The following is a 50,777-nucleotide window of genomic DNA, read 5'->3' on the forward strand; positions in this document are numbered from 1 at the left end:
CTAGTTATTTTAAGGATGACGACAATCATTCCCTAACCTTAACCATGTGGTTGTTATTGTAACCTTCATGGGTGTCACCTGGCCTGGGAATTCAGGGCTGTAGCCTCGAAGATTTTTTCTTTAGCCCCAAATAATTCTCCACTTTAGCGGTTTGTCACATATGTATCACACATGTATCTTCAGTGAACGGAACAGAGGCAAGAACAGGGTTTACAGGAAAATAAATAAAATACTGATGTCTCATTGGCTAACAGTTGTAATCCCAAGTGTACAGGTCTCTGTGCCAATGCTTCAAATGATGTAGTTACGCCAAATGCTAGCTAGCTCACACAGTCAGTTAGTGTAACGAAAAATTGATGGAATACAGTGTTTACATTTACATTACACAATATCATCACTGGCAGCCACATATTGAATTTTTAAAAAATATTTAAAATCTTATTTCTTAGAAAATTTTAGCAAAACAGCGTACCTATAAATGTTTCGAATATTTCCAGGCTTCATGCTGTTTCGTTTCAGTCTAGTTTGAATGTGTGCTTTACGATGAGTTAACAAGAGAGAAGAGAGAAACTGGTGTGACCACCAGATACTGACTGGTTTCCGGACCCCACCGAACCCCCCCCAATACAGTGAAATTGCACATTTTCGAGTGGCCTTTTATTGTGGCCAGCCTAAGGCACACCTGTGCAATTCCCATGCTGTCTGATCCACATCTTGATATGCCACACCTGTGAGGTGGATGGATTATCACTCACTAACCCAGATTTTGACAGATTTGTGAACAATATTCGAGAGAAACAGGCCTTTTGTGTAAATAGAGAAAGTCTTAGACTTCAGCTCATGATGAATGGGGGCAAAAACAAAAGTGCTGTGTTTATAATTTCATTCAGTGTATGTGTTGTTTTAGAGGGCACAATGTACAATGTATTTTGTCTTTTCATTTAGAGGACTCATTGGATTGAGTTAGCAGCGGGAAAGGAAACAAAATAGTCTAGTCACTACACTTCATTACTTGAAGTTTGGGAACACATCATTTTATAGAAATAAAGCCTTGTTCACTAATTTAAAAGTTGTGGTTTATGGTTAAAATGTTCTCTCACTCATGTCTTTGAAAATGCTTTCATCCACTAGTCAAGATTGCATTACGTGCGAGTGAATATTGCCACAGAGAACAGATGTATGTTGACAATGGCTTTTTATTTTCACCCTGAGTCTACCAACGTCAGCTATTTGTCCCTCATTTCAGCAGAATTAGAACAACTGCTGTGTTATTGTCTCGTTTGTACTCTCTCGGTTGGTGGTATCTATTCATTGTTCTAAAACATATGACCCTCCTTTTTTTTTTTTTTTACAAATTCAAATAGGTGACTGCACAATAAAGCTGTTAGTGTGAGGACTTAATGTTGCACTGGAATGACTTGATGCTTTTAAAGTTTTCTTCATACAACCAATGTTACAGGTATGTTAGCAGTTGTGGAAAAATTTAATTTTCCAGGTGAAACGTCAGAGTCACTTGGGCTGAGAATTACCTGGCTGTCATAGACAATCATAATGCAACACTCTGTTTACTTTCTTTGTCTCCAGCTACATTGTAATCCTACTTCTCAGCTAACAAGTGGTCCTAATTTAATTCATGCATGACATTATTAAAAAACACTTAGTGTATACATGAATGTGTTCATTAGTTTTAGAGCCTTATAAGGCTGCAACAGGTTTTGCTCTCTCTCAACCTTCGCCTTCTGCATCCAATATTCATCACTGAACAACAAACAGCTCTTCTACGTTAGATCTGCGTCACATTTGAGACTAGATGATCAAAAACCACTGTGAGTCACACACAGATCCAATATCTTTCTTTTCTTTTCTTTTTTTTTTAGTCAAGGTGTCATCCCGTGCGTGCGACACAGGCTCATTCCAGCTGATGCAAACACAACAAATATTATTCCCTCCATAGCCTCATGTAGTAGGACATGACTCCTCCATCATTACACACCTTAGAATGTGCCTCCATGGTCATGAATATAAAGTCAACGCTCCATAAAGAAATGGGTCTCAACAACACCACCTAATAGGAATATTCATACTGTACACCAAGGCATGCATGAAAAAATATAATTGAGCGACGTGGTGCAAAGGCAAAAGAAAGGAAATGACAGACAGGAGAAATACTGTAAGGAGATAGAGAGATGGCGGCGGCGAGAATTGTGAGCTGAATACAGAGCTTAATGATTGAGAAGAAAAGTAAGAAAAAATATATATCATGCAATAGTTGTTTACAGTTGCAGTGCATGACCCTGAGCCTTTTACCTTGAAGGTTTTTAGTTCCTTATCTTACTTCCCTTTTTACTGCCTACTTTTTTTGGTGCTTTTTATTATTTGGGACTCTTTCTACCTTTTTTATTGTTTGTCTTCAATTTTCAGTGTCGCAAATAGCATCAAAATCTTGTTTTAATCACTAGACAGACAGTGTTGGGCAAGTTACTTAAAAATGTAAATAATAACTCATTAGCACTCATAGAAAAGGTAATCAAAGCTAAATGTCTCCTAACACTTAATGTCTCCTTACATTACTCAACTGTCACAGCACAGGTAATACCTGCTTGGGCGAGCCCGCAAGCTCCATGAGCCCTCTTCTTTTGTTGACACGCATATACTTAAGGGGTTACCTTAAGTATATGCCCCCGCCTCTGGTGTCCGCCCTCAGGCCGGCTCATATTAGGTAAGACCAGCCTTTTTGAGGATTGATAACTAATTAAAAGTAACAAATGACAACCTGTGACCATGCCACAACAACAAAAGTAATTACTTTTTATTTAATTTCCATACAGTTCAGCTTACGTTGTCTCTGAACAACTCCAAAGCCTCCTACATACACACACAAAAAACAAAGCAATGTGTATTAACAAGCACCAAGCCTATGTTTTGGAGTTATTTACAGACCATCAACAGCTAGCTCAACTCCCTATTTGTGACCTCAGCACACTGTCCTTTTTTTTTACCTGTTATTCAGCAGCAGTTTGCATCTTCAAGAGTTTATTTGTGATATTACAGTTGTCTGCTTTCTGTCCAGAATGATAAAATATTTCCTTGGGGCAAATCCAATGTTTAAAATTCAATATTTCCACAGACTGTGCTGCCACTCTGCTCTTCTTCACTGACACAGTTTGCCGGAGCAATGGCCGCTGCAGTCTGGTTTCACCCCGGGCAAATCTTTATCTTTTAATGCAAACAGAAGACATCTGGGGTTAAAAAAATCCTTTGAAGATACAAATGTTGTTGGATAACAGGTAATAAACCAACATTTTTACTTTTCCCCATAAAGTTTGCAAAGAGAATGCTGCATTTACTGAATCACGGGGAATCACCTAGATGATTGTGGAATGTCTGTTACTAAGTGGCTAATGTTAGCCAGCGAGTTAAGAAGACACAACATGTAAATAAGACTGCTTTGGAGTTAACAGAAGTGGCATTTCTCCTCTTTTGGTAGAAGCTAAGTGCTTCCCCACATCTCCAGCTAACACAACAAAAAACCGATATCAACCCTCCACCAAAAGTAATCACTTCTAAGAAGTATTACCTGTTCTAAAAATAACACATGGCACTCCTGGCTGGAACATGTAGTGACAATACCACAAGCTTAGAAAAGTGGAAAAACTGCCTCAGGTTCAAACACTCTTGGCTGGTGGTCAAATTCAAATGAAAATACGGAAGCTCAAATCCTGTATTGTTTCATTGTTTGTCACCATTGTAGAAGTCAATAACAAAGACGTGTCACAGTGGTTCCAGTCTTCACGCAGACAACCCTGCTGCTCCAGGTTTGCTTTGACACCTGAGTGGGTGACACACATAGCACATACTTTCTGTTTCAGAAACACTCACACATGTTTACAGGCTCACATACTCTAATTTGATCTATATCATTTTCACACATCAGCCACTACCCCTTCAGTAGCATTTCCTTTCTAGCTAGTCTTGAGATATGAAACATAGAGCCATAGTTGCGTTTCCTGGAGAGATTACAAGGTCACCAAAGTTTATTTCATAAATTGTAAATGTCAGCCAAGATCAGTTAATCTATACTCTGTGGCCACTTTATTAGGTACAACTCTAGTACCGAGTTGGACCCCCTTTTGCCTCCAGACCTGCCTTAATTCTTCATGGCATACTTTCAACAAGGTGTTGGAAACAGTCCTCAGAGACTTGTCCATATTGATATGATAGCATCACGCAGTTGCTGCAGATTTGTCGGCAGCACATCCATGATATGAGTTCTCCTGTTCCACCACATCTCAAAGGTCAGTAACAATACTCAGGTAGGCTATCGCATTTAAACGATGCTCAGTTGGTACTAAGGGGCCCAAAGTGAATGTCCCCCACACCATTACACCACCACCAGCCTCAACCGTTGATATAAAGCAGGATGGATCCATGCTTTCATGTTGTTTAGGTCAAATTCTGACCCAACCATCTGAATGTAGCAGCTGAAATCGAGACTAATCAGACCAAGTAACGTTTTTCCAATCTTCTGTCCAATTTTGGTGAGCCTGTGTGAATTGTAGCCTCATTTTCCTGTTGTTATCTGACAGGAGGGGCACCTGGTGTGGTCTTCTGCTGCTGTAGCCCATCTGCTTCAAGGTTTGATGTGTTGTGCATTCAGAGATGGTATTCTGCATACCTTGGTTGTAAAGAGTGGTTATTTGAGTTACTGTTGGCTTTCATGATCTCTAACAAGTCTGCCCATTCTCCTCTGACCTCTGACAACAACAAGGCATTTTTGTCCACACAAATGCCGCTCACTGGATATTTTCTCTTTGGACCATTCTCTGTAAACCCTAGAGATGGTTGTCCCGGAAAATTCCAGTAGATCAGCAGTTTCTAAAATACGGATATGGATTTATTATATCTATCATTTAAGTACTTATTATAGTTCTATTTATAATACTGTCAGTAGTACAGTGCAGCTCCATGCACTGACAAAGACCAAGGTGTGACACTAATTCAAATTCAAATTAGCTTTATTGGCATGAATGTATAGCAACAATATTGCCAAAGCTATATATAAAGTACATAAGGACAATTAATCAATCAGCCAATCAATTTTGACACTATAAAATTCTGTTCAAAAATATCATTAAATATGGTGACAGCCGTTGTCAAACATTCAATAATTCATGACTTATACATTATAAACACTTAAAACTGTCCTTAAATCTGCATACAGCTACAATTTATTAAAGATTTCTATACTGATCATGAATGCTGAGATCTGGGGCTTTAAGTAAAGTATAACCTTTTTTCCTGTCCTTATGTTATCGGTGCTACACTAAAACTATTTTGTGAGTAGGCTCAGACAAGTCACCTCTTTTCGCTAGGTATCAGTCTTCATCAAGTTTAAGTGCATAAGCTTAACATCGCTGACCTTCCCCTAGCTAATGACCCTTGTTATCACACAGGCTCCACACCAGCACTTTACACCAGGGAGACAGTATAAACAGCAGCCTCGGTTGACCAGTCTTCAATCACTGCTCCATAATGACAGTTACCTTGGCACAGTGATATCCGTCATCATCATCCAGCATTAATTTATCATAAGGGATGAGGCCTTAAAAAGTGCAGAGGGACAATACATAGCAGAGCAGTGACAGGAGCTCCCTCTGGTGTGATGAAAAAAACACTGGGAGCTCCATGCTGTGATGGACTTAATAGTATGTATGTCACAGATGTGATGATTTATGTTTGGGGAAACTGAAGAGTGCTTCAAAGAAGATTACTAGAGAATAATGGTAATTTGAGACTTCTTATTAAGACTTCTGTCTTATTATTTATGTACATATATTTGTCTATTTCTCTGTATCTTTGGCACACACTGGTACACATCTGGTCTCACATAAAGCCCAACAAAATGATGCAAAATGTACAGAAAACAATCAGGGATGTAACAATATTCTTTGTATTTTATTCTGGGAATTAGGGGGGAGGGGGATTTTTAGGCCAGTTATTTTCCACACACACATTTAAGACTCAGCACATTTGAATGTGACTACTTTCAGTCTAACAAAATAAATAAACAATTGCTTCAGTATTTGTCTGCCAGAATCCTATTCCTGGCTCATTGAGATACTTTGAAACAGCATTCAGACATTTATGTTGGGAAATAAAGAAGTGCTTTACAGGTCTGTAATTTCCTAGGAGGTTTCCTGGTGAGAACCATGAATTGATTAAAAGAAAAATAAAATTAAAGTTCTGAGACATTATTTTTTATGTTCATCTTGCTTACAGCAACTTTTGAAATAAAAAAACTATTTGCATATTCACAGATTCTGGATTTTTAAATTACTGGAGTAGGAGTAGATGTAATTTTAAGACTTTTTACATGGGTAATTGAGCTTTTTTGTGTAAAAATCATACTAGACAAGTTATTATTCAAAGCAGAGATGTCTTTAACATGTCATGACTTTCTTTTTAGTGGTAGTTAGGGAGGGTGTCGAAGGGACCACTCAACAAAGTCACTGTGAGACTGTGCTATCAAGTGAGTAGTATGTAGTAGTTTACAGTAAGTAGCATGTCACAGTAGCCGTGGTAGGTCTACAGACTGTTCCATAGGGGGCTGTGAAGAGGTCTCCCACAGGAAGGGTTTGGGAGCAGATGGTTGCCTGGGTGTACAGACTCGGTGGCAACACTTCCTGCTCTTTTTTTTTTTTTGGGCATCATGCAGCTCCTTCGTCGAGGGCAGCTGACATTCATTCACCCACTCATCAACGCAGAAGCCATGCTGGAGCTTGTCCTTGATGTAGGAGGACGCAGCAGAAGATTTGACGCAGCTTCATTTATAAAAAAATTTTTTAGCAGGATTTGTGAGGAAAATGCTAGACTCTCCCAGATGCTGTAGGAACATCTTTAAATCTCTTTAATTAGGAGATTTTGGTTATGGTGTAGCAATCCTAATGCCCTACAAGAACATTGTTATTGAACGATTCAGCAAAATCCATTCAAAATTTAACAAGCATTTTTTAATTTCAGATGCCAATTTTATTAAAAGTCTTACTATGGTTAGGGTTACACAACTAAAAAACTTGATTAAGGTTAGGGGGACAGTTGCGTTGCAGGTCTGTGACGGGACACAAAATACAGTCTAGAAAAAGTATAGGTAATGATAGGGGAAATTGTTGTTATGGTAAATAAACTATGAAAAGTAGATGGTTAGCTTTAGGAAAGGATTTTTTGTCACAGAAAGATTGTATGATGTTGTGTGTTTTTTTGATGGTCCCTGAGTTTGACAATAAAGTTGAACTGAACTGAACTGTAGTTATGTGCAGGTCTGTGAAAGGAGACGCGTTCTGGTCTCTTTTTATATGCCCGTCCAACATCCTAACATCCACTCTCTCACTTTCTGCCATGCTACATATAGTAGGACACAATACTTCCTGTCTTGGCACTGAACGTTGGCATTGGAAAATGTAAACTGTGAAGTGAAACATTGTCCAACATGGGAATGGGGTAATAGGGTAATAATTATCCGTAATTCTGAGGAGGACATTCGTTTGGTCTTTTGAAGGGCCCATTTCCAGAAACTGCAACTTGCTTTTAAGTCTTCAATTTGTGATTTTGGCTGTTTGAAGTATCCACCCTCTTCTAATTTACTTTTTTGGATGAATTTGAATAGTTTTAAAAACTAGAGGTTTGGCTACCTTGTAGGAATTTAAATTATTCAACTTATCCAGGGTTGGGCCACTGATGCTTAAGAGTTAAGACCAGACTTACTGATTTACAAGACAATTCTCCAACAATCTCAACAATGTTGATTGTTATCATCTCCAGGTTTCTGGCAGTACTTTTTAGCAGCAGCATTCTTTAGAGTTGGATCTCCACATGTTGATCTGTCTCGAGCACATTGTAGCGCCACCTGTTTCCCTGTCCTCTCCAGACATTTCCTCTGTGTCATGTTGTACTTCCTCTTCCTGTTCTCATCATCCTTCCAAGTCCAGTCTTTACTGCTTATCATTATTAATTTTCTGCCCAGACACACATGCACACACACGTGCACACACGCCCGCGCCCACACACACACACACACACACACACACACACACACACACACACACACACATACTTCCCCCAGTTTACCATCAGCTTGACCTATGCAACAGTTATACATCTCATCCTGAATGCATGTGTAAAAGCATTATTTGTTCCGCCAGTATTGATGTTTGTTGTAACTACAACATGAAAAGCATGAGCTGTCTGGCTCACTCTTTTTTTCCCTCCCTTCTTTCTAGGTGGTTTCTAATGTATTCTACCCCTTTGGTGGCCTCTAGCCAGCCTCGCTCTTATGTTCTTTAACAATGGAGAGGGAGGAGGTCAGTTGATGCCTCTCCTAAGCTCAACTCTGCTCTCTTTTGCTTTCCTCATATTCCCTAATATGCTGTGTTCCCATCTCTCCTTTCTTCTGCTTTCCTCTCCTCTTTTCTGTCTACTCCCCCCCCCGTTCCGTCTTCTCCCCAGCCCTCTGGGTGAGGTTGTCCTACCAGGATGTAACTAAGCGCGCTCTCTCTCTCTCTCTCTCTCTCTCTCTCTCTCTCTCTCTCTCTCTCTCTCTCTCTCTCTCTCAGGAGAAAAAGAGCTGATGTGAGGCACATTACAGCAGGCAGGTTCTTCAGAGGACATTGTTACTCTTGAACATGCAGACAAACGTCAGGAATGTGCTGCTCATTGAAGGCAGATGTGACAAATACATACAGACTGATCATACGTAGCACTATACAAATAATCAACAACGAGAAGAGCTGCTGCTGAAATAGCCTCAAATTCTCAGTGAAGACCACAAGATTCTGGGACCCATAGCTGAAAAGCATGAAAAGCCGTCCGTCATAGAGTGGGATGCAAGATGCGATAATAGAAGACAAAAAGGGATAAAAATTAAAGAGAGAAGTTGAAACCCAGCCTAGTTTCTCACCTCCACACAGCTGGCCCATCACTGCGTATGAATGTCACACGTAATTGTCGGATGTAGCAGATCTTCAACTCCAAACTTTATATAAATATTATATTTCTATAAATATTTCTTTATGGACTTCGCTTTGGTGTGCGGCACAGTGGTGCAGTGGTTAGCACTGTCCCCTCACAGTAAGAAGGCGGTAGGTTCAAACCCCAATTGCCCCTTTCTGTGTGGGTTCTCTCCAGGTGCTCTGGCTTCCTCTCACCATCCAAAGACATGCAGGCTAGGTTGATTGGTGACCCTAAATTGTCCATAGATGTGAGCATGAGCAGTTGTTTGTCTATGTGTGGCCCTGCAATGGACTGGTGATTTGCCTTAAGTGAACCAAAGTTCCTCGCCTAACCCATGAAAAACAGTCCTAACTTAATGTTTTTCATGATCTGAATTTTTGCTGCTCAGGCTCCTTCCTTCTCCTTATCTACACACGATCCAGGGGAGCCGCATCAAGATAGAGCAGCCACTGCTACTCAAGAATGCTGTATGTGGAGTCAGCAGAGGAACTTGCCATCAGGTCCTGATCGACCTCCTCTCAACCCCTCCGCCTCTCCATCCCAGTCCTGGACCCTGCTGGTGGCCATGATGAATGATTCATCCTCTCAGCAAAAAGAGCTGACTCATCGTTGCATTTCAGCTCCATATTTTCAAAGTGGGCAGGAGCTAAATGGCTTTACCGATAGCCCTGCCTTCTGACCAGCTACAACTACCTTCTTGTTCTGCTGCTGAATATGCAAAAGAAAGAAATACAGTATTGAAATGCATTGCTGCACTTGGAGTAGAAGCCATAAAGGCATATTTATCTCTCCAGGCTGCAGCTAATTTCTGTGTAGTGTATCTATATATTTTTTTAATGTAGGTGGATGCATATATTTGATCTAATATGCTGCCTCATGAGGGTATTTCTCAATTCAAAAGAGGCTGTCTTATCTGATCATTTATTAAATGGTCTTCTTAAAAGCTAAGGTCACAAAATGGTCAAAAAACTGTCTGGAGTCAATGTCTGTCTCTTTGAAGATATAGGTTTTGAGGAGTTGGTGCACACAAATATTCACAGACACACTCCCAGTGTGACATTCTGAGATGAAGGACATTTTAGTTCTGCTCTGCTGCAGTGAGCTAATGGTCAATAACAGATTCGTTTCCACCACAGTACAGCACGTGAACGTGTGTGGGTATGGGCTGTGTGAGCGTGCGTGTTTGTCTGTGTCCTTCACTTCCTTCTCCAGCAGTTATTATGGACATTTGAAATTCTGTGCCAGCTTCTAGATTGAGCAGGGGGATTACTCATCTGCCTCAGATATTGTGCTCCTTGGTGGTGCTTGGCTTTGCGGCTGACTTAATGAGAGTGGAAGGCTTTGTTGTTGTGAATTTCTCTATTCATCCAAAAGAGGAGGCAAGGTGCTCCACTGAGGAGAAAGGAAAAAAAAATAAGGTAGCTACTCTCAGCTGCTTTTCCCGGTGAATAGGAATGACAACTAATACCTGAGGGCACTTCCTTATCTCCAGCCTGTCAACACAGACAGGCCATATCATTCACCGGGAGCTTTACTCAATGGGAAAAAGCCATCCACCAATGGGAATAAGCCCTTTCTTGAAAACAGTGGTGCTCTATCTCTTGCTGTGACTCAGTAACCTTTATCATACAGTGTTTATGGAAGAATGGTTCCTCACTCTGCCAAATACTGAGACTTTCTTTCATTTCCTGATTTCAAAGCAAGGCTGAGATGTTCTCGGCTTAGAGGAAACAGGATGAGGTGAGGAGGCAGGAAGTGCATTGTGGGAGAAAGATGAGATTATGGGGTGAGGAGAGAAGATCAGGTTGAGATTCAAAAGATGTGCTGACCGCAGGTGGAGTTATTAATGTGTGTGTCTGTGAGAACGTTGCTCTGTCAGACATTTTTCTTGATCCCGTGTTTAAGGATCACAATTTAAATGACGACGTCGTTTTTAAAGCCCTGCTCTTCTTTCCTTGTGTCTTTTTGTGCAAAAGTGGGAGAGGTGAAAAGTGATAGAAGAAAATGAAGTGAAGTGAATGAGGTGACAAAGAAATTTTAAAGAAATACAACATATGAGGAAGATGCATGATGCCACAAGGCTCAAATTGTTAATTAACAAGCTGTAATTGATGTAATGAATGTAATTGATTCTTGATGATAAGGATTCTTAAGGAAACACATTATTCAAAAACAAAATGCAAATTGTAATTTTATCTAGGGAAACAGGATACAGGTATATAGAGATGTGCACAGAGAGAGAGACCTAAAAAGAACAGAAAAGACTTTACGTTTTGTTAAACCCCCAAACAAAACCACCAAAACCACATCCTGTGAATACCCACTGAAACCATATCCGTCTAAGCTAAAGACAGTATTTTTCACACGCACTATGGGAGTTCTTGTGTATAGAAAGCTCATTCAAAATAGTAATGTTACTTGGAGACCCACCTTTAAAGAAAACAGCGCTCAGTGCCGCTGAGCTCTGGCAATTTCCTGATGAAAGAGACCCGTCCAAAGTGTTCCCCATTCCTTAGAAGAAATCGATGACCTTCTGTGGGAGGTGGCGATATGCCACAATCGACTGCACAGCCCACTAAATAAGCAGCCACTGGCAGATGATGTTAAATGAGGGTGGAAGGAGATAACACATTTGATTACAGCATTGCTCTAGTCACATGAGAATGTAAAAAGGACTTTTATGTGCCATGGCCTTTTTAAAAGTGTTTGGTAAAAATAACTTAGAGAGAGTCAGTTGGACAATTACATAAAAATATAACCTCCTGTCAACGTCTTAGTGGTGATAATGCAATTTTACCTATGTGCCAGTGACACTGTAGGTGTCTCTTTGTAGAACATCAAGATGATGTTTGATACTGCCTTCGTGTACTGTTGGATTTTTCCTAATCATAAACCACAAACACATGTCAGAACACAGAAAATATCTCTGTGGCCCATTTATTTATATTTGCTAAAAAGAGTCCACTGCCACGCGGCCCTAGTAGCTCTGTGAGACTGTACTTTGGCACAGCAGTGCTTTGAGCTAAATGCTCGCAATTACAATGCTAACATGCTGACGTTCAGCAGGTATAATGTTTGCCTTGTTAACATCTTAATTTAGCGTGTTAGCATTTTGTTCATTGTTTGTATTTCAGAATTTTGTTGAAGTTTAAAGCTTTGTAATGTTTAAAATACAAAAAAACCTGTAAAACAAATACTTGTTTTATGTTTTATGTGCTGTACAGCACAAATAGAATTTCCTCTGATACTTTCATTTTAAGTTCTCCCCAGTAACACCAGGTCTTGTGGTCTATATGTCTGATAATGACAGTGATGATGAAGTATTGAGGACCTGTACTCTCCAGAGTTATCAGTGGCTCACATCCACTTCCATCTCTCTCTGATATGATTGGTCGCTGAGTTAATTGTGGAGGTCACGGATGGATGGGGAATTGAACTTCTTCCTTGGAGACCACAAAATCTAGATCACTCAGAAGGAGACGGTATCATTAAAAGTAAACTATTGCTATAATAACAAAGACTGATTTCGACCATTTCTTTGTCCTTTGTAGAAGATCATACAGTGATCAAAATGTAAGTTTAAAATGTAATTAAATCAAATGTAAGCAAATTAAAATAAACTTGTACATTCAGTCAGTCTGCTTTAAGTACATCTACATTTGTTTTGTAAAAGTGTAAACACTAATGGATTCTCTAATAGTGTTTCGTAACTTGCTCCATTCCACAGAAGCCCTGTACATAACTGCAGGTTTTAAGAGGTTAGTCTTTGGTTTAGTGATAACTTTTTGTTATTTGTTCACATACCAAGTGGGATATGGGACTGGAATTGAGGTGTACATACCACTCATACCCATAAATTGTTTGCAGCAGTCTTTTCACTCCTGAATGTTATGTATGTAACCATAACCATAACCTTGATAGACATTACATATATATTCCATTGTCAAACACATTATAAGGATTGCTAGAGATTCCTCTCGTTTATTTTAGCTATAGCACAATATATATTTGGTCAACTTTACAGGTGGTGATAGATTTTGGTATAGTATATTATTTAAGTGACACAGAAATTTTTTACTGGACCCTTTGTTTCAGGGGTCTCAACAAATTCACAATCTTTATTTTGTTACTAGTAATTTAACTAGCTACTTACTCGTGTCATTTTTACATTAAGTTGCATACTTGTGAGCACCAATCAGGAATTTTAAGGACATTTTTAATCAAAATGTGATGACAGGTGACCCACACACTCCTGATGCAATTAATAATTAATAGCTATGTATGTTTTTGTTAACTTTAACTTTGATTGTATGAATATACTTATATGTACCCCATGGTGCTGCAGCACTGACTTTGGGAACCACTGCTATACTAGTCAGACAGTCCCTGATGATATGCATGTTACTATACTATCTGCTTAAGACAAGGTAAAAGTCACAAGTATAACATGGTAAATAAATACAATTCTGAGTTATAGAAGAATGTTAGGAGTTACTACAAGATCATTAACATGGCATTTGAAATTAGATAAAAACACTTAAAATATGTAAATGCCACTGTAAAGTCACACCCCCTGGCCAGATACTTTTAAAATACTTGTTAAGTACTGATTGCATACTATTCCTTTTATTTGATCACATCCAAACTGACTGGGTTGAATTCTGTTTCTCATTGCATATCTGCCTCTAAATTGATGGCAGGGAGAGCATCAAGATGAAGAGTTTCTCCAGACACACGATCACGAAAGTGTTCCCGAGATAGTCAAGATTAATGATTGAAAACAAGTGGGCGAAACTGAGAAATAACAACTATAAATACTGATGCTTTAGAGAGCTGGGATCAGTCTGGAGCCCTGCACATCAATAATCTTTGCTCTACTTTTGCCACTCATTGTCTATGCAGTGAAAAGGAAAGTGAACAATTCTTTGCACTGCATTAAAACTGTGAATGTGAGTCATTCTAAAAGGTGAAATGTAAAGGTTACAGCACCTGACATTTGTCCAAGTGGTATTTCTTAATTCGGGCTGTAAGGCTTTATATGAAGGGCTGACCTCTGTTCCTTTATGGCGATGCAAAGCAGTAGTTGTACAACAATGGTTTTGACCACCAGTCCATTTTGAAAAGCTTTTGTTTTGGGGAACGTTCTTCAAGATCTTTTATAGCCTCAAATAGAATAGATGTTGGTTTTCTCTCACTAATAAGGTTGACCTGAAGATCTCAGGTTTCTGTGTCCTCTGACACTGGATAGTTAGATGTTGGAGGTTTCTCAAATAGGTGTTGGGTGTCTGGGAGCTCCATCGATGTGAGTCTAAGTGGTTGTCTTCTTATGACTCACAGTGATATCTCTTCCATTCCTGTGACCAGGGAAGTGGATGCCACTTCACAAAAACTTAGGGAGCTTTTCTTTTCTGGGGCCTCGATACAGAAAAATGTCCTGACTGCTTGTCCTATCTTAACTTCAAAGTTTCAAAGATAGGAAAAATCCCTTCTTTCTATTACAGAGGAAATTCATGGCTGTGTCCTGTCCTCTCTCAGACCTTGGATCTTTTTTTAACTGAAGAAATCCTAATTAGATCTGTAAACGCTATCCTTCAACTGGCACTCGTCCTGTCATGCCTGTATCTGTGTTCAGAATGTACATGACACTGCCTATATCATTGATGACTCACTTCAATTTTAGCTTCAATTTTAGCAATGAGTCGGAGGCATTACAGAAGTTGGTGGAGGAGAGGAAATCCAAACCGAGCGTCGATCAAATTCAGAATTAATCATCTTGGCAGTCAATATTTACCCATTAATACATGGCACAGGACATTTAAAGCATTATCATATGGTTTGAGCAACCTTTCAAATCATAATATTTTGGTCTCACTTCATTGAAATTGCCATACAGACCTAACAGTGGTGATGCCATTTTTGGTAGTAATTGCCATCCTAACTCTACTCTCTATGAGACCTAACTCCAACTCTTCATTTAGGATGGTACAGCTAAATTCCTAAGCTAAGATAATATAGTTTTTTTTTTCCTAAATGCGGTCAGAAAACATGCTTCTGTACTACAAGAAATCCTAAATGTGATTCTAAATTGAGATAAGATATGATTTCACACTTAGGAAATTTCTGAAAGGAGGTCCCTGTCTCTCTAGATGTGAAAATAAAAAGTGACCAGTTGCTTTGTAAAATTGGCTTGTTGGTCCCTCATCAGTCTGGGAAGGAGAATAGCCTCTTGAGGTCCATGAATGATACATCCAGTGTATGAACATTTTTCTTGTGAATCACCCTAAGGCCACGTTCAGACCGACTTTGGCACAGCATAAAAAAAACACAGGCCTCATCACATAAGAGTTGTCAACGCAGAGGGCTCCAGAAGAAAACATTAACCTGTATTTCTACTGTTTACCATGCAATCATTGAGAAAAAATATCAAACAAATGCGGCCATGGATAAGTTGTAAAACCCTGTCTCGGAGTATTTTAGATCGTTGTGCAATGTTTTGGCATTTCATAAGCCTTCAAAATCTCGTCTGTATCACTCAAACTAGTCTTCCTTGATTATATTTTATGTCTCACTGGTACCTGTAGCAGCACGGCCTTTAAGTTATTTTAATGCAGGGCTGTTTTCACCCACAACATCCACTAAGGCATGAAATTGTCTCAGTGCAGGAGAAAATGGAAGCCTGGCTACCATTAGCATCCAAATTTCATCGTCCTTGGTCAAGCTCAACTAAATCCGGATTTATTTTTGACGTGAGGGATTAACAGGAGTCCCATCACAGATACCTATGGTGTAATATGGTCCAACTTCACCCACTGATAGCACCATCGCAACATTAACCAGATGTAACGCACACAATCAAGCCCTGTTGTGCTTTAATTGTTGAGCCCACAGTAATTATGTAATTACTTTGTGGTACGAGTAACTGTGAGAAGGTCTGCCTTGTTACTACAGAATATGTGTCTATTCCGTGTGGTCGCCATATTTAAATTGTTTTATTCACCGTTACAGAAAGCGAGGGTCACAGTGAACAGAAGGTTTCCAGTAGAAATGTGTGCTACTGAAGAGGACAAGGGAACGTTTCCTTTTTTTCAACTTGCTTTTCATGTTCACTAAACAACCTCTAGCAGCATCAGAAATTCTAAGATAAAATACAAACAGCCCAAGCTGAACAGTTACAGTTCATGTGGTCCCCATGTGGTATCTCTGTAGCCCCTACCTATGGAGCCAAAGCACATAGCCACTGTTCTGACGATTTATGCTTCCTTATTGAAAAATGCTACCTTAATGCAAATTGCTAACGTCTAACCCCAACCCTACCCCTAACCATTAGCCATGCAAAGAACTGCCAAGTAGCACATCTCGATAGGTAGCATATGTCGTAGCATATGTCAACACCACCATACTGTATGTACAACATAACCCCTTAAAAAACACATCTAGCTTAGTAGTAGAATTAGGATGGACCGCCGACATAAGCAGCATCAGTGCACAGCTCAAAACCTGTTTGTTTTCTTTGGCTTTTACATGATTTTAAAACTTTGACTTTGTCCCCTGTGGGTAAAAGCCAGAAAGAATGGTGTCGTTCACAAGCTCACTCTTGCTATTGTAGCATTTGTTGGTGGTGGCTGAAAGGATAACTAGTATTTTGACATGTCTACCAGTGGAGTATTTTTTTTTTTTCTCTACTCGTCACATTGAAAACAGGTTCAGCCAGATCTTTATCCTGTGTTGGCAGTGCAATCACAGTGTGGAGAGCTGGTATTGAAATGCAAGACTGTCAAATACCCGATAAATACATTCTTAAGTTCTATTCTCAAGTTAGAAAACCGATGGTTATACACAGCTGTAAACAATGTGTACTGCAGCAGCGATAGGTACATTTTGTAGGGCAGTCCTATGACTTCGGTGTTCAGCCTTGTTTTTCAGCCTTTCTCGTGGTTGGACTTGTACATTCCTTTCCAGAGGCAGGTTGGCCTCAGTGCCAGGGTAAGCTGGAGTAACAGATGGTTGCTGGAGCAAGTCTGGCCTTTCCCCATCTCTCTCTCTCTTTCACTTCCTCACTCTCTCTCTCCTCACAATAACCCCACTGCTGTTCTCATGGTAACACTATCTGCCAAGTCTGAAGGATTGGATTTTTACAGGACACATGAGCTCAGCACTGTGGGCCTACCAGCGGTGGACACTCTGCTCCCACTGTCTCTCTCCTTCCCTCCTGCACCTTTCTGTCTCTATTGAATGTTTCATTTCTTCCTCTTCGCTCCCTTTGTCTGCTTTATCTCTCCCCACCTCTCCACAGCTCATCTGTCACCACTGCTTGTTGAGTCAACCGTCCCGTCTCTTCCATCTCCTAGTTTTGTTTCATCATCCAGAAATCCCAACCATGACTGGGCTTTATCAGTTAGCGTGTATAAATCCAAACTCCAATCTAATCTCCTGCATCTGCTGTGCTATTGTTCCTCTTTTCTTTGTTTCACTGTATCTTCAAATGACTTGCCTCTACTGTATCATGTTCTCCAGACTGTGCTGATAGTCTTATCACAAGACTGATGGCTTCAACTCTGGATGTGATCCCTAACCTTAAAAGAATAGCATCCGTTTTGGTGTGAGGTTCTTGCAGTGTGGCTTGGTTGACTGTTAGTGCTTTTTGTTTTGGTAAGTTAATCAGGGACGCACACATGCACAGGACCATACAAACACTCTTATTAAGGATATTAGATTTAAACAGGCACAGCATGGTGTAGGAAAGACAGCCAGCTGTTCTTTGGACCAACTTAGATTTCTGAAACAGTGGCCATCTGCGGCACACCGATTGAGGGGGTGACCCATTCTGAATTCAAAACATCTACAAATCAAATGCAAGACCACACACACGCGCATTTGCCCAACCCCTGCTCCATCAAAGGAGAAATTCAAATCACGAGAGTTAAGGAGGGAAGCTGGCTTGCCATCTTTCCATCCACAAGGTGAGCTCGTCTTGCTCTCTCCCTACCTCCTCTTTCCCTCTTTCTTCCTCTGACGGCATTGTAAATGGAATGAGTCTGGTTGCATTGCTGTATTACGGTGGGATAAAGTATCAGTGCTGGTAATCTTCCGTGGATTAATGGCTTCTTCTTTATCTGCTGCGGCTGCTCCGCTCAGATGTCTGGCCGGGCCAGGAGCCTCCTGCTGGAATACTAATGACAGACAGACAGACAGCTCCAGCTCTCCCTGTCCCCAGCCCCAGCCCAGCCCATGGGAGCTGTGTGTGTGTGTGTGTGTGTGTGTGTGTGTGTGTGTGTGTGTGTGTGTGTGTGTGTAAGTGTGAGTGAAAGAAAGGGAGCACATATGTGTGAAGTGCATGTGCATGTGGATAGAGAGGGCGCACAGCAGAGAAGGAAGCTGCACGTGTTAAGAGTCTGTATGTGTGTGTGTGTGTGTGTGTGTGTGTGTGTGTGTGTGTGTGTGTGTGTGTGTGTGTGTGTGTGTGTTTTCACCCCCAAGACCCTGTCGCCTCCTTTGTGAGGTAGTGGCTGTCCTCCTTGTCCTGGCTGACACCTGCTTTGCATACAGGAGGGGCCAAGAGGAGAGGAGGGGCGATGATGGTGAAATGAGGGTCCCCCAGGATGTGAGAGAGGGACACAGAGGGGACGAGGGAGGGAGAGAGGGTGAAGGAGGGAGGGAGGAGATACAGCAGATTAGTAGACGAAAATAAAGCAGACCGATGGAGTGAAAGAATGAACCAGAGAGAAAATTGAGAAAAGAACAATGGGAAATATGAAGAGATCTCAGCGACTAGACTACACAACGTTGTCCGTTTCCTTTGAGCAGATCCACTGCAGACACCCCTTCTTTGGTAAATAACCAGGATGTAGTCATTGTGACATGGCAACTCCACTTCCATTCCCTTAGCAAGGTCACATTTACCCCATACAGACCCTGGGCTAAGAATATCTAGTAGGTTCTTTATAAAAAACGGACCAACACTAAACGCCATCTGCTTCCTCAGTGAAAGAAGAAAAGAAGAGGAGGAGGAAAGGAGGAGGAGGGGGAGTGACAGAAGCACACCATGTACCAACTACTGGCCATGCTTATGTGAACAGAAATACGGAAGAGAACAAAAGAAGTGAAGAGTACACCCCAAGCTTTCCTCGTTTCCAAGGTGGAATGGGAACAAGTATGAGAGCAGAAGCACCAGCAGAACATCCAACCAGAGTTAAGGACTAAAAGCCAATGTCTGAGGAAACTTCATGTCAAATTGTCCTCAAGAAATGTGACCATATTACAATTAACTCTATAACACTATAAAATTATGTCCGTAAACATGGCCACAAAACTGAATGTAACACGTCTTTAAGTGTCCACAGTCCATGGATAATGTTGTGGTTTGGTAGAGCTTTTATCCAGACACCTTGCATGTATTCAAGGTCACATGCAAATGGATTCATAAGAATCACAGAACCTGGATCCTTAAGAAATGTAGTTCCCATTCATCAGATGTGGACCTCTGACAAAGGCTCTAATATGCACCTCTCGGCCTTCTTCCACATTCCCATTTGGACAAAGTTGTAATCTTTAATGAAAAACAGGTTAACAGCCATCCTTGCTAACAAAGTGCATGCTAATAATATTTGTTAACACATTCTGGAATTAATTGTGAGTACAACAGTTGCTAAACGACAGGTAAATGAGGTAAGTGCAGTTCAGACCCAACATCAATAACTGTGAGTGGTTAAACCTGCAATGACTTTTTGGCCACTTCGGGGCAGCGGAGGTAAGCTTTTAGTATAACACAGGCATATCACCTTTGAAGTTTGATTTGTGGACTGGTAAATATCCAGCAGTTACAGAACAAAATGATCATTCATTTGGAGTTGCTAAATGCTTCACTATGTTCACCAGCAAGTCACCAACTGTGTCTGTCTGCTGTTTTGTGCTGGGTTATTTCAGCTCCATAAAGCCAATTATTTTTAATATCAATAATAGCCTACTTGTTGTTTTTCCACAATGAAAGTTGGGTTCTCCCACTGCACGAATTAAACGTGGAGGTCTAGCAGACCAAGAGTATTTTAGTAATTTTGGAACTGAAACAAATGCCATATTTGGTTCAACTTTATTGTCAATATACTTGTATTCAAACAAAACATAGTCTTGTCATTCACCAAGATGGTGGAACTAAATATAATTAATAAAAAATACAATAAATAAATGTAAAAATTATGTTCAAAATAATTTTAAGAAGCAAGAAACTCAATAAAAACACTGTACATATAGCTTATGTACTGTAAGTAGCATCCAGACAAAGCTCTAGTGGTTGAAGAAGTAACATATTTTTTGGTCATTCTCAAAATAACCTAAAAGTAAGTACAAAGTAAGAGTGCCTTAGTACCAACAGTAAAAGAGGTACAGTTATTGCTCAGTCCAGTCATACAGTAATTTACAAGTTTATCAGGCACACCAGATCAGTCTACTGCAGTCCAATGAAACCGGCCTGCAATAAATCAATCTTTGTAAAGCTTATCATGTTGAATTTTTTTATTTAGCTCTAAGGTCGTTATTGGGACTGCACTTAGTGCACTTGGTGTATTATTATACTGAGAGGTGATTTTAATACTTGTGTGTGCTCCTCATAAATGTAAATGGGGTTGGGCAAAATGTTAACTTTCAATATAGTATTCTCGTCATACAGAACGTTTCCCTATATAATGCTGTAAGTATAAAACCCAGCAATATAGTAATGACTGCAATATTTTATGTAATTTTATTCAAAAATAGCTAAAATGTCCATCACGTAAATTTTAGCTGTTTTAGGTTTCTATAAAAAATGAATAACACTCACTGTTAGTGTATTTAACCCAAGTGCAATTTGTATTCCTGCATCCTTCTAAGATGTAAATTTCATCTGAGATTCAGTGGCAGTATATTGACCAAAACCACATCACAGCTGTTTTTATGCTTCTTCAACATGTCAGTATAAAGTATAAAGTGATGTGCAGAAGTTTGGTAACCCTAGAACAAATTTCATGCTTGCTAGTTAAAGTGCAAAGTAATCTACATAAACTTTGGAGGAAACCCTTTAATTCTCCAGTGTTTCTATTTCCCTCTCTCTCTCTCTCTCACATATACACACACACACACACACACACACACACACACACACACGCACGCACGCGCACACACACACACACACACACACACACACAGCCAACTTGCTAGTCAGATTACAGTAGCTCCATTTTATGGCATTCTCCTTGCAGCTGTTCTTTACAAGTCGGATCTTGAATGGTGGTAGACATGGACCGTTTCGTTTGGCGCTCACTTAGAGCTCTCTGAAGAGACTGCTGTGTTTGTATGTGTGAGTGTGTGTGTGTGTGTGTGTGTGTGTGTGTGTGTGTGTGTGTGTGTGTGTGTGTGTGTGTGTGTGTGAGTGAGTGTGAGTGAGAGAGAGAGAGAGATGTCATGCATACAACACTACAACACAGTCATGATGCCCTGATGTGACTCCTATGTGGTCACCACATTTAAGTTAGTATTTCCCTCTCTCTTTCTTTCTTGCCCTCTATCTGCCTTTCTCCTTCCTTCTCCTTAACTTCCCACAGCCTCTTTCCTGTGTGGTCCCAAGCAGTTCTCTCTTTACTTTCATCTCGCTTGAAGAGATAATGAGTTTGATTGCATCACCCACAGAGTCATTTGACAAAACTTTGGATTAAAAAACACTTTGATCATTTAAAAAAAATCCCAAAAGGAAGAAATTGTCAGTGAAAAAGAATTATTACTATACCACGTGTTTTGCTGCTACTGTATGTAGCACCCATGAAACCTTTTTTATTCCATTTGTTCTTTAAGTTGATATATCATCCATGGCAGACATCAGCTCAGAGGAGAATGGGTGGACATAGCTCCAATAGAGATCATGTCAGTATGTGGTGAGAGGCCAAACAATGTCCATCAAGAGACATCACATTTAGACACCACTGAGTTGGAGCAGGTGCACAGCCACAAGCCACAAGATTGCAGCTAGTTTTAACACTTTCCCATTTTCGTGGAGTGATGGGAGGTCTGGTAGAGCAAAACGTCAATGAGGTGACTGAGACCGACTGGAATTAACCTCATTGGTGATATATTTTCGTGTTATCACCAAAATAAACAATTATATATGTACGCAATGACTTTAGATGTGTGAATGTGTGTATTGGGCCATGTTAGTTTCTTTGGAGAAAGAGAGGAAAACAAAGGGCCTTGGTCTTACTAGTTGTTGGAGGGATTTGGTGAGTGTATGTGTCGTTGCATTTGTGTTTCTAGGTGTGCATGTGTGTGTGCCCCAGAGCATGGACTTAGCCTTTTTTGTCACATTCACATGCACATGCACCGACACAGATAAACCAAAACCCACACATATCTACATACAAGTTGGCTGGTTTTGCTATACTTAAGAGGACTATAGGAGGACGTGATGCACAGTAGAGTCCCTGAAACCCCTGTACTGCAAGGTTTAAAAAAAACAAAAATCAGTTGACACCTAGAAAGTAATTTTGCCACTAACCCTCTACCCATTACCCTCAAACAATCTTTTTGATCCATCCAAAATGCCCTCCCAACCGAAAATGTCCTCCCTAGAATAGTGACCTGTCTAAAGTCAATCCCCACAACTGCAGACAAAACCAGACCACACACTCTCACACACGTGCTGGGAGCTACCATTGGCTCTGCAAAGAGGGTCCCCTCCTGTCCCCATCCCCTCTTGCCTGCAGCTGCTGGCCAGCCTGTCAGTTCCCAGGCATCAAGCCATCAGACACGACGCCTCCTCACGCCACCAAGTGGTAATCACCTGTCCTACACTGCTCAGCAACAAGGACCCTATCCTGGCAGCAGTAGAAGTTAAAATGCAACCAAGTGTTTATAGCCTCATGGTGTTATAAGATCAATGAGTGCGTTTAAGCGGGGAATGAAGGTTCAAGCCATGTAAGAAAACCATTTCATGAAAAAAATGTGTGTGACATTAACAGATTACTTAAAGAAAACATGTGACGCCGTAGTCATGAATATCTCATTCCAAAAAAGTGCTACAATTTCACAATTTATTTGAATATATTTAGAGATTCTAGATGCAAATAAATTCTTATTCAAGGGAGAAAATTAATCATTGAATGAGCAATTTAAAGGATAAGGATATTCCATTTTTTTGCGCGTCAACAAATCCAATGAAAAGACTGGCCAACTGTGCAGCAGACTGTCTCACAATACTTTCTGACTTCTGATTCGCTCAGCCCCAAGCTCATTCTGAAGATGTAAACTTTATACTATTTAGTTTCATTTAAAAACAAAAAGGACAAGTGATTTTCTAAAATGCCTGGGCACTGTAGTTTTTAGGCAGCGTTACCCAAACAGGAGTAAACAGTGCATTTGTCTGGGAGTATTTTCAGCTATGGATTTGCTGGTGAACATTTATGGCAGCAGGATGGTCTAGATGGGATCGTTTCATAATGAACAACAGTTAACATGTTCCTGGTAATGAGGGATCACTTAATTGTTCCTTTTGCTCTTTCTCTGTTGTGGGGTTGTTTGTGGAGAGTATGCCATGGCCTCAGTATCTCCCTGAACTACTTAGACATCACAGTGGGTTCCGTCATGTGTATAGTAATGTGTAGATACATGTACTTGCCTTATGTGCAGGTGTGTGTCATGGAAAATCTGTTATTTCTGAGCCATGTTATGACACATCCTTGCTATATCCGTGACCTCTACTCACACACCACTGTGGGTTCAAAGTCAAGTTTATAGGAATGTGTGCATGCATTATGAATATAATTTGTGTGTGTGTGTTTGTGTTTGTGTGTGTGTGTGTGTGTGTGTGTGTGTGTGTTCCTAAACCAGTGTGCACACATTTAAGGATTAATATTCTGCCCCTAATAAGTGGGAAACAGGCAGAAATCTGGGGATAAAAAGAGGCTGGGGAGATGTGCTGCAGGTGAAGTGCAGGGAGCGAGGGGTGGAGGCAAAAGGAACAGGGGCTCGACAGTGGGGGGGCTGTTCAGTTCAGTGAGTAATTGTGGTGAGGGTCATACAGGTCTGGACCTCATTAAGAGAATTGTCTGGGAACTATCAGGCTCTGAGCTGTCATCATGTCACCTGTCTTCTTGTCTTAGGAGGCAGCGTAAAGAAAACAGTGCCTTATTAACATGTCTTTCAGTTTTCCATGTCCCACAGTTCACTTTAGAGTGGGGAAGATCAATACACACATGCGCACACATAGCAGTTTTGCAGCAAACACTTTAAGGAACAAGCCCATTACAGACATGCTTGCGTCTGGCATCTGTGGACTTGAGGCATATTAAAGACAGGTACATCATCTCAACCAGTATCGCTTTTGATCGTCTTTTGGGCGCTTTTTCTCTTCAACAAACCTCCTTCTGTTCTTAATTTGTATTCACCGGGGGGTTCTTCACCGTCTGAGGTTACATAGATGGGAATTGGGGGGGATTTGGGGGATCTCTCTCCAGCAGCTTTTTAAAGAGGGTGAGGTATCAATCAGGTGCTGATGTCAGACTGATGCAATGTTTCAGCCTATAGAGGAGGTTACTTCTGGACACTGTGCTGCTTTATATCAACTTACCAACAGCTAATGTAGATCTCATTTAACCATTGAAAAATTATACTGTGAACAAATGTGCTAAGAGAGCTACATGATGTTTGATTTTGTGTTAATTAGGAGCTTTCTTTCAGGGACATATGCATTTTAAAATGTAACTAATTATCTGTTTGGTGCTTTTCAAGAGTTGGGTCTATGTTCACTAAACTGTACTACAAAATCACAAAAATGTGCACATTTTATAGTGCATTTGCACCTATTTATTCTCATGCTTAAAGTGTAATTCAAAGCATTCAGCCAAGAAACAGAATACAATAAAAAAAGTCGTCTTCCATTTCAAATAGTTATACATTCAAGAGTGAAATTATTTAGTATAAATAGAATAAAATATCTGTGCGTCATAGAATAGAATATCTCTTTTTAAAAACATTTTCTAACCATTTCAGAGTAGGAAATTCAGCATTCACATGAAGCAGAATAGAGCAGAGAGAAAAGGATACATAGACATTCAAAGATCAGCAGGTGCACAGCATTGTTCCCAAAACCCAGAGATAAAATTCTCATCAGTTTGTAAGCCAATACAAACTGTACTAATATAATTAATATATAATTAATATATTAAAAATGAAGCTACACGTTGTACTGCAAGTGTGCAATCAGCCCAAGGATATCTCCCACAGCAAAAATATCAGGTACTTTAAGGACGAGGTGATTATCCCACAATAAGGTGCAGGGTTGGTTAGCTTGAGTCAGCTTCTTTTGAAATTCTATTTCAGCAGTCAGAAAGTTTAAGTCCTGACATGAAAAATCTGAATCAGAATGACTCCATAACCCTGCTTAGAGGTGAAACAGCGCTATGGGGCAGAGGCTGACTAGTCGGCCTTCTTGCAGCTTGTTGTCTCTGCACTCTCTGACTCCTCTTTGGCTTTGAGCGATCGACTTTGTAGCTTGACAGGGGAAACTGGGGTACGCTGCGCTGCTGCTCCATTCTCATGGGACTCTTTGGTTGTTGCAGAGGAGGTCGTCATATTGGTTTTGCCACTGTCAATACACTCTTTCTTTAAATCGTCATTGAGGACAGCATAAGGAAAGTAGCCGGTGAAGAGGGTCTTGTAGACAGCCGACTCGATGGCAGCAAATGGCGAGGCAGAGGAGCCTGTCAGCATCATCCTTGACTAATAAAAGAGAAGAGAAAAGTGTCAAGACAGGATGTGAGGAGAGAGGGTGTAATGTGATTATTGGTTTAGAATAGAGTATATGTAACTATCTAATCCTTTGGAAAAGTCTCATATTCCTTCACCATATCAGCTATCTTTAAAGCTGCTATAATAAATATTTTTAAATTAACAATTCATCACTTGACTACTAATACATGAAAGGGGCCGCTACAGAGAATGATCAATTGTGCAGCTCCCTTCAGATCTATGTGGCTTTAAAGCTTCTTTTAGCTCTTTGTTTTGGTTTTCAAGCCAACAGCTTTACTGTTTTGGTTTACTCTCACCGCTCGTATCAGCAACATTTTCAGACAAAGAAGGAAGCGGTTTAAAAAGCTTTAAAAATATTTTGTGCAGGCACACCCGGTTAGCAACTTGCTAGTGGTCATAGTGGAGTATTTAGCAGCTAAATAGCCAAGTATTTCCTTCAAGAGTTGGTGGAGACCAAAAACAGAGCTAAAAAGAGAGTGAATATTGGACAGTCATCAGGTAGCCAGAAACACAACTTTAAATGAATGTTAATGTTGCTCTGAATCTGCTGGATGTGTATTTAGACAACTGTTTGCCAACTTTATAATATGTCAGTGATCTATTGACAGCATTTTCCTCTGTCCTCAAGTTTTATTGCAGAATTAAAATCTCCAAAATCCAAAGTGATTTAATTCAAAAACACATTGTGAGGTTAAGTCTCCTACAAATACAAGATGGTATTGGAAAATTTGCTCATGCAATATGCCCATGGTATGTAGTTTTTTTTTCCATGGAAAGCGTGTCATACATACAGAGTTTACAAACACACAAAATAAATGGCTAATATATTAATATTTTATTGTCATTAGGGGATGAGAGCATAACTTCAGCATCATCAGAAACAAAAAATAATAAATAGCAGGTTTGGACACAACTCTTAAATCTGACGAAATGGCTTGGCGTTAATTTGACAGATCAGAGTCAGAGGGAGCTAACAGAATGAGAGTTGAAAGAAGACATAGTAGATTTATCTGTGTCTCAGTCAAGAGCACAAGTTTCCCAGAGAAGAGAAGGGTGGATGATGCAAGCTGATGAAAATGATGCAAAAGCCCCAGCCCTACGGGTAATACCGAGCTAATGTGAGTCACATTAGTCAAAACTTCAAAAAAGCAGAGAGAGTAAGGTCATTTAGAAGACAAGATACCACAGATGTTGTACACATTTGTTATACCTGAGTCAAGTTGAGATCAAATATGAATGGTTTAAAATGGTTTTCTTTGCAATAGGTAACCAATTAAATGTACCAAACACGCTTTCTTGTTTTGTATCTGAATCACGACCACCTTGGGTAAATACTTTCAAGGTCACAGCGTCAGGTATGAGTTACGCTCAATGCATCAGACTGACCTTGTTGACGACGGTAAAGATGGTGTAGACGAGCATCAGGTGATGCTTCTGGAGAGGCAGGTAATGGGTTTGCTGCAGAGCAAACAGCACCGCCCCTATCAGGGTGATCTTGGTGGGGCTTAACAAGCATGCAAAAACGAAGCAGTTATTATATAATATTGGTTTCAAAAATATTAAAACATCTAAAATAATGAGGGTGAACTTTATGCACACACTTAAAAAGACACCACATCTTATGTGCTTGAATTATTTTGCACAAATTAACTAAACTAGAGACACACATCATCACTGTAGATGTAAAATGGCATCCCCTTGAGTAAATAACTCATCAGTTTGCTGCCTTAAGGTAACAAAAAGAACATTTTTCTCAAGCTTTTTATACGCACATCTCTATCTTGGGTTCGGAATAGTTTGGCATTTTGGGAAATATGCTTATTCACAGTCTTGCCGAGAGGTACTTGAGATTATCCTTACCACTCTCATGTCTGTAAGGTAAATGTGTGGTTCTTAAAGTGGGGTGCGGGGACCCCCAGGGGTCCTTGAGGGGTTCCAGGGGGCCCCCAGAAAAAAGGGGAATCATTTCTTTTCACTATAATTCCATCCATAAGTAACATAGTGACCGAACATAACCAGTAGAGACTCAAAGGAGTGACTGCGCCCAGCACACAACCTTGTAGTCTTTACGTAAATAAGCATATGTTCCAAAATGTCTGTATTCCTTTCCATTTTCATTACACTCAAGACACCACAATACACATTCAGTGTACTGAAATTATAGTTTTATGAGTACTAAGTTAAGACAAAAACCACCTATGTAATATAAAAAGAGATCTATAGAAGACTTACTAAGACATTTTGAGGAGCTCATTAGTCTCTGGTTTCCATACACCTCGAACAAGCTGCTCAAAATTACTTATAAGACCACCTCCAGCTCCTAATAGTAGAAAAGAGACACATACATATTCATATGGGAATACATGTCTGATATAATATTATCATTAAAACACTATGGTTACTTCATAGCTCTTTCAGCTATGTTGTAAAAATTCTTCAGCATGCCCCATCAGCTACTGACCTCTAACCCACCCAATGGCAATCATAACCAGCAGACTGTCCTTGTATTTGCTGTGTGCCTGGGTGACCCCACCGAGCACCTTCCACGTCCTGGTCACTTCCTTCATTCCTGACAGCACCAGCCTGAGAGGCAGCAGGGCAGCGCAACAGTAAACCAGGTCCATGGGGCAGTAGAACACCAGGTACCTGTATAGACACATATGGCTCAAATAAATACTGCGCGCACACACACACACATACACACAAACAAACTCAGCTACGTGCTGTGTGTAATGTGTTCATTAAAGATTTTGACAGTATCACATGCCAGTCTCCGCACTTCACCAGCAGGGGGCAGTGTGTATTTTTGTGAAAAGAGTGTAATTATATGTGCCACCAGTAGAGGGTACCACAGGCTCCATATTAAGAGGCGGGAACTGTACAATAACTTCACTGTTTCATTCAGTGTCTTCCACATTTCATGCTCCCTTTAAAGGAAATCGAGCAGCTGCATATTTCTGCATAGAGGAAAAGACACTGACATGTTTGTTTATCCCTTTTCCTCAAAGTTGCAGAGAGCCTCTCACTAATCCTGTTGTTGCTTCACAACCTTTGTCCATCTACATACTATATATTTCAGTCCCAGATATTTACCAAATGATTGAAGCAAGCAGAACACTGGTGCTGTTGGACAAAGGGGCAACAGCTGGTTCGGCCAGCATGATCCCAGATAGCACAGCTCCACCAAAACAGAAGAGCATGGAGCTGAACCAGCAGGCTAAGGGGCTGACCCTGGAGACCTCAAGAGCACCTGCACAAAAACAGAAGTAAATTTACCAGCAGGATCATTGTAGAGTCCCCCATATGTGGTATATTGTCCATACATAAAGGTATAAGCATTCCTACAGGATCTGTAAAAGCCTGGGAACACCTTGCAATGACTGTTGAAGCATTAAACATAGACATGTTTACTGTCATATATAAATCCATCCACTACAACAAAGATTAAGAGACATGCTTTGTGGATATGAGTAACATTTAGTCTAGACTAAAAGGTGAAGTCTACAATATTGTTGCATAAACCAATTCATCTTAAACATATGAGGGTATTAAAAAACAGTGGAGTTAGAGCTAACCAAAACAGGGAACAAAGAGATAGAGGTTTGTCAGGCACATTACTCGCATCTGGGCCCACAGTTCAAAGTACAGAGCAGAGGCACAACATTTACAGATAACAACGAGCTTCTCAATGATCCCTCTGTTTCCACCCTGATTAAAAAGTACTCTGTATTCCTTTTTGCCACTTGAACCATTTACATGCTTACTAACATGAAAAAACATGAGTTATAGGCAACTCAAAAAGAATGTGACCTGCTGTGTATTATGACATTTAGATGTTCTTACTGTAAGTCTCCACTGTAAAATAATTGTTACTTAGCTACTGTTTTGGACATCCTTCATATAACTATAAAACTCTTACCTACCCTTGCAGAGATAGTCCAATACTATCTTAATTTTAAACCTGTCCTGCCCAGCAAGCAGGTACAGAGTATGAGGAGCTGGATACAATGTTGTGCCAGACAGATTTAACCTTAACAAGAGATAAATATACTCCTTTGTCTGTTTTAGTATTTATTTAAATTTATTTGTCACCGGGCCGGACAGGGGGGCAGACATGGGGATGGGGGGAACAAACACAGCACAAAGAAAGACAGCACAGAGAAAGGACAACACCTGCAAGAGAACGGGGATGGGGGGTGGGGACAACAGGAAATAGCAGAGTGAAACACCATTTGCTGAAAGTAACAAAAGAGAACGGGGAGGGGTGCTTGGGGCAGAGAATAACAAACAACAAACAAACAAAAAACAAAGAGACAACCAGCCGAACAGCAGCAATAAACAGCTGACATAGGAAGACAACTGAGAGAGAAATGAAAATGAGAAACAGTCAAGCAAAATAAATAAACAACACAGCACAGCCATGAGAGCTGGAATAATAACCATCCATCCATCCATTTATACTGCGTACAGGGTCGCAGGGTGGAATAACAATTAATTTAAATAACTGAAAGAAAAGCATCAAGAATAATTTTACCAGGGACAACCTAAATGTGTGTGTGTGTGGGGGGGGGGGGGGGGGGGGCATGTGGGTGCATCTGTGAAAACCATGCTAACATCCATGTTTGTGTTTATGTGTGTTAAGTATTCAAGCAGAGCAGAAGTCCCATCCCAGGACAAACAGGTCAGTGGAGTGCAATAGGTATTAGCCTGTTACAGAATGTAGTTGTTAGTGAGAGTAGGACGCCACAACCGTGCCGCACCGACTCCAGCGACAGGCAGGCAAGAACCCTAATAGCCAATAGGGGTGGGAGAAAAAAAAAGAGTCACTTGTGACTCTACCAAAAAGTTAATGCTGCCAATGTACACTATGTGTTTCACTTAACCTCAGACAGGTAGTGCTCAGTCAAACCTGAGCCACCTGCCCCGAGTCAGTATGGCCGCACACAGGACCATACTGGTAATCTGAGGATTACAGACGATTATAGACTCCTGTGGGGGGGGGGGACCAGGAGGGTTTATAGCTCTATCTGCTTCCTCTGCAGGCTCCCAATGTACTCAGTCTGTGAGGCTCACTTTTTAACTTTCCTCTCACTTATGAATAAGAATTAGGAATATTCAAATGATTTTAAGTTTCTGAATGAGAGACATTTAAGAACATTTTCATTTCTGATGCTGAAAAGAAGGGGAAAAAAACTGAATGACACATAATATGCTGTTTGAGTATGACACAACGTGGGGGGGGGATTAAAAACTTAGATCCCTTACCAATACAACAAAGTAAAAATACTCCATTACAAGTAGAAGACCAGCGTTTAAAGTATTCAAGTTATAAAAGCTAAATTTACTTAAGGTATCAAAAATAAAATTACCATGATACACAACCATTTGGCAACCATTAATATGAACTTTTACACGCAGCAAAAGTTCCTATTAATAGATTTTGAAGCTCATATTATTATTTTGTGTCTTCCTTTGATTTGAGGGATAACTATGCTGCAAGTTTTGGAACTACAGTTCCCATAGTTTGAGGGCTATGGGGGATATAGAAAGTTTGTTGTTGCCATGGAGTCAGTTAGTTAGCTGTGGCCTACAATCTGAGGTCCATTCTCTTTGCCTATATTTGTTTACATTTTGGCAAATAGCAAAATATCAATTAGCTATTAAAGGTTCTTGTTTGCAATGTATCATTGGACCTACAGACAACTATCACTGGATTACTTTGATACAGAAGATGTGATGATTCTCAGGGAAGGTGTAAGGTGTGTCTCAGTGTCCAAATTTAGGTGCGGCTAGCTTAATCACCTTCTCAGAAACAAGTGACAGAAACACTCAAAGCAGGTCAGACCGTTTGTTGCCTTTTCTAAAAAGTCAGCCACAGATGAGTGGATGTGCTAGGAGACAATTCAACAGAACAGTGTCTGCAAACAGCCATTTTTGCATCTTTCTCAGACACTTTAAAATGCACACTGCCGACATGTCAACGTAATAATTCGGTAAAATTTATTCGGTCTTTTGACGTCGATTAATTTCTGTGGCCGAACATTCGGTGCATCCCTAATTTAGTGTATATAAATTTTTCAGATAATATTGAGTAGCTCAAAGGGAACTACAACTTAATCTTGTTATACAACCCTGTGTTGTAAAATGATAAATAAATCTTCCTTGATATTATAACTACTTTCAGATAGGGCAGACTTTGTGAATTTAAAGAAAACTAACTTTTGGTCTACCAAAGCAGGAAAAGCTGCATATCTTTAAGACGCTGACAATGTACAGCACGTGTTCTATTCCATTTGCTTCCTCGTTATCTTTAAAAATACGTGTGTTTTTAAGGACACAAAAAATAAGAACTGATTGGCCCAGTGTCTTATTCTATTATCTTTCTATGATCTTGTGGGTGTTTGTTTATTCATTGTTTATGTATACAATAATCTATTTTTTTTTTTTTTTAATGTGTGTTTTATTATTAAAGTATGTATTTTGGTGCAAATTGCGAGCCTTAATAACCTCCATGAGCCACTGCTGCTGCTCAACCACTGATAGTGAGCAGGCCAAACAAAATAACTTCCTGTTGTTTTCAGAAGGTCGGTATGCATCTGTTCCTTTCATCTCTCTTTTTTCACCTCACGTCTCTCCCTCCACACCTGCCTCCAACTCTCGCTGGGTAAGCATGTCTCACAACACCTCTGCTATACCAGAACTAACTAGTAGGAATACAAAAACAGAGAAGTATCAAAGTTAACAGTTTTTTTGTGAGTTGAATTTTGCAAGTGAAAACAGTGTCACAAGTCCGTTTTACTGGTGCACATTAAGTCTGATGTAATGAACTTTTGTGTTCCTCCTCATCTAAACTAGTTGCCACAGTTAGATGAGAAGGAAGTTGCCAAAAACAACAAAGACAAGAAAAATGCCTTCCAACGTCAGATAGGAAAAAGTGGTAATACACATGCTCAGCACATGTCCTCTTTGTGTCTCACAGCAGATGTAGCACACAGTTCACAAGTGCAGCACATTGCTAGCATACTAAACATTGTTGTTAGGTCATCACTTTTAGTTCCAGAGCGAAACAAACTGCTGTAGTCTGTGTCTGAACCTAACTGGCAGAGCACCAACTTTCAAGAGGAAAAGTAATTTTGTTTCATTTAAGAGATAGCAACCTTTTTTAACAAAGCATAATTTCAATCCCCATATGCATGGATGCAACAAATGCATTCCAATTATGACGGACCACCCGCCCGGCTTCCTGTGCTGCTCTGTTTTCTTCTTGCAGGAGCCTGGGTGGGTCATTAGAGCAACTGGCTTCACCTGAGAGGTGGGAGGGACTAAAGACACAAAAAGGCTACTCCCCAAAGTACCCAAGGCGGTCTCTCTAACCTCAGTATATTTACATGGCCTTCAAACTTTTGGTTTGGGTTTGCATCTATTAAAACACTCACACACATACCTTCATCTATCCATACGCGCCTCACACTAGGGGTGACCCTGAACAGTCGATAGGCGCCGCCTGTTTCGACTCTGAATCTCACAGTCGAAGAGACATTATGAAACAAGGATCATGTTCGAATCATTTGTCACCACTGATGAACCACACAAAGAATATAAAATAATTTTTAACAGTACTTGGAATAGACCAGCGAGGAACCGCAACGTGCATGTATTACTATGTAAATCCTTAGTCGGGGACACCCCTACCTTTCACAACTGACTTCATCCATATCTCTACCTTTTCTTTTCTTTTTTTTTTTTACCAATTATGTGAACGTGTGTGTGTGTGTGTTTGTGGACTCCTTTTGTTACAAGCCTGAGTCAAGTTTGTAAAGCAGTGCATACAGAAATATAATACACTGCTAGGACTGCTCTGACATGCTGAGCTACACACACACACACACACCCTTACCAGAAGTTCCGGTTTCCTGTTTTGCATTTGAAGGAGACACATTTACAAGTCAAATATGGGGTATATAGGTATAAGTACACCACAGCTGTAACATGTCATACTGTGTCGGTTGTATTTTCAATTCCTTTTTTTCCCCCTCTCTTTCTTCTCTATTATTTCGATCTATTTCTCTCTGTACATCTCCAATGGGAAGGTAGAGAGTGGACTCTGTTGTTGTTGTGGCTAGGGCTGCAACTAATGACTATTTTTGTAGTCGACTAATCTGTAAATTATTTATTAGATTAGTCGACTAGTCACGATTATTTTTGTCACCCCCTAACCCTAATTAAACCATTTAACTAATTAAACAACTTTCAAGTGAATTACTGATTTCCAACTAATGAAAACCCCAAAATCAGTATCTCAGAAAATTAGAATATTGTGAAAAGGTTCAATATTGAAGACACCTGGTGCCAAACTCCAATCAGCTAATTAACTCAAAACACCTGCAAAGGCCTTTAAATGGTCTCTCAGTCTAGTTCTGTAGGCTACACAATCATGGGGAAGACTGCTGACTTGACAGCTGTCCAAAAGACGACCATTGACACCTTGCACAAGGAGAGCAGGACACAAAAGGTCATTGCTAAAGAGGCTGGCTGTTCACAGAGCTCTGTGTCCAAGCACATTAATAGAGAGGCGAAGGGAAGGAAAAGATGTGGTAGAAAAAAGCATACTGCTGCTGAGTGGTCCAAAGTTATGTTCTCCGATGAAAGTAAATTTTGAGTCAACGTTGCTTGAAGCCCAGTGTAAAGTTTCCACAGTCAGTGATGGTTTGGGGTGCCATGTCATCTACTGGTGTTGGTCCACTGTGTTTTCTGAGGTCCAAGGTCAACGCAGCCGTCTACCAGGAAGTATTAGAGCACTCCTGCTGCTGACCAACTTTATGGAGATGCAGATTTCATTTTCCAACAGGACTTGGCACCTGCACACAGTGCCAAAGCTACCAGTACCTGGTTGAAGGACCATGGTATCCCTGTTCTTAATCGGCCAGCAAACTCGCCTGACCTTAACCCTATAGAAAATCTATGGGGTATTATGAGGAATATTCTAATTATATGACCAGCACCTGTATATAAAATAAAAGCAAGTACTATAACCACAACTGCACACTAACGATGTAATGTCTATTTAGAATAATAAAACAACAGTCCCCTTTCGTACTACCGTAAAACTTTGAATAATAGCCCGGGCTTTTATTTGCTAAAATCTCTGAAGTGACCCTGCCTATATTTGGGAGAGGTGTCCATATGGGACAGGTCTTTAATTCCTTAAAACAGTTTATTTATTTCAAACAGAATATTACTTGTATAAAACTTATCCAATAATATCAAATACACGTCATTCATTTGATCTAGCTCCGACATGCTCTTTCATTTTGAAGTAACAGACAGAGAGTGATGAACTTCACACGACAGGATTTACGACTTGGATTCATTTTTATGAAAAGCTGTTTTGATTCTTTTGATCGGTGGACGCTTACAGACAAAAGGAATATAAAAAAATCAAGGAACTCTAACCGATCTAACGATGTGTAGCATGTCCATACAGACATATTGATCATACATTTAAACATTAATATTTGTATTAAAGGAGACCTATCATGCTTTTCCACATTTTATGACTTATCTACAATGTTATAATGTTGGATGTTCATGTTAAACATGGCCAAAGTTTCAAAAAATGTGGTTAAAGCATTTATAAGAAATCACTGTGAGCGAAAACCTCAGGTTTCCTCCTGTTCTGAAAGCTCTGTTTTGAACTGCTTTTTCTACCAATAGAGAGTCACTCACTTCCGCTTCCGGTTCATGGGACCTTATTTTGGAAAAATTATATACGGTAGTCAATGGCGAGAGACAACTTATCTTTTTATAAGAATTACACATATGATGTTGGTCAATTTAAAATAGAATTTTGCAAGTCAAGAAAGTCTCATTTTGTTGTAAAACAGTAGTTACATGTTTTGTGTGAAACCGCTCAATGAACTACATCTCTCGTCTCGCACAATATATGTCACCAACATGTTAGCACGGTAAAGCTAGCTAACGTTCATTGCTTTCTTGCTACTAGCTAGATAATGTAGCTATGTTCCACGTAGAAATATATCTTACCTGATGTGTTTAATCCAACGACTCCTGGCTCTTATCACATCATCCTCTCATGTAAGTGTTTTGATTCTGCTATTAATTGAAGTTTTACGGTACTTTTTCCAAACTACTTATAAGTTTTATATGTGGAGAATGTTCTGTAGGCTACATCACGAGCCAGATGTTCCTTGATGTACTTTAAAGAGGTGGGATTATGCTCATTTTCAGGTTCAAATTCTTATTTAGGGGTTGTACCAGAACAGGTTTACATGGTTTAATTTTCAAAAAAACACCATATTTTTCTCATACTGCACATTGCTGTAGCTCTTCTTTTCACCCTATGTGTTGTACGCTCCGCTCTGGAGCTACAGAGTGATGCATCTTACTTATACAAAATCTTTGTTGGGAGTTGCACATGCGCAGTTCCCAGGTAGGGACTACTAGCCAATCAGAAGCAGAGAAGCGCGGGGTCGTAAGAAACAAGGTAGTGTGATGGGAACTCCTTTTGGGCTGGACTTTGGGCTTTTTCACTTTGCAAACCTGTTACATGCACAAAAAAGATATATAACTCAATAAAGGAGAGGGAAAAAAACAAAAAGCATAATACCACCTCTTTAAACCATTACTCATTACTAAGAACTTTCTTAAAGCTGGGTCTCCGACATGGCCAGCGTTGTGGTGGACAGATTTGTACTGCGGTGTTCATGAGAGAGACAGAGAGAGAGAGAGAGAGACGAGGGAGAGGATGTGCTGCGCGAATGCGCTACGGCCCTGATCTGCAATCATAAGGTTTTAAATAGGCCTAGTAAACAAAAAACGTTCTGCCGTTCGCCTCTTTCTCCGTTACTTTCCGCTTCTCGCTTGAATGCTTCTTCTTTGTGATTAGTCTTACAGTCAAGCAGTCGACGAGTCTTGTAGCTGAGAAACAGCTCAGCTGTTGCAGCACTGCAGTAGTGAATAGTTTCAAAAAGTCTGAAACCAGTTTTAACCAGGAGGACAGCATCTCTCCTGCCATACACATTTTCTGAGCCTGTAAATAACACTCCTCTCCTGAAACTAACTCCCAAGCTCCATCTTTTTCTTTACTACCCAACATCTTTCTCAATCTGCAATTTAATAATTCTCCATTTTTGTCAAGTCCATTGCTCTGACACTTTTCTTCTCTATTTCACCCCAACCTCTCCTAAGCCGATGCCTTATTTTCCTTTGCCCATTATTTTACTTTTACAGCTCTTCAAAGTACTTTTTCTACCCCTCTCGTCTTCTCTCTGTGGGCAGAGTAACTTCAGGCAGCACTAGATAAGAAAAACGTGGTTTATCTCTAATTGACATATAACCACTGCTCCTTCTCCACGTCCCCGTCTTCCTACTTCCTCTACAATCCACTCACATGCCACAAAATATGTCCACAGTAAACTGTAGTGCAACAAATATGAAGAAAACTGGCAAATTCTTCTAAAATACTTTGCAGAAAACATATTTGCCTTTGTGTTTAATGCCTAATTAAGCAAGCTGTGTGTTGTCTTCTTGAAAATGTTCAGAAAAATACCAATCTTTGCGAACGTGTTGAGCAGCTCCAGCACTTAACTCTCAGACTGGATGCACTGCAGAGCAGGAAGAGAAGATTTCACACAGGAAAGAGAAACAAAAGGGAGGGTTGGAAGGTTTATGGCATTCCTTTCCTTTTTGAGGAAGAAGAAGAACTGGAGCTGGCTCCCTGAGTGTTTATTTTATTCCGATTTTACAGAGACACAAAGGGAAAATACGATTTCATGTTGAGTTTGCTGACCTCAGGCACATTGTTTGTCTTATTTTACTCTCTCCGTTTCTGTTTTTCAGCTACAGCTAGATGGGAGCAGAGGACAAAGGGTTAAAAGGTCACAGCAGCTCAGATGCTTTACAAGGCAAGTTCAAAAATAGAACGTATTTACAGCAGTGGGACTACAATGGACTGTGTGTGTGTTCTTGCATGTTCGTGTGTGTGTGGAAAGTCAACTTGCTGTGGAGTTAAAGTCCACCTGTCCCTGCAGACATTATCTCAGTGACATAACACAGTTGGCTCGGTGCCTGCTTTTGGTCTGATCCGATACAGTTGACTGAGGCTCAGTGAAACAGTTTGTTTTAAAGAGAACTGAAGAAGTCTCCTGGATGAGGGCCGAAACGTCTTCAATTATCTTCAACCAAGCCCAGTTGCCCTTGATTTTAACCTTCCTTGCAATTTGGGTTTTAAAGTTTTTCAATCACTCCGTCAGTGCTATCAACACAGCAAATGTATGCAAAATAACAAACAGTATTAAAACGGATGTTGTACTCTGATGTTGTTGATTGCATATATATATATATATATATATATATATATATATATATATATATATATATATATATATATATATATATATATATATATATATATATATATATATATATATATATATAAAACCAAACTGATGCATTGGTAATAATACAGTATATTTTGCTAATAATACTTCTATACTTTTACTTAAAGTTGAATGCAGAACTTGTAATTAAGTATGTCTACACTATAGTATTACTACTTTTACATAAGCAAAGCATTAAAATACTTTCACCACTACTGGACAAAAACTTGTCACATGTAGCAAAGGAACCAATAGTGACAAATGTTTTGGGTTTTAGTAAAAGTTTTCTTGGAACTATTTATTTGGAACTATAGTTATTGAAATTCAACAAATTATATAAGTGAGTTATTGCCCAGCACTAAACATATTATATCAAATTATATCAAAATAATTTCAGGTACACATTTAGTCCAGCAGTGTGTTTTACAAATTAATTTGATTATTTTTTTAATTCATCATGGCAGAATACCATTATATACCATTATCTGCAGCCAGTTATTTTGGTTTTAACTAACCAACCTCACATATACGGGGCAGCTGTGGTTTAGAGGTAGAGCTGGTCGCACATTAATCGGAAGGTTGGTAGTTCGATACCTGGCTCCTCCAGTCCTCTGTCAAAGTGTCCTTGGACAAAATACTTAACACCAAAATGCTCGATGTGTGAGTATGTGTTTGGGATTAGTTTATTTTTGATGAGCAGTTGGCAACTTTTAATAGCAGCCTCTGCCATCAGTGTATGAGCGTATGTGAATGTGACACATAGAGTACAGCGTGTTGAGTGGTCTAAAGACTAGAAAGGTGCTGTACAAGTACATTCCATATATCTATTATTTCTATTATTCTACTTCTATTATTCTATTAATAAGCCTGCAGTGGAAGTCTCTAGTGCTCTATTGCTCCACGGCACATGGAGGAAGATCTGGTTAATTTTATACCCGGGAGTTGAACTTGCGGGTTTCATGCATCTCATGTACTGGAAGGGGTGTCAGGGTTTTTTATGGACTTTAACACACATCTATGTGTTTTATGTGTTGTTTATCGCTCATGCTGTTCATGGTTATTCATTCATTCATACCATCTCCCTGCAGTTTTGTTTTTTCTCACGTTTGTCATGTACGGATGTAAGTTTTGCATGTTTGTCTGATCTAACCCAAGTTGCCAGATTGTCTATGAAACACAATCTACGCTACACACTATACACTTTCTTTCACTGCAACCAGGCAACCAGGCAACCAGGCAACCCACAACCCGATCCAAACAGTTAACCCAATGATCGTTGAAAGGGGAGATCTGGGGTGATTGTTATGTTGAGTCATGGCCTATTACTATTTCACACTGTGTTAATTCTGTTCAACGACATTAAAATACAGCAAGGGTTACACTGTGATTGGATTGTTAGCTGCCTTCGCATCCGTTTCATCCACCAAAGTGGCTGATGCATCTCAGTGGCCTACACTTAACTGGTTCTTCTTATGTTTAACAATCTCGAGCTAATAAACAACTTAACATTGTTTTTTCTCACCCTCCGCTACTAGGTTGTTACCTATACTGTAAACAAATGGACCGCATTTAGAAGAATTATTGTGGCTTAACAATTTTGTTTATAAAAACGTAAATATAAAATGAACATCATGATGTATTGAAAAAGACTTGAAACTAGCGACTGAGACTAAAAACTCAGAAAGTGTTAGGTTAGGAAAGTGTTTACTGAGGTAATCAATTAAATGAGACGTAGGGTGTTTTTTTCCATAGACTTCTATACAATTTGACCTTTCTTTGCAACCAGTGGAGTCGCCCAATCCACGATCCATGAAGATGGATAACCTCAATTAAAGACTGAAATCCCAAATGAACACCTGTCCCTTTTACTGGCCTGGTGTGGCTACAAATCTTGACAAATAAATGCAGGTCTCAATTAGAAGCCTGGTCTGTTTTTTTATGTAAGTGCTTTGGATGTATAAAACCCCTAAACCTTTGTCAATATGGACATGTTAGATCGCTTAGATTTTCCACAATTCAATTGTTCAGCTAATTTTGCGGAAACAATGAGAACCATAGTATTATTCATTCAGATTTACCGGCATGGTGAAGGAATTAAAGGGCTGTCCCATACAGATGTGGGTTCAGTGATTTGAGCGGGGGAAAAAGCCTATTGAAGATTTATGGCAAATCTACTTTCCACAGCTAATTTGCTGAAGACAATAGAACAGCAAAAACTTTTGTTCCGTTTCTGTTTGCTTTGAGTGAGGGCTACTTGAGAAACTTATCGTCATGCTAAGCCAATCAGAGGTAGAGTAGGTAACAGACAGGTAGGCCAGCCAAAACATTTTGACAGCCACAGAGTGACACCTGATCCCCCCCCCATTTTTGTGTCCGCCTTTGATTTATTGATGGTTGTTGACCTGTAAAGAGATTTTTATAACCTAACAAAATGCTCCTGAAATACAGCCTTCCCTAGCTTTAACACATCAGTGGAACAGAATATAGGAGGTGCTGAGATTATATGCACAAATGAAAATGGAAAAGAACAGAATAGCTTAATTTTCATTGAAGTTGCCAACATTTCAAGAGTAAGCGTGTAATTCAAGTAATGCAAGTTGCAACACAACATCCCTTGTGGCTGCGTGGCATTCTGGTGACTAACGTAAAACACCAAGATAGCTGCAGGTCTACTATCGAAGTTAAAAGTTTCAAAAGGTCAAACTTTTGCAAAACAAAGCAAAACAGTTGATTTGTTTCTAAATGTCATGCCTGGGACAGCAGTAAGTTAATCATGCGCTTGAACTTTGGGTCTGCCACTTACCTGGCTGCTCCCTCAGAGCCATGATTGACACGATATAGTGCGCCATGTCAAAGTATGGAAACATGGACAAGTTTGCCAGCCCGTGGGAAAGCTCGTCCAAATGCAGCACCGCCAACAAATCCATCTTCTTACTTATAAAACTCTTCAACGAGAGTAAGATAGACTAGTTAATCTCAGCAAGGAGTTCAAGTGTAAAAAAAGAAGAAAAAAAGGCACCAGTCCAACTCGGAGCATCAGGGCGAACACTCTGCTTCATCCACCGTCTGTCAAGTCTGACACCAGCCGGCGGCCCAAACAGCTGCCAGCTGGTTAGTTGACTTTAGGGACCACCGGGGCAACAGAACTGTATTGCGAGAGGATGGTCATCATCGCTGTTACCTCATCAGAGAGGCTGTCATCGGCTCATGGGCGGAATTCCTGCTGTGTTCCGCCATGCTAGTGATGTCAAGTAGGTAGCGGGCGGAGCCAAAGCGGCTTTGTGATTGGAGGAGAGAGCACTGCGAGCCAATCACGTGTCATAGTGTGGCTGCGTGAGGTGATGCTACAGGTCTGTGTAAAAGCAAACAGACTGTACACAGCACACACACTTACAAATGGTCAGTGTTGTTGTAGGCCTGACTGTGGTCTTCTTTTGTTTTACAAAAGAATCAAATTTAGATAGAGCTATTATGTAGCCTACACACAAGTACAGTAGCTGACAAAGTCACGTCAGATTAATTAAAGTGTAAAATCACCAACGACATGGTCCCAGTACACTGTACAAAAGACAGAAGACACGTAAAAATGAGCAAACTTGGATATACATAGTTGAATATACAAAATACATGATACGATACACAAAATAAAATACACCTAAGTACAATAAAATACGTAATGATAAACCAACAAGATAATAAATAAATATAAAAGTTAGAAATCTATATATATCATATATAGAAATCATATATAAAAAGGTGTATAACGAGCAACACTGACCAACAACATAGCTTACAAGTCAAGTGATTCTGTAAGTTGTAAACGACAAAAGGAATGTTTTTATTAGCAATATAAAACAAAGCAGCAGAAACACAACAACAAAAGAAAAGAAGGCAATTGTGCTGGTGAGATTTAAAAAAACAACAACCGAGCATTATAAGTGAATACAAAAGTCATGTAATCCACAAGGAATCATAAATTAAGCAACATAAATCATGCAAAAACATTAACTTTAATATGTGGAGTCTACAGGTAGACCTGACGCATAGTAGGGTATTTTACATCAATTTTATAAGATATAATTGATATGAATATGTTAATAACATGTTATAAAATTGCTGATGTCCTTTTAGCTGGTATTTATTACGTTATTAATAATAGTACATCTGCTAATCATTTGTGATTTAGCTTTGAGCGTTGGACCCAATAATTTTCATTTTCACCAGCTAATCCCACCCATCCTAACTGAAAACCATAATCAAGTTATATTTTAGTGTTTTTTTAGTATAGGCCTATACATTCATGTCAGTGTGTCATGAAAATGTGTTGTTTTGTGTATAGTACCGTATATATATTATTCACTAGAAGACATAAGAACAACATAATAGAGAAGACATAAGGCCATGAAGCACAAAAGGAGATGATTAAACTGAATTTAAATATTATTATTATATTGATACATTACAAAATACTCCAATTTCTTTCATTTTCTATTGGCCCTTTCACCTTCATCCTATTTGACACACATAAATGAGAATTTGATAAGTAACAAGTCATTCCCATGATGGACACCTGATCTCATTTTAATTAAGGTATATGCTTTGTACAATTAAAGAAGAAAGTAGAGCCATATTTTGTTAATTTATAATACATAACATACACATAAGATTTAGTCAGCATTTGGTTTGGCTACTTTATTTCCCAAAATTATAAATGCAATGATGTATGCAAACATATGCCTCAAGGGATGACATCAAGGGAAGTTAAGTAACTATTACTATTGACCCGGTGTCCGATTATCTGAAACCTATAGGTCTAATAACCCCAGAGATGTCAATAAACTTTAAGTGACAACGGGCCACTTTATGACTCTCACTAATCCCTCCTCTGTAACCCATACAGGTAACAAAGAACAAAAGATACCAACTTTGCAATTCAGGGTCAAATGTATAATAACTCACACGCCATGTTAACATTATCTGAAGAATGTAACATTTATTTTCTACATGCTGAATTTGATACAGAAGCTGAGTTAACCAGAACTAGTTACACATACCTCATGAGAGACATTCCTGTGGTCTCAAGAATATGGACAATGTACTGATACTGACAAGTACTGATTTTATTTTATTTTATTTTTTCATTTTCTTTTATATGTATGCATATATATAGGGCCATAGTATATGTACTATCAATAACAACAGATGTAACGTGATTGTCATTTATAATATTTAAACCTGGATTAATAGTCCATTACTTTGGTCATATTGCAAAGTGGATCTTTCTGTTATTCATTTAATATATGCTTAGTGTTTTAAGATAAGACAACTTTATTAATCCCCCATGGGGGAAATGTAGGTCAACATAGCAGCACAAAGGGATATAATAGAACAGATACATGTTTGTAGAACTATCAACACACTATTTACACTATACAATCAATAATAATTATTTACAGCCAGATAAATGTAAAGAATAATTTTTCAGCAACTGATAATGCCAAGTTTTCAAACAGGGGAGAACAAAATTGTTAACTTTTATGGCTTCTTAGGAAAGAAATTATAACAACGAAACTAGTTAAGACAGAATGTGCTGGGGTGGGTGGAGTAAGCATTGAGCCACTGACATCCGACTACAGCCCCCTGAACCGAAAACTATAAAGCTAGGAGTGGCCACAGGATCTGTCTATTTTAGTAGTTTTAAACCCTCTTTAAGATTTCTTCAAGTCTTTGGTCTTCTTCTGTTTCTTCTTCTTTGTGACCTCTCTCCCTCTGGCTGGGCCAGATACTTTTCCTGTGATTTTGGGGTTGATGCTAGATGCTACTACTAACGATAATTTAGCTTTAGATCAGAAAGCATCTTCGTAAATATTTTGCTCATTCTTCCCTCGAATGACCTCTCAGCTGTTGAACAGTGTATAAAGATGATTTCAGTGGTCAGTGCCAAAGTTATCCACTTATCTGTTTACACTGGTCCTCAATCATTTGTCAAATATTCACTGTATTTATAACATTCATGGCTGCATTTATGCATTTATTTGTGTGTCTAGTAGCTAGTGTGTGTGTGTGTGTGTGTGTGTGTGTGTGTGTGTGTGTGTGTGTGTGTGTGTGTGTGTGTGTGTGTGTGTGTGTGTTATAAATGTTTCACGTATAAAGTGGTTGCTCTTTGTTTATGTCACTTTACATACCCTATCTGTTCCCTTTCATCTCGTGCTACCTGCCTTCAGGTTAATTCCCTCAGAAAGCTAATTTGTGCATTATCTCTTAGCTGATCAAGAGACAAGGCTTAGTTTGAAGCTGAGCTAAATGTTAACAAGGTCTATATGTTAATGGTGGAGCATGTTAATTGAATTACTGCTCCTTCAAAACGTATTCACTACGTATTGTAATAGTCATATGTAGGCTATTTGCTACACATGTGAGGGAACGCAGAAAAGCAAAAGCTGCAAAAGAAAGTGTAGATTATCACTAAAAACAAAATATATGGTAATCATCAGTTAGTCTGCTGTCTTGCTCTGCTGTTTGGATCATAATTTTAATTTGTCTGACAGCACACAGAAACTTAAAGGAAGTGCTGACACTACAACATTCATTAACCAGATTAACCATGTGACCACCAGTTCAACCAGAACACTATTCATGTTTATGCAATAACATGTGAAAGCACATGTCTGATTCACTGCAACATCTGTGGTTTTAAAATAACTATAAAAAGCATATTCAAACCATGTATTTAAAAAAACGCTACATTTATAGAAGTTGCCGTGTTGGTTGCACTGTACATAATTTGACATGAACACCCAACAATGTGCAAACTAGTTATTGCTGTAAATTATCATATAAAAGAGTAATATATGGATCATAATGGATGGTGTTAACTAAAAACTGTTAAAGTACTGTTTACTAGGTCAAAGCGCAGGAGACTATGTTGAAATATGAACTATGTGTGAGCTATGTTATGTCTCTTATACAGCTGTCTTCTGGCCAGTTTGAGCATGACACCTGGTGGTGGCTCCATATTAACTTTTTCTTTATGTATGACTCCTTTTTTATCTTTAAAGGGAGAGTAGGTGATTCAGCAGAAGGATTGTTGATATTTGAACTCACCTGCCAAACACATACACCCCTTCAGTGCACCCTCGGAAGCTCCGTATTGAAACACTTTCACTCATGCTTGGTCAAATATATTTGTTCTCTGTTTATACTCTTCATGCCTTTCCCTGTTTCTAGGTCATCTCTCCTTCTTCACAGTGCCTGGAGTCCAGCACGTTCAAATGTGCTGGTGTATAGAACTCTCTCTCTCACTGACCCCCTGTTGCTGATTGGCTGGAACAATGTTGTGTGGCAAGGTCCACACCACTTTCTTTGTTTTCCATTTACAGAGCCAGGGCTGTGTAGAAAAACCAGATTGTTTTTCAGAGCACACATAAAACAGAAAACTAGCAAACTGTGAGGAAATATTCACTGAATTGTCCCTTTAACATTTTACCTTTAATTATGATTGAATCAGATCTAATAATAATTGTTGTGTTACAGTAAGGTTTATTAGCACAATAGTAGCTCCACCTGCTACAGTTACTGGAACGTCCATCCTCATTTTATTTCTGGAAAAAGCCTTTTTGTTGCCATGGTTTGACTTAACATCTGAAAATACACTTAGATCGAAGCATTTACAATTTATTTTTTATTTTAACAGATACAGTTGGTTACATGAATAAACCTTTAAAATGGGGCTCCCTCATGAAGAGGGAATATATTGCACATCACCTTCTTCTGATAAGCACTCTGCATGCAGCTCCAAAAAGTTGTGGTCACCTTAATGTGAAACTAAAACTTTTTCTAGTACGTGCGGCAGTAATTATGACATTTGGTGTAACAGTGAATAACCAGATATCAATCTTACAACACTAATGCATATATATTTTGGAAGGAACTCCTGGATGTTTAAATTACCATCTCAGTATGTTTATTTTTTTATTTTTTTGATCATTTCAATCAGATTCACAGAAGCTTTAATTTGAAGTTAGAGCCACTAGATGGCAGCAGTCAGCCAAACTTTACATACTGTACATCAATCATCACTATGATGACTTGTGTTCTCATAAAATCATACAGCAATATGACCATCCACATTCGAATATTCAGTAATATCATATTCATATTTAGTGTGTCTCTTGTTCAAAAAAGATTAATAAGCTAGAGAATGGTCAATCTGTATGCAGAAGAGAAAAGGAAGATATAGTTGACAAAGTGAGTCGAACTTTGGGCTTAATTGAGGTGCTGACCAGTGAAAACTGCCAGTGTTCACCTTTTTGTGACTTTGTCTTATATCCTTGCTACAAACAGAGGTGCAACAAGTACTCAGTACTCTTGTACTTAAGTGAAAGTAGCAATACCACAGTGTAAGAATACTTACAAGTTACGTTAAGTAAAAGTCACTTCAGTCAAAGTACAAAAGTTCTGCAATCAATATATAACTAAAACTAAACGTAGCCTACTCATTATGCATAATGGCTGTTTAAGGCGCAACTACTTTATGTACTTATATCTTCTGTGAATTTCTTCTAGGTGATCAATAAAGGTTTGCCTTATCTATAATTTATATAATATTAGCATAATTTATATTATAAGACATTGTATTGTTAATCTGAATCTGTAGACTAGCTAGTAACTTCAGTTAAGAAATAAATGTAGTGGAGTGGTAAAAATATAAAGTAGCAGAAAATAGAAATAGTACACATACCTCAAAATTGTACTTAAGAACAGTCCTTGAGTGAATGTACTTTAATTTAAGTAATGTTACTTTCCAACACTTACAACTGTGATGGAAGCTAATGTTGAAGGAGATGGACTGACAAATATCTAAAGGACCTAATGTAGAAAACTCAGAATACCTAATGTGGTGATGATGTAACCACGTATTTTAAATCAACATCACAGTGAAACTTCACCTGAAACCACTCCTGTGTTTGTGTTGGTAACAGCGTACTGAGATGTGTATCAGCTTGTTGAAAACCTCTGACGTGTACAGTATGTCGTCACTGAAGGCTGCCCATTATTTCTAGGGCCTTTATAGGACCATGGGTCTTTCAGATTCAAGGCTCAGTGCTCGTTAATGATTTCAACACTTACACACAAACACACACATACACTACTCCACCCTCTGTCGTCCGAGCACTTCTCATCCGTATTCTCCCAGTGGTGTAGGAATAAACTGTGTTTACAGCGCCGACAGCACAGGGACAGCTTCTCATTCCGCAGATTTCTGGGGCCCACCTCAAAGCCCCAGAGGCTAAAACTGGGGATTTCAGAACAACTGGAATCTTTATTCAATTATATCCCCAGTGCTGTCTTCTCAGGGGGAGTCAGGCAGGGGTGAAGGTTGTGTTGGTGTTTCTAATAAAAATGTACACGGAGAATTTGCTGGAACAGATCCCGCTACATTCAAGTCAAACAATTGAAGGGCAGGTAAAGCTATTCAATGGAATGAAAAGAAACAGGCTTGCATGGGTGAAGAGGTGCTGGCAACCATAAATAAACCACAACAATTTGGCTTGTTTGTGCAGATTTCTGGTTAACATTCTTCCACTTTTTAAATAGCAAAATAATCATGCAGCAACATAGTAAAACATCTCAAATCATCTATGGCTTCTATGCTTTAACTGTTTTCTACTCTATCTCTGGTGGATGGTTAGTGTAATATGCATCGTTAGATAGTGATTAATAGCAACATGACTCTCTGACATTGGTGTCACATGGCCTTGCCAATTGAGAAAAAAAGTTTAGTGTTTATATGTTTATTGGTTTGCATGATCTCACCACCTGTGTTTTCTGTGTGAGAGACCATGCTATGGAAAACACTGGTGAAGGCAGTCAGGGCAACATTACCTGACTCCATCCATCCAGTGATCCATATGTTTATACAGGTCATTTTATAAAGTAAACAAACTAATTCACAAAAAACTGACTTTCTTTAGACAGCTGAAGATCATTTTTCAGCTTGTTTATTATGGTGTGTTTACCTGCATTAATTGCTTTCTTTTAGGCCACTTGGGGGGAGTGCATTGATATATTGTCACTTTGTGAAGTTAGTATGGTGAAGATGTTAGCAAACAGCTGTCTACTTATACATCCAGCAGACATGAGCAAAGTAAGAATTAATTTGAGTCGTGTTCATGTCCACCCAATATTCCCTTCCTAAGTATGCCTATCTGCATGGGCAAAACCCAACAGAGTAAAGTTGCGGGCCATAAAAGCAAAACAATGAGTCGAAAGATGCTAAAATGGCTGTTTAACTGTAAGGAACTGCAATGTTTATAGATAGATAGATAGATTAAAGAAGCAATAAAGGCGATGTTTGATATTTTAGTATACTAGCATGTATGAAAAAAATTAAGCCTTATGTCATCATCATTTGACAGTCATCTGTTCTGTTAGAGTGAATGGGTGGTAACAGACAAAAGATGCATCAGAAGACAGCAAAGGAAAATACATGTTTTTGGTTTTACTTTAAAGAAGAGTGTGCACTGTTGTTCAGTTGTCATTCAAGTGCCACAGTTCATGTGAAATTCTCCTGAACATGTAAGTACGCAACTTGACAACACGAAACATGTCACATGTAGCTCTGTGCTGTAAACAGTGTAAATGGCCTGCATGTTGTTGTGTAGAAGTGTAGCAACAGGGCAAATTCCTTGGTATGGTGAGCAAAATGCAGGATACAAGCCCGTTAATCAAACTGAACCATTGAGCGGCTCCATTATTTGTGTGTATGTGTGTGACTCTCCCTCTCTCTCTGCTCTGCAGTAAATTACTTTCATACTAATATAAACTTGTACACACAGGATTTTTTCCCATCGACACAGGCCAAAAACTCAAGCAGAAGGCCACGGTCAGGGTCATGGTTACACAATCATTTGAACACTGAAAGTATGTTTAATGTAATAACTTTGGTTCTCAGATGTCGTTTCCTCAAAACATATTAAAATGACATTCATTCATTTAGCTGACACTTTTATCCAAAGCAACTTACAATTGCTATACATGTCAGAGGTTGCACGCTTCAGGAGCAACTAGGGGTTAAGTGTCTTGCACATGGACACATTGGTGGATGGGTCATAGTGGGGTATTGAACCCCTGTCTCTCACACCAAAGGGATGCATCTTAGCCACTGCACCATCCCAAAAACCTCAGACTTCTACCAAAGGAAGACTAAAAATAAACAGACCAAAAGTGCCAGGTTACATTTCGGCACAGTAAGCGCAAGCTATGTCTTCTTATTCATATCCCATGTTTGTCCATAACTGAGCTTCCATCTGATACTTGATTCTGACATTGCTTCCCAGCTGTGGTGGATTTCTGCTCCATGCCTTCTTGGACTCTTGTGAATCATTCATTGAAATGGCTTTTAATTATAGCTCGAAACCCTAATCTTCCTAAACTGCCTGCTTATGGTTCTGCAAACAATTATGCTTCAAAGTTGAACACTATTGTCAGTGATGTGTTGTGACAAGAGCAAATGCATTTACGGTCCATGACAACATGTAGCTCAGTGTAAAATGCACGATTGTTTAGTTCCCTAAATTTTATCTTACTTTATACTCATACTCTACAACATTTCAGTGGGAAACATTTATTACTATTTTCACTCAGCTACATTTATTTGACAGAAATAGTTACTAGTTACTTTACAGATTAAGATTTTACAGAATAAATTATATGATAAGATTATAAATGAACACACATTGTTGTGACCCCTTAAAATAGTGTCTAGTTGAGGCTCCTCATCATGTTTCAGATGTCCATGAGCTTGTTAGCAGTTCCACCAAAAAGACTTCTCACACAGTTTTATAAATATTTATAAAACTGTTTGAGGCCAAAAATCAGTAGTTAGAGAAAAGTCTAAATCATGAAAACAGACTTGTGTAACAGAACTTTGTTTTTCTTTCCTCAGCCATTAATCATCTCACTAACCCTCAGATTTGTCATGTGACCCTTTGGAGGGGGCTGACGACTAGGCTAGTCCACTAGATTGAAACACATAAGTCAACTAACTAACACGTAAGTAAACTAACCTCAACAGTAAAATCAGTCACAGTACATATATACATCAGTCACAGTCTAATATTATCATATATAATAATGTATCAGCCCCAGGGGCCATTTTACTGCAGAAAATGTGCTTTTACTTTGATACTTTAAGTACATTTTACTGTATATACTTATGTACTTTTACTTTTGAATGAAGGACTTTCATTTGTATTTAAGTGCTTTTACATTATGCTACTGGTACTTTTACAGAAGTAAAAGATGAGTGTACTTCTTCCACCACTGTGATAAAGTATTGTAAAGATTTTAATCCAGCCCTGCCTATAAACTCTGAAAGCCACAGCAAGCTAAACAGTGTCACAGAGATTTGTTTACATCAACATCCATCCCAGGCCTGGTGACTCAGGCGCTGTGACACGTCACCTTCAAATGTTAATCCCCAGCAACACCGCTTAAAACAGAAACTAACCCCAAAATGCCTTGGAACAAGCGGTGAAATTTTTGTGGTTAGCTTAATATGTCAAGCGATAGCGACGTGACTATAGAGTTACAGCTGGGTGGGGC

At 39.3% G+C, this 50,777-nt stretch overlaps 1 protein-coding gene across 1 annotated transcript; it reads right to left on the reverse strand.

Moving 5' to 3' along the window:
* Nucleotides 1–24,801: 24,801 nt before the first annotated feature.
* tmem38b (transmembrane protein 38B) lies at nucleotides 24,802–41,406 on the reverse strand. The gene is made up of 6 exons (XM_038733571.1): nucleotides 40,975–41,406; nucleotides 28,867–29,023; nucleotides 28,235–28,419; nucleotides 28,006–28,093; nucleotides 27,160–27,277; nucleotides 24,802–25,743 (listed from the first exon to the last, which is right to left on the reverse strand). Exons 1-6 carry the CDS (start codon nucleotides 41,096–41,098, stop codon nucleotides 25,441–25,443), a joined length of 975 nt encoding a protein of 324 aa, XP_038589499.1. The 5' UTR covers nucleotides 41,099–41,406; the 3' UTR covers nucleotides 24,802–25,440.
* Nucleotides 41,407–50,777: the final 9,371 nt, after the last annotated feature.

Source organism: Micropterus salmoides, unplaced genomic scaffold (assembly GCF_014851395.1).
Source record: "Micropterus salmoides isolate LMB-PRFRI ecotype aquatic unplaced genomic scaffold, ASM1485139v1 Ms_hic_scaffold_20, whole genome shotgun sequence".
NCBI classification, from domain to species: Eukaryota; Metazoa; Chordata; class Actinopteri; order Centrarchiformes; family Centrarchidae; genus Micropterus; species Micropterus salmoides.

Excerpts from the sequence above, each read along its gene's own strand:
- tmem38b (XM_038733571.1), bottom strand. The coding sequence starts at position 41,098 with ATGGATTTGTTGGCGGTGCTGCATTTGGACGAGCTTTCCCACGGGCTG. Across the intron at positions 29,024-40,974 it reads GGCTCTGAGGGAGCAGCCAG|GTGCTCTTGAGGTCTCCAGG; the intron begins GTAAGTGGCAGA and ends GTTTTTGTGCAG. Across the intron at positions 27,278-28,005 it reads GAGCTCCTCAAAATGTCTTA|CCCCACCAAGATCACCCTGA; the intron begins GTAAGTCTTCTA and ends ATGCTTGTTAAG.